We start from the raw sequence: 72089 nt of genomic DNA, 5'->3' as shown, positions 1-72089 counted from the left end.
AACATGAAAAATAACTAATTAACTTCCATTTGAAATCTGAAAATTAATTCAACAAAAAACACATGAACATGAACAAAACAAAAAATCAAATATCTAAACATAGACATGAACAAAACACACATTTGCCGATTTTAGATTCGAAAATATCAAAACAAAATGCGGACAAAAAATAAAACTCAAAAAAACTACTAACCGGAGATGAAAAACGACGGATTCGATTGTATGAACTGTTTCGACGAACCTTAGATGGGAATAAATCTGTCCGGACTCAACGACGAACTCGACTTCCTTGTAAACTTGGCGAACTCAAAACTACGCTCGACGACCTCGACTAAAACTCAACTGAACGAAATGGTGGCAGCAACTCAACTGAACGAAATGGTGGACGATGAAGCAGCATCGCGAGCTTGAAGCGGACGACGAAGATGGTGGAAGTGAGGCAGCAACAACACAGCCAAAATGACTGGTTGACGAGCTTGTCCATGGAAACGACTGGGCGTAACGGTGGTGACGACAGGGAGGCAATCGACGCAGCAACAATGGTCGACGAGGTCTGTTTGGAGGTGAAGAAGCAGCAGCTGGGGGGGACTGGACGTCGGGCAGTGACGACGAAGGCTAAGCAGCAGCGTTCGTCGGATTTAATGGAGGATCGTTTGGGCAGTGACGACGGGACGACGAGGCTGGTGGCTGGGACAGAGGGACGATGAAGCAGAAAGCAGCGCAGTAGCAATGGCGTATGTTTGGACGTGAAACAGAAAAGGCTATTCCGACGAAAGCAAAGCACGGAACGGGCAGCCATGGTCGCCGGAGGTGAAGGACGTCGCGAAGAAGATGGGGAAGTAGCGATGGGGCTGGACGATGGTGGTGGTTGTGAGCCGGAGGATACGGAAGTGATGCCATGGATGCTTGGTGTGTTTGGTATCTTGGAGAAGAAGAAGAGAGGGTGGGGGCGGATAGTTTAGTTTAGGTTTTTAGGGTTTTTTGTTTGTGTTTTGTTTTGTTTTGTGTTAGGACAAAAATGAAAAGTGGGTCTTGGGTTAATGGGTTAATGGGGCGGACCGGGTCGACCCGGTCTGAAGTGGACTGGGTCATGGAGAAGATTGTGCAAATTTTTGGGCCTTTGGCTTATAATTGAAGAAGTGGCCCAATCCGATTTTTCTTTGTATTTTTGTTCTCTTTTCTTCTTTTATTTTCTAAAACTAAATTATAAAAGTACTTAAATTATTATTAAGAACTAAACTAAGTTATAAAAGCGCAAATTAACTCCAATAACAATTAACGCACAATTAAGTAATAATTAAGCATAAAATTGTTCATTTGGACATTAAATGCTAAAAATGCAAAAGATGCCTATTTTTTGTAATTTTTAATTTTTTGTAAAAACTAATTTAATTACTAACAATTATAGAATTAAATCCTACATGCAAATGCGACATATTTTTGTATTTTTTATTAATTTAACAAATAAGCAAACACAGACAAATACAAATAATTATCCAAAAATATCACAAAAATACACAAAATTGCACACCAAGGAAAATCATTTTATTTTGCATTTTTTGGGAGTATTTCTCATATAGGGCAAAAATCACGTGCTTACAGCTGCCCCTCTTTGCCCGGAGACACGAAGGGTTTTCGTGCAAAGATAAAGCGAGCGATTTTTGCCCATCCGAGTACTCCGTGTGAAGCATTTTTTGAAAAAGATTTAACCGAACCTTTGCTTCAAAGGTTTCCTACATATCCCTGGCTAAAGGGGAATCAGGTTAATGTAGTTCGGGAAATTTTGGTAGCTGGGACTACCGTGGGATTGCAATGTTACTGCTGTTGCATGTTGTTATCACTGCTTACCGATCTCCTTATTACACCGTACTTAAAATAAAAACAAGAAGCTAGGCTAGACTGAAATTTGTTCTTGTTGTCTGGCTTTCTCGTCGGCTTGTGTTTCCTCCGGTGCTTTTCTTCCGATGCTTTTCTTCCTTTTGACCCATGCTCTTGAGTATGTGCTGGGACCTCTTGTTGCAACCTTTTGCTTCCCGGTGCTGGGATTTTTTATTTTTTCCTGTTGGGGATTCCTGCTGTAACCCTCTGTTTTATTGTCCTCTGACTTGATCTTGAAACCTATGCCTTTGTTGTATGGGCGGGCTCCCAACTTCAATACTTGAAAATTATGCTGAATGTATTCCTCTGTTATCTGGGCGGGCTCCCAACTTCAACGCTCGAAATGTAAAGAGTGAAATGTATGCCTCTATTATCTGGGCGGGCTCCCAACTTCAACGCTTGAAATGAAAATGCTGAAATGTATGCCTCTGTTATCTGGGCGGGCTCCCAACTTCAACTATGGAGATATAAAGACTGAATGTATTCCTCTGTTATTATGGGCGGGCTCCCAACTTCAACGCTTGAAATGTAAAGACTGAATGTATGCCTCTGTTATCTGGGCGGGCTCCCAACTTCAACACTTGAAAATTAAAGACTGAATGTATTCCTCTGTTATTATGGGCGGGCTCCCAATTTCAACGCTTGAAATATAAAGACTGAATGTATTCCTCTGTTATTATGGGCGGGCTCCCAACTTCAACTCTGGAAATATAAAGACTGAATGTATTCCTCTGTTATTATGGGCGGGCTCCCAACTTCAACTCTTGAAAATAAAGACTGAATGTATTCCTCTGTTATTATGGGCGGGCTCCCAACTTCAACGCTTGAAAAGTAAAGACTGAATGTATTCCTCTGTTATTATAGGCGGGCTCCCAACTTCACCTCTGGAAATATAAAGACTGAATTGTATGCCTCTGTTATTTGGGCGGGCTCCCAATTTCAACACCTCTGGAAATATAAAGACTGAATTGTATGCCTCTGTTATCTGGGCGGGCTCCCAATTTCAACACCTCTGTTATTATGGGTGGGCTCCCAACTTCAACACTTGAAAATAAAGACTAAATTTATGCCTCTGTTATCTGGGCGAGCTCCCAACTTCAATGCTTGAAAGTAAAGACTGAATTTATGCCTCTGTTATCTGGGCGGGCTCCCAACTTCAACGCTTGAAAGTAAAGACTGAATGTATTCCTCTGTTATTATGGGCGGGCTCCCAATTTCAACACCTGAAATGAAAAGACTGAATGCATTCCTCTGTTATATGGGCGGGCTCCCAACTTCAATACTGGAAATGTAAAGACTGAAATGTATGCCTCTGTTATCTGGGCGGGCTCCCAACTTCAACTTTTAAAATAAACGCCATTCCTCTCTTCAGGCGGGCTCCTGATTTCAACAACTTAGGACTGGTAAAACTAAACTTAGGAGGAAATGCGTCTCCTATGGTTAAAACATAAACTTAGGAGGAAATGCGTCTCCTATAGGTAAAATTAAACTTAGGAGGAAATGCGTCTCCTATGGGTAAAACTTAGGAAGTGCGTCTCCTATTGGCAAAACTAGACCTAGGAAGTGTATCTCCTATTAGTAAAGGCATGGAATGTATTCCCTTGTTATACAGGTGGGCGCCTGATGGTAAAGACATGAGATGTATTCCCTTGTTATACAGGTGGGTGCCTGAAATATGAAATGCACAGACAAAAAGTATTCCTCCCGTTATTCAGGTGGGCGCCTGTCTTTTTGAGAAAATTTTCGCGATGAGAAAATTTTCTACCCCGGTTTGATGATCTTCTTTATGGCATGTTCTTCCGCCATCTGTAACATTTCTTTTCCCTGCTTCAAATCAAAGAAAGATTTTGTTAGTTTTAAAAGAAAGAGAAAAAAAACATGGTTTCTTTCCCTTTTTTTCTTTTTTTTTTTTCGGCGTTCCATTACACTATCAGAACTTGCTGGGGATGATACTATTTATTGGGGATGATATTACTGTTGGGGATCATGTCCCTGCTGGTGAACACATTCCCGTTGGGGGTGATTTTTCCTCTTCTTTCCTTGCTCCACATTGTCCGACCTTTTTGGAATTTGGTCGATGATCGGCCAAGGATGCTCTTGCATCTCGACCCCTTTTTCACTATACCCCCTTGACATTTAGGCCAACTCATCATTCGGTCTTGCAACAAATGTCTTTTCCGTTTCATTGTATTATCTTTGGCATGTCCTGTTCGCCTTTTGCTTCGCAGCATTTGGCAATTAGTAGTAAGCTCTGAAAAACAAAATCCTTCTAAAAACAAACTACTGGAGAAAAACACTATAAACCCAAAATAAAAAGTGATGACTTTAAAAAGATGAAAGAAAAAGTCTTTCTGAACAAATGTTGGAGAAAGAAAAAATAAAGAACTTATCCGAATGGTACAATCAATCCCAATGATCATGTCATGCATTTCTGGATTAACCAACTCAGTCTATTCATATCGATCAATTTTTCTGACGGCCTTACTTTGCTGGGGATGTGCAGAAGCCCAACTTTCGCCGGATGCGGATCTTATCTTGCTAGCCCCCTTTATATCCTTGTCGCCTCATAGTGCCCTTCGAGGGGTTTTCACTGATGAGGCTCTCTCATTTCTCTCAATTCTCGTCGCCTTATGGTGCCTGTGAAGGTTTTCACCGATAAGACTCTTCTCATTTTATTTTCTAAGCTGGAGATTGGAGTGTTACCGACATGACTCTTTACTGGGGATGTGCAGAAGCCCAACTTTCGCCGGATGCGGCCCATTTTTTGCCAATCTTATCTTGCTAGCCCCCTTTATATCCTTGTCGCCTCATAGTGCCCTTCGAGGGGTTTTCACTGATGAGACTCTCTCATTTCTCTCAATTCTCGTCGCCTTATGGTGCCGATATGACTCTTTGCTGGGGATTCTTTAGGTTATCAATTCGTTGCCGACTTTCTCTGCTTTTATTTGCTTAACTTGGCTTTCCTCGGATTCTGATCGGGAGGTCTTTTTTGGACATTAACATGGTTTTTTTTTTGTTTATGGCTAAAAGAAAAAGAGGGCATCAAAAAGGGTTCAAAATAATTCTGATGGGTAAAAACCATTACAACTCTTGGAATCGAACTTCTTTCCCAACATTACAAACATAACTTCTGCCCCAGTTTCTCGCTTGGGGATTCTTATTTTTTGGTTACACTATGACCGAGCCGTGAGGCGCCTACGTATCCTTCTTTGAGGAATCAGGTCAAACGTAGTTCACACCTCTCTTTTTTTTCTTTTTTTTTCTCTTTTTTTTTCTTTCTTTTTTTTTCTTTTGTTTTTATTATATTTTTCTTCTCTTTTTTTTTCATTTTCATTACTGATTCCAAAAGAGGGGTATGAAAGAATAGATAAGGCTCAAAAGGGGAAGCAAAGGTTAAAATGTTTGGATAGAAGAAAAAATTGCCTCCGTCATTTCATTCTCCGATGAATGCCAAGTATAAACAAACAAACAACAATTAATAGCAATGTCGATGCATCTTCCCTCGACATCTGTCTGACATAAAGCGCAACTGGATAACATCTTGGTCACAATAGATGGCCACTGCCAATTCGGGACAAATTTGCCATTTTGTTTTGGCCTGATGTGGGAGGATCCGTTTCAACACTTGCTGTCCCTCTTTAAATTTCCTGATATCGTCTGCATCCCCTAAATTGATGTCTTATGCGTCATTTAAGTTGGGCTTGGATTTCTCTTCTAACTAGCTTAACTCTCTGTTTGTCTCTTTGAAGGCTTTATTATCATCGTATCCCAATTCGTCATCGTGATTGACCTTTTGTATAATCAGTTCGAAATCAGATTGATTTTTAGACTAAGTTGAAGATCCGTTATGCATGCCATGTCATTGGAATCAGTATAAAGAGCATTGTTTAGAAAGAGAAAAGGAAGAAAAATAGACTCAAAACAAAATAAGAAGAGAAGCTTTCACTTTGTAAAAATACGGGATAACAGAGTTTCACACTAAAACAAAACTGGATTACAACTCTGCAATAATCCAAAACAAGAAAGAAAAATCAGAGCCCACTACCAAGACTCCCTTCGGATAGGAAGAGGAGTAGCCGTCCAATTGTTGATTTTTTTTTATTATTATTATTGTTTTTATTATTATTATTTTTTTTGGAACTATTTTCACTGGCACGGATCGTCATTAATGTTTGGCGGCTCTGGAACCTGAACCTCGATCCTATTTGTGTTGATGAGCTCTTGCACGGCATTCTTCAACTTCCAACATCTCTCGGTATCGTGTCCGGGAGCTCCCGAACAATATTCACAACTTGCTAAAGGGTCAAGATTTTCAGGAAGGGGATTTGGTAATTTGGGCTCAATAGGATTCAATAGGCCTAACTGCCTCAATTTGTGGAACACGGTAGTATAGGATTCTCCCAGCGGAGTATATTTCTGCTTCCTCTCATTCTTAAAAGCTTGATTCCCCCGGAAACCTGACCCTGGAGGATTTCTATAGGCCTTCGGAAGTGGATATATGTTTGGTGGAGGTGGGTATGTATTTTGAGGAGCCGGTGCACGCCATTGTGCGTGTGCTGGAGAGTGGGTATAGGTTTGTGCATGATGAACGGAAAAATGGGGATCTGGCAGTGAGTAATAATGTCGTGGAGGGCTATATGGAGTGCGGGGGTAATTTTGGTGGTAGGGTCGTGGGTGGCCATAGTAGGGTGACGGGCCTCCAGATCCGAACCAGGCTCTAGACTCAACGGTCGTGACATCTTCTTTCTTCTCCTTCCCCAGTACACCCTCAGTGCCGCTCTGGATGGCCTGAGTGGTTGCTTTGATTGCCGAATAGCTCTGGATTTTGTTGGACCTGAGTCCCTCTTCGATCATACCGCCCATTTTAACTACTTCATTGAAAGATTTACCAACTGTCGTCACTAGATGACCAAAGTAAGTTGGCTCCAAGGTTTGTAAGAAGTAGTCCACCATCTCTCCCTCTCTCATAGGAGGATCGACTCTGGCTGCTTGCTCTCTCCAGCGGAACCCGAACTCGCGAAAACTTTCCCCGGGCTTCTTCCCGGTCCTCAACAACGTGAGACGGTCAGGGACTATCTCGAGATTGTATTGGAAATGACCTGCAAAAGCCTGCGCCAGATCATCCCAAGTGTACCATCTGCTGGAATCCTGTTTGGTATACCATTCGAGTGCCGATCCGCTCAGACTTTGGCCAAAATAGGCTATCAGCAGTTCATCTTTACCGCCTGCCCCTCTCATTTTACTACAGAATCCCCGCAAATGTGCCATGGGATCACCGTGCCCTTCATATAAATCAAACTTAGGCATCTTGAACCCAGCCGGGAGTTGGACATCCGGGAAAGGGCATAGATCTTTGTAGGCCACGCTGACCTGGTTGCCCAATCCATGCAGGTTCCTGAAGGACTGCTCCAGGCTTTTGAATTTCCTCAATACCTCATCTTGTTCTGGGGCTTTAACCGGCTTTTCAATTTCTGCCGGTGCCTCTAAATGTGGATTGTAGGCATGTGGTTCGGGGGCATGGAATGTAGGCTCAGGGAGATAGTATTGCGTATCGGGAGCCTGAAGCAATGGCTCGCTGTTTGATCTTTGCAGGGTGGCTGATGTGGGTCCCATATAAGTCGGAACATTTGGTATTGGGAGAGGTTGATGGGGCGGTGGAGCTTGGGAATCATGAGGGCTTCTTTCTTGATGATAACGGGGATTCGGATGGCTTGTTGAAGGGCCGGAGTGAGGGTATTCCGGCATGTGCCCCAGTGTCTCAGGGCTCTTTTGTGTTTTGGCTAGGGCTAGCTGCATTGCATTCATCTCTAGTCCCATCCTTTCAATCTTTTCCATCGCTTCTTTTAACAACTGGCTCACCGGCCTTTCTTCCTCGGTACTATTCTCTGAAGTAGTCATGCTTGTTGTTATCGGTCCTTTGGATATAGTTTGGTAAGGGTGTGTTGCCAGAATTCTTTAACAACTAACTGTTTGAGATTCGGAAAACAACAAACTTGTTAGCGTTTAGAGTTTAACAGATTTGACAACAACACATTGAGGATGCAATGCCCCTAGGCAGTTAACCGTTTCTAACATGCTTTGCTTTAAACAACATGCGTCACCCCGACTTGCTTATTTGCCCCTTTGAAGTACTTTGGGAACCCCTGTATTTATTTTGTATTTCCTTTTTCTTTCGATCATTTTTCTCTTTTCTCTTTTTCGATTTTTTCATTTTTCCTTTTTTTTTTTTGATTTTTTCCATTTTCTTTTTGTTGTGGTCGAATCTTATGGAGATTGCCTACGTATCATGATCCCGCATGAATCAGACCTTGCGTAGTTCGGACCAATAAAAGCTAAACAATAATACACATTTTCAATTTTAAAACAAACTAGGTTTCAAAGGTTTGAAGATGACATGCAAACTTGAAAATCAAACAACCCACATATTCTAATCAAAAGATTTACAAACTCAAAAACAAAAGGCTGACCCCCTTCATCTGTTTGACAAATGCAACCGAACGGTTATTTTTGCAAACGTGGCCCCTTCCAAATTCCACATGAATTCGAGGCCGAGGAGGATTATTTTATGACACTTTTACAAACTTGTCCGTTCTTTTACGAAAATAACCTTTCGACAACTGAAAGATACTCTAAGGCTATTTCAGCAAGAACGGTTTAAGACGCGGCCGAAGCTGGGTTGGTTTTTTTTTTTTTTTTGACCAAAAATCCGAACGGTATTCACCTAACTGCTGACTCTTTGTTGTTGTTTTTTTTCAAATTACAATGAAAACGTGGAGTTGCAAACACGGCCCTTCAGCGCCTCGGGGACGAAGTTTTTTAAGGCTGTGCGGGTCAACTGGACCAAACTCCTAAACATGACCCAAAAAGGTGGCTGTTTTATGCAAAGTCAGCCTTCCGGCGTCCCTTTCGGGAACATTAGGCTATTTATGACAAAACAGCATCACCTGACTTATTTATGACTCTTTTTATTGATTTTCAAATTAGAAAACTCAATACTGCAAACACGACCTTTCAACGTCTCGGGGACGAAGATTTTTAAGGCTGTGTGGGTCAACTGGACCAAATCTTAAATATGACCCAAAAATGGCTGTTTATGCAAAGTCAGCCTTCCAGCGTCCCTTTCGGGAACATTCGGCTATTTATGACAAAACAACATCACCCGAATTCTTTATGACAGAATTGAAATTTTGACATGTTTTTTTTTAATTTGTTTTTGGCTATTTTAGCAAAAGGTGGGTTGGACATCACCCGACTTATTTATGACAGAATTGAAATTTTGACATGTTTTTTTTTAATTTGTTTTTGGCTATTTTAGCAAAAGGTGGGTTGGACATCACCCGACTTATTTATGACATGTTTTTTTTTTTTACTTTATTACTTATTCGTTTTTGACTTTTTTAGCAACAGGTGGGTTGGACATCACCCGACTTATTTATGACATGTTTTTTTTTTACTTTATTACTTATTCGTTTTTGGCTTTTTTAGCAAAAGGTGGGGTTGGACCCGATGAGGGTTGCCTACGTATCTCACATCCGGTGAGAATCAAACCCGCGTAGTTCGGGCAATCAAGAATAAAGTAAATAAACTAATTATTTTTTTTTGAATTTGTGAAAGAACTGCTTAACAGAATAAAGGAAGTATTATATTTTTCTTGGATTTTTGATTGATTTTCTCTTATTCTAAAGAAGAAAGAAAATATTTTTTTTGAAATTTTACCTTTAATAAAAGAAATGCTTTCTAAAAAAAAGTATTTTTTTTTTTGAATTTTGAATTTTCTTTTCAATATTTAAAGACGAGGGCGCAAGGGAGTTTTTTCCAATTAAAGGACAATCGAAACGGAATTGGTTTAATTATTTCAGAGTCGCCACTTGGGAGATTTAGGGTGTCCCAAGTCACCAATTTTAATCCCGAATCGAGGAAAATAATGACTCTATATTATAGTCTGCGTACCAGAAATCCGGATAAGGAATTCTGTTAACCCGGGAGAAGGTGTTAGGCATTCCCGAGTTCCGTGGTTCTAGCACGGTCGCTCAATTGTTATATTCGGCTTGATTATCTGATTTTATACAAGTATGAACTTATGTGCAAATTTTAACTTTTAACCGCTTTATTATTATTGTTTTTACAAGAATGTGAACATCGCTTAAAACACGTCTTTGGACTGCGTTACATGAAATGCACCCACAATCCGGAACACGTTTTATTTGATGTTTTGGGATTTGGATTCGGGTCGCATGAAATGCACACCCAGGCTTAAGAAAGTAAAATATTAAACACGCGCCTAAAGAGACTATCGCGTTATTATTTTGGGGAAGACCGTGAAATTCGCTAAACGGTCCTTCCGAATTCTAATTAAACCATACATTTTGTGAGGGCCCCGCAATCTATACGTTTTATTTGGCGAGGCTCGTCTCATTTTTATTTTTAAAGGATAAACCTACAATGACTATATTTTCTATTAAGTTCGTCTCTAAAATAAAAGAAAATCTCTTAATTATTTACATGCTGAAAAACGTAACTTATTAGTTATTAGTTTACGGCTAATGCGAATGGAAAATTGCGATCGAGTTTGTACAAAGAAAAACTGCTTTCATTTTATATTCTGTTATTCAATAATACTAGAACATGAGATTGACCATAATATCAAAACAGATTAATTATTCTCCGATTAATTTAAACTAACATTATTAGATGAAGAAAGTATACATATGCAACCTCATTATTCATTAATCATTCAACTACATCTTTATACCAAGAGAGGGAAATTAATATTCAAACACAAATCCAAACAAAAGAATTCAACAGAAATAGGAGCCTGATTAATATTTCATTTTTTTGCTTCGAACCAAGAGTGTACAAATGTGTACCTGGAAACAGCAATACAAGAACAAAAGAAGTAGGAGTCAGCAGCAGTAATAACACAGCAACAACAGGTTCAACAACACCGCGAAACCAGTAACAACCAGTAGAAAGACCCAGTAACAGATTGAAAACTCAGCAGTGCAAAAATACAATCGCAGTCAAAGCAGAAGAGAGAAAAGATACGAGATGCAGCAGCTTCGGATTTTTGAATAACACTCGAAGAAAAGCAAACAGAATTGTTTGAGTGAAAGTTCAAATTGTCTTTCTCTTTTACTATCACAAACTCTCTCCCGTATAAAAGTATGTCAACTCTCAAGTGTAAAAGTCTCTCAACAATAATCTCTCAATAATGTTCAACCTTTTTTCTTCTCTCTAAAAATCCTCTCAATCTCAAAGTCCTCCCCTTAATGTCAAGAATAGTCCTCTATATATAGCAAGACAAGTCTTCCATCTCAACCCCAAAATTATTCCCCCAATGGCATGCTTTGGCCCACTATTAAATGTCTTCTTTATTTTAAATTTTGTCCCCCATGCCTACATTAAACAACTAACACATTCCCAACCCATTACAATTTGTCCCCCATGCCTATATTAAAAAAGTACAAGATTCCTCCCCATTATAATTTGTCCCCCATGCCTATATTAAAAAAGTACAAGATTCCTCCCCATTATGTTTTGTCTTGTTCCCCATTATATTAAACAAGTACATCAAAAACCCCACCCCATTATATTTGTCCCCCATGCTTAACATAAAGAATCAAAATAATGTTCAATTACCAAACTACCCTTCCGACCTTATTGCAATTTACAAATCTACCCCCGAATGCAATGCAATTTACCAAATTAACCCTCTGCTCTAAACAATCAATTAATCATAACTCAACCAAAATATAGTCAAGATGACCAATTTCTCAACAATCTTCAATAACAATTATATGAACACGATGAACAACACAACTCAAAATTAATGGAATGAATTAACCATATCGGGAACCAATCCTGGTTAATTTAGACCATGAATGTATGAGCAAGAACACAACAATACAAACAACAATATACATGATTCAAATTAAATCAAGCGAATCACAAACAAACATAAACTCACATTAAATCACTGAATTTACACATGAACTTCAAACAAAGATGAACATGAATTAAATCTATTTTTAGCAACAAACATGACGGATTCTAACGATTCAAACAACATTAATATTTTCTGAAAAATGCATAACACATGAAACAAATTGAAGAAATAATTAATTAAATTTCAATTTGAATCTAACAAACATCAAACCAACAAATATTCACTTAAACAACAATACAAACATGACATAAACATGAAAAATAACTAATTAACTTCCATTTGAAATCTGAAAATTAATTCAACAAAAAACACATGAACATGAACAAAACAAAAAATCAAATATCTAAACATAGACATGAACAAAACACACATTTGCCGATTTTAGATTCGAAAATATCAAAACAAAATGCGGACAAAAAATAAAACTCAAAAAAACTACTAACCGGAGATGAAAAACGACGGATTCGATTGTATGAACTGTTTCGACGAACCTTAGATGGGAATAAATCTGCCCGGACTCAACGACGAACTCAACGACGAACTCGACTTCCTTGTAAACATGGCGAACTCAAAACTACGCTCGACGACCTCGACTAAAACTCAACTGAACGAAATGGTGGCAGCAACTCAACTGAACGAAATGGTGGACGATGAAGCAGCATCGCGAGCTTGAAGCGGACGACGAAGATGGTGGAAGTGAGGCAGCAACAACACAGCCAAAATGACTGGTTGACGAGCTTGTCCATGGAAACGACTGGGCGTAACGGTGGTGACGACAGGGAGGCAATCGACGCAGCAACAATGGTCGACGAGGTCTGTTTGGAGGTGAAGAAGCAGCAGCTGGGGGGGACTGGACGTCGGGCAGTGACGACGAAGGCTAAGCAGCAGCGTTCGTCGGATTTAATGGAGGATCGTTTGGGCAGTGACGACGGGACGATGAGGCTGGTGGCTGGGACAGAGGGACGATGAAGCAGAAAGCAGCGCAGTAGCAATGGCATATGTTTGGACGTGAAACAGAAAAGGCTATTCCGACGAAAGCAAAGCACGGAACGGGCAGCCATGGTCGCCGGAGGTGAAGGACGTCGCGAAGAATATGGGGCAGTAGCGACGGGGCTGGACGATGGTGGTGGTTGTGAGCCGGAGGAGACAGAAGTGATGCCATGGATGCTTGGTGTGTTTGGTATCTTGGAGAAGAAGAAGAGAGGGTGGGGGCGGATAGTTTAGTTTAGGTTTTTAGGGTTTTTTGTTTGTGTTTTGTTTTGTTTTGTGTTAGGACAAAAATGAAAAGTGGGTCTTGGGTTAATGGGTTAATGGGGCGGACCGGGTCGACCCGGTCTGAAGTGGACTGGGTCATGGAGAAGATTGTGCAAATTTTTGGGCCTTTGGCTTATAATTGAAGAAGTGGCCCAATCCGATTTTTCTTTGTATTTTTGTTCTCTTTTCTTCTTTTATTTTCTAAAACTAAATTATAAAAGTACTTAAATTATTATTAAGAACTAAACTAAGTTATAAAAGCGCAAATTAACTCCAATAACAATTAACGCACAATTAAGTAATAATTAAGCATAAAATTGTTCATTTGGACATTAAATGCTAAAAATGCAAAAGATGCCTATTTTTTGTAATTTTTAATTTTTTGTAAAAACTAATTTAATTACTAACAATTATAGAATTAAATCCTACATGCAAATGCGACATATTTTTGTATTTTTTATTAATTTAACAAATAAGCAAACACAGACAAATACAAATAATTATCCAAAAATATCACAAAAATACACAAAATTGCACACCAAGGAAAATCATTTTATTTTGCATTTTTTGGGAGTATTTCTCATATAGGGCAAAAATCACGTGCTTACAGCGACGACCCTTTCCAAGAACTTGTAAAAGGGAGAGCAAAATTTTTCGTCATTGGAGAAAGGCAGATATGGGGATATACCCCCAAGGATGCCCTTACATTCTGCAAAAAGGGTACCGAGACCTCTTCTCGACCTCACAATGATGCACTAGTAACCTTCTTCCTCACTCGATCCATTTTAAATAAAACATGTGCACATGAGTGAAGGTGGCTCGATCAGCACTGTCAGGCTGAGGATAATGGGGCAGCTCGGACCGCGGGGTCAAAACACAACCACATCTCGAATCTTTGGCAGATTCCAAATGGCGATCGCTATGACAAAGAGAAAGACCATTCTCTTAGTACAGCATGACTGGCCCAGACCAGAACGCCGAGTTCCATATTATCAAACGAGGCGCAAGGCACAAACACCTTATTCAGACGAACACAGGCGCATCGCCCTAAGATGGGGCCGCACCCACTTCGCTAAAAGGATGAAATTCCACGCAAGTGACGGAATTAAAACCATCGGCAGGAAGCAATATGCGACAAGGGGAAATTCTGCATCACATGACGCATCGCCGCCACCAATATATCCTCTCTCGAAAGAGTCAAAGGGTAAGCGAACCACTTCTTCGGTCAAGCCCGATTAAATATAACGGAGGGCTGTACTAGAGTCTACACCCCAAAATAGCAGGAGCATACCGAACCTCGGAACATCGTCTACACATCCTGCGGTAAAGAAAAACTACCTCCCCCCTTCGTTATTTTTCACTAACCTGTATGCAAACACCCGACCAGGGCGTTCAGAAGTTCTAACTCTACCCGGAAACCCCAAAGACTTAACAGAAACCGCCACGCTTTTTCCCCTCGGACGGACTTCCGCCCCGAAGAAGGTCTCGCCAGCAAGGTTCTTAGTAGAGCAACGTACCCCCTGAGGAGGATCTGACAAGATCGCAAGCCTTCTTCAGCAATCAAACGATGAAGTGCACCCCCCTTGAATGCGTCGTCCGCTTAGAAGGGCCGCGGAATGGTAGACTAAGTTTCAATAGGGAATCATGCACCAGACCAAATGGCTCAAAAAGTCGTGCCCGCGCAGGTTTAGCTCACAACAACGAAACGACATGTATTTACGACAAGCAATAAAAGAACATGTTTCAGCATCTCATACTCCAAAAAGTAAATTTCAGTATGCTCACGGCAGGGGTCTCTCCACCGAATGCGTCCCGAAATACTCGGAGACTTAGCGTCAATAGTTTGGCACTCGCACGACCACAGGGTCGGAACTCAGGGCTCATAAGACCCCGAGTGGGCAGACTCGGTATAACTAGATTTATTTTACATAGCAACAAAAACTGTAAGACCTCAACAGGCATGAAAAAACTGTAAGACCTCAACATGTATGAAAAAACTATAAGACCTCAACAGGCATGAAAAAACTGTAAGACCTCAACAAGCATGAAAAAACTGTAAGACCTTAATAGGCATGAAAATTTTGTAAGACCTTACTATAGGCATAAAACTCAATCTCGAAGTTTAGGCTATACATCGCATTTGTAAGAATCCCGAAGGGGTATACCCTCGCTGTAGACGCTTAAACTATCAATTGGGATCAAAAATGGCTTCGGCCAAACACATATGACTACGGTCAAAATGGCTACACCAGCCAAATTAACGTGACTCGGGGATGCCCGACTGTCGCTAATAAAATCGCAGGCCATTACTTCAAATATACTTTGAAAAGAATCGGTTAAAACAGGTTTCCCTCAATAGGCAAACGAGATTCGACCATGTCAGCTCCAAATCACAAGGCTTCGAGCTACTCAACCTATGAGCTAAGAACCTTCCTAGGTGCTCAAACATTGCCGCTAACGACTTGAAATTGAGGTTCTTCCTGAATCGACGACGGGTTAGGCAAAATCATTTCAAAAAGACCTTAACAAGAGGAAAACAAAGCCTACAAAATTCCCATAGGCAAAAGTGTAAGAGCCATTGTCGCCAGCCAAACGAGCCTCCGGGCCGCACACTAAAAGGTCTCAATGACCAAACAGCGTAAGAGCCACCGTCACCAGCTTGAAAATTGGAAACTTGAGGATTAAAATGAGCTCGAGTCATAACCTGATTCGGAGACCGAATCCAAAATAGTTAACTACAAATGCCTAAGGGCACAACGTAAGTGTCATTGTCGCCAGCCAAACAAGCCTCCGGGCCACACGCTTAAAAGGTCACTTCGACCCGAAGCACAAGAGCCATCGTCATCTGCCCATGCAGGCACGAAAATACTTGAGGGTCAATTAAAGCTCGAGTCGCAACGCGACCCGGAGGCTGAACCCAAAATAGTTGAAACAACAAATGCCCAAGGGCAAGGAATAAGAACAATTATCATCTGCCCATGCAAGCACAGGAGATTGGAGGTTAGGTAAGCTCGAGTCAAAGCCTGACTCAGAGACTAGGCCTAAACAGCTGGGCAAAGCACAAAGGCCCTGACACCTACTCGCATCAAAAATTGCACTTAAGAGCCTCCGGACCTATCTAGTGAGCTCCAGATCCACAAGGCTCCCGCCAAACACTGAAACCAGCCCGCCTGGTCGAAATCAGTACAGAAAGAGATACAAAAGAGATAAATCTTCAAGTTTTCTCTTATTTACATACGCGAAAGGCGCTCTCTCCATCTACAAACATGCTCTGCAAATATCAAATACAAAATGGAAAAGTGGTGAAATCTACGCTCCACTCCAGAAGGCTACAGCCTACCAACCCCAGATTTGCTCTCCATGATGTCAGCAAGAGGTGACCAAGCACCGCGCTCGTCTGCCCTTGCTCGAGCCAACTCTTCCGAGAGAACAAAGCCCTCAGCGCCGATCTTTTCGAGTACCTCTCTTCGGGATCTGCAACAAACGTATTCCTTGATCCTCTTCTCACGATCGAGGGCCCACTTCAACTCGGCTTGAGCATCAGCAGTGTCCTTTATAAGAATCATCATCTTCAGATCAGCTTTGGTCCTATGTAATGCTGCTCCAGCCCGGACATCGATTATCTCAGCCCTAACCTTCGAGAGATCGGACTCGAGCTTCACGATCATATCCGCTTGAACTGTAGCATTGTCACAAGCCAAACGGAGTTGGGCCTCGAAGGCGGGAACCTTGGCCAAGGCACCCCTCTCTTCTAAAGCTTGAGCCAGCACCTGAGCCCTCAGTACACCGCAAGCATTCCTGACTCGGTCGGCTTCGCCCTTAAGGTACTCCAAGGCCTCCGTCTTTTTTTGTAGCTAAGATAGGCAAAAGGATTAACCTTAAGGGTCAAAAAGAGCGAAGCGCGTACTACAAAAGGTTACTTGCTCCATCAAATAGCTCTCGTAATTCAAGCTCCGATACGCCTCATATTGCCAGTGCATCAACTTAGCCTCCTTCTCCTTGCTAAGGAGCCTAAGGGACTCACCCTCATCCAGAGCTTTCCGAAGCCTGGCCCCATGACGGAGCAGCTCAGACCTGAGCCTATGAAAGGCCTACAAAAGAAAAACTCAATAAAGAAAGGAAGACGCGAAATACAGAAGGACTGCGCCGAAACTCACCATGAAGTGAAGCCGGCGGACTTCCTCGAAGGTGGAGAACACTCCTGTTGGTCCTGGCCCTTCGGCCCCAGAAGAGCCAACCTCGGGCAAAGCATATTCACTCGGAGGAACCACCGTTCTGGAATCGAACACTCCGGGAACAGCAGGCTCGGGCGGTGTCCTCTCCTTGAAGACACGGGCCCGTTGAGCCCCATTAAAAGCTCCACCACACTGCGGGTGCAAATCCCATTTATCGCCTTCGTCCCTTAGCTCGGAGGCTGACGACTCCTTCCCCTCTTCGGAGAAGCACAGCCTTGCCCTAAGGAACCGCCCGATACCTATAACGACAAAGACAGTACAAAAGAAAGAGGAAAATATCATCTCAAATATATGAAGACCAAGATAGGAGTAACGTACGCACACACCCTAGTATTTCGCTTCCCATCTATCACGGGACATAGCTCGCCACCTACGCTCATCACAAGCTGAATGGGTCGCCAACTTCCGGACCCAGCCGGGCAGATCGAGAACTTCGCCCGACGTCCATGAAGTTGCTACAAAAAGGGAGGAGACACAATTACCCAACTGGTTTTCACTATAAGCAAATCTAAGGAAGCACAAGACACTCTACTCACGCGCATAATTCCATCCCTCGGGAAATGGCATGAGCTCCACGGGAATAATGTTAGCCGTCCGGACCCGGATGAATTAACTAACCCACTCTTGATCCTCATCTTCTTCATCATCGACAACAAAGGGCGTGGACGAATGGCACCGCAAGGTTAACAGGCCTCGATGATGAAAGGGCTGGTACAGCCTAACGAGGTGGCCAAGCGTGAATTCAAGCCCAGTCTTCTCCTCAAAGAACCTCATCATCAACACCACTCGCTAGAATGAAGGATGTATCTGTGCCAAAGTAACCCAATACTCCAAGCAGAAATCAAGCACGACCCTATCAAGGGGGCCAAATGCGAAAAGATATAGGTATACGTTCAAGAATCCATCAGCAGAGTCCTTAATATTCTCATCCGGGGAAAGCACCCGCAGCATTATCCCCTCGCTCCATCCGCAGTATCTCCTCACTATCTCTAGATATTCCTCTATTATCAAAGACACAGTCTTTAGAGTGAACTCCCGCAGGTCCTGAACACTGGGAGTGGAACTCTCCCCTCCCTGCCGGGCCAGCCACGAAGTAGCTGCTATGGCTATGGTAGAATTGACAGACTAAAGCAAGGACGTGCACTAACGCTTTTTGCACTTGAAGAGACGAAGGACCCGATGCCAAGGCGGATGGATATATATCCAAAATAATGAGATCTCCCAAAGAAGCAAAAGCCACCCCACATATATGTGGCAAACAACAATGATTCGCATATCCAAAGTAAGCCCCAGGAGGCCAACCGCCTCGGTATAGATCCCGGAGTGGTACCCGACCCCAAAGGCATCCATCGACAAGAAGCTAGGCCTCAAGGAGTCAACTGTATCATGTCTAGTCTCGAAGTAGTGCCCGACCTCGAGGATCTCCGGCAAAAAAGAAGTCAGGCTTCGGGGAGCCTTCAACGCCATCATAGAACTCGAGGCAGTACCCGATCTCATGGTTTTCCTTTCCAAAAAGAAGAATAAGCACGCAAAGCTCCGATCATGAAGGCTCTAGGAGGGCTCGAGGCATCGCCTAAGTATAGGCAACCCCTCAACAGAAGTCTATCCACTACGCTTTAAAAGGTTATCTGCATCAAGTTCAAAGCATACCCCCAGGTACCCGAAGCTGACCTTCGCTCAGGATACACTCTCGAAAGCTTCAAAACTCAGCATACTATTTTTATGCAACTTGAAGGGCCTGAAAGCCCGAGTCTATTAGATTAATTCAGGCTTGGTCCGAGGTACGACGATGGACTCGGAAAAGAGCCATGTCAATCGGCAGAGGATTGGAAAGGACGCTCGCATCCGAGTGAGATATCAGCGATCAACAACAAAGGAAAACATTCAAAGGCCTCGAAGGGCACGAGAACATACAATAATAGGGCGAGAATCGAAAACAGAAATCAAGTAAGTATCTTCATATTCATAAATATCCATGTACAATAGCCCTCGAGGGGTCCTTACATACAATTACAAAAGCCTGCAAGGGGTTCTTACGCATAAAGTAAGAAACAAAAGGGTGTACACGCGAGATAAAAGCCTAGAGACTGGTCTACCTCCGAAGGTCCGCCTCCTTCAACATGAGCCTCCAGGCACACGTCCTCAGAAGCCTCATCCCGACCCTTCACACTGATGTCCCCAAAGGATAGGGCGAGAAGATAAGAGGGATGAAAAAATGCCATAGCTCTCCAAAGGTCGAGGACCCTCGCTGGCCAAGAGAACATTGGAGAGACAGCGGATCGAGCGAGCCTCGTTCCCGCTTGCACGACTACTTAGAGTCCACTTCTTGGAACATCTAGCCGTGTAAGCTACCAGCTCGGGGCAGAGCACCACGTCAAGCCGGGGTATGAAGGTGAGCAACACTGCATAATCCGAGCCCTCTTTTGAGCAGCGGTATATAATCAGAAGAGCTTTTTATGAGCAAGGAAAGTTCACCCCCGTATGTCATCATCTCGAGCAAACAAGGGAAGCAACAACAGACGTAACGACAACCATAGCAGCAACAGGATGGCATAGTTATGCTCAACAAAAGGAAGCTCTAGTAAGAGGCCACGACACAGCTTACAGGAGCTTTGCCGAACGGCTTTGAGGCCATGAGCCCCAAACATAATGTTCAAGGATAGAGGAAGATGGTAAGAAGAAATGAGCAAATGAGCCAACGAAGGTACTTGGATAGAAAAAATAACGCCAAAGCACCCCCATTTATAGGGGGTAATGACACGGTCATCGAGGCTTTGGAAGATTGACCGACAGACGTAATCACTTCGTTCTTGAAGAACCAAACCGACGGTAGAGCATTCATCTTGGAGAACGGGAATCAACAGTGCATTAAATGATGTCAAATACGCCAGTCCGTGGGGCACCCCGGTTGTCGCAAAAGCTGGCACCACAGGTTGCATCATTGGTATGACGTCACCGTAAGAAGCTCGTGGAGTCAGGTGTCAAAATCATTTTCCATCGCTTCGTTCTAGGAAATGCGGAGACTATCTGTATGCGAAAAAATCAGAGGACTCAATTTCTCGCTATCAAGCCACTTCGGAAGAATACCTCAAGACCCCGAGGACGTGGAGTTGCGACCGAGTCCCCTCCCTTGGGGCTCGTCGAGGCCCAAGTCAAAGAAGACAAAGGTCGAGGCTAGATCAAAAGGGGAAGTTCCCAAGACACACGACTAAGTCTAACAGATCCGACCTATCCAGAGCCTATGTCGAAGCATCACGTCTAGCCGTCCCATCTCCATACTTTACAATTAATGCATGTTGTACTATAACCGGATTCCCCTCCTATATACGGGGAACCCAAAGGGCTAATGTTGCTCCAACTATTCCTCCATAAGATCAATAATATCTCTCTCTCTCTCTCTCTCTCTTTCTTCTCTCTAACTTGCTCGTCCTTACTAGCTCGAGGCTACTCTTAGCGTTATTAGTTTCATACTTGTTCTTCATTTATTGTTTGGTATTGGCCATAAAGAACCTTGTTTAATCATATCTTAACTGTTATCCCATTCCCGACTGACCCCGATAGCTCGAGATCGAGCTGGATATCGGCCTCGAGGCTTCTTCATTGACCAACCCGAGGCTCGGGCGGCAAGCCCCTGGGTTTGATTACTGCCCCGTTTTAGCTTGTATCTCTTCATTAAACTTCATACTCTTAGCATCAACTACTCTAACAACTAGCATAAAGTTAGATCACATATTTTTAGAATCCCATTTACAAATTTAATTGTTGTTACTATTTTTACGGTAAACACATTTAACTGAAGCTAGAGCTCACAGACTTCTTCCTGAAGCGTGTCTCTTTCAATTTCACAAACCTCCAGTTTTAGTTTCCAGTCCTTTTTTCTTTTTGAATTTTGCGAAGTTCATGAAGGACCTTTTAAAGATCAATCATAGTTAAATCAATAAATTCTTGAAGTTCAATGCATTTAGGACAGAGACGTACCTCGCTGGTTTCTACGATAGCCATAAGCCTTAACTTTTCATCTAGTTCATTCTCTGATTCTTCATCATCACTTTCTCCCATTTCCATGAACCATACGTTGGCTTTCTTCTTTTGAAATCTTTGTTGATTTTCATTTTTATCTCTGGACACTCAGCTTGTATATGGCCAAATTTTTCACATTCATAGCACCTTCCATCTTTTTCATTTTGTGACCTTCCTTTTCTGGAAATTTTTTTACCTTTTCTTCCTCCTCTGGTTCTTCTCATCATATTTGATACTACCCTAGATAATATTGCTATATTTTCATCCTGTTCTCTTTCTCCTCTTCCTCCTCCTCATCCTTTTTCTTCATTTTCAGACTCTGCTACTGCTACCTTGAAAGCAACATTTTTCTTTTTCTTTTGGTGCACGTCTTTTTAGATGAGTCTTTTCTAAAGCTATGAGGTCTTATCGTAATTTATCATGTGATATTTTATCAGGATCTTGACATTCTAAGGCAATGACTTTAGGCTGCCATGCTGTAGGTAAACTTCTGAGGATTTTTCCGACTTGTTCTCCAGTTTTTAAGGGTCTTCCGAATGATTTCAGATCACCAATGATCTTGTTGAATCTTGAGAACATTTTTTCAACATATTCACCCTCCTTCATTTGAAATAGCTCATATTCATGAACTAGAAGATTTATCCTTGTCTCCTTAACTTTGTTTGCACCTTCATAAGTGACTTCTAGTTTGTCCCACATTTCTTTTACAATTTCACAGCATGATATCTTCTCATATTCTTCTCCACTTATGGCATTGTACATGAGATTTATTGCCTTGGCATTCACTCGAACAACGGTTGCTTGTTCATCAGTGTAATCATCTAAATCGAGAGGGTCGGATGATACCATAACCTTACCGTCTTTATCATTCCTTGGTGGAATCGAGAGATATCCCTTTTTGATCATAGGCCATACCTTAATGTCATATGATTTTGTGTAGGTTTCCATGCGCACTTTCCAGTGTGAAAATGCTGACCATTAAAGTAGTGTGGTCATACTTGAGAAATTCCTTCTTAAAATAGTGCTCCAATGACTGTGTTTGATCCAATGATCATTTCTTCACTTACGGTTAAACAGTACTTGTGAGACTTTACTCTGATCCCAATTGAAACACAAGAGAGGAGGGGTGAATTGTGACTAATTAAAAATCGATTGACTAAAGAGAGCAATAGTCAACTCCTTTTTTTCCCAAGGTTAGAGTTTAGCATAAGCAAAATGTGCAGGAGTAAGAAAGTGGTAAAGACACAGAATTTTTTTACTAGTTCAGTATCATTGTGGTACTTATATCCAATTCTCTTTTGTCGCAAGGGTTCTCTTAGATCTTTACTATGCGAATCGTTACAGCAGTTGCGGTTTTAGTTAGTTCACCACTAACGATATTCAGTTACAACGGTTCTTGATGCTTGACACAACTTCTTGTTTGTTTTCTAACTCTTCATATCTTTTGTGACACTCGTAGCTTCAATAATACAATGTTTGTACTAACAACTAGAAAGATATAGAAACTTGCTGCATAATTTTTCCTTATGTCATTCAGTTCTTCATATAGGTTGGTCTTGAGATCTTCTCATTGATGGAGCCGTTGCAAATAGACCATTGATTGAGGCAAAGGATATTCTAAGATATTTGACCCAAGGGTTGCCTTTGAAACCAGCTCGTAGGGAAGACTTGATTCAATGAACTTCTTCCCCTTTTGTGTTCATGATTTCCAGGAGCAATTATCGTCGCAACTAAGGGTGTCTAACGGCTGGGCCGGGCCGGACTGGGTAGGGAAAAGTTGAAACCGTCCGGGTTTCGAACCGGGCTAGTTACGAGTTAGGGGTTACCGGGCTTAACGGGCTCGGGTTCATTCGGGTAAAAAAATAAACCGTAAGGGTTACGGGTCCAAGGGGTCAGACCGGGCCGAGTTAGTATTTTTTTGTATTTTGTATAACTATTATAATTTATATTAATATAAAGTAAAAATATAAAGAATACAATGAAGATGGAAAAACAATTGCACTTAAAAATTACAAGTGCTACATTTATTTCAAAATTCAAACTTACAAATTGAAATGTTTACATTTAACAACAAGTAAATTAATAAAAAAAAAGAGTAAATTCAAAGGTTCTGCATTTCCTTAGACTCTAAAACCTTTAAAAAATGAAATCTAGCCTTTAAACCAGTCCGGGCGGGGAGGCCGATTAACCGGTTCTACTGGTATTTTGGTTGATCGGGTTTGACCGGTCCGCTTTAGGGGTGGGCGTTCGGTACTTCTGTACGGTATTTATGAATTACGGTTCAATACTTCGGTATTTGGTATATCAATTGTGTATACCAAATACCGTACCAAAGTAGTTCGGTACGGTTCGATATTTTCTTGTTTGGTTCGGTACGGTTTTGGTATCGCAACTGTTGTATGAGAACTTGTCGGGTTTTGTCATTACACTACTAAGAATCTAAGATAAGTAACCTGCAACACACAAACTGTGAATATTCACTTCCCTGCACATTGAGGAGTTTGCGCGTTAGTTCAAAAGGCATATAAATAGTTTCATGTTGGTTGGTCATCTCAACAGATCATTACATATAAATGTGAAGACTACAAACTTATTCCAAAACAGATCATTACATATAAATGTCAAGACTACAAACTTATTCCAAAAAGTTGATCAATAATTATTTCCAGTAACATCACTGACTGCATTTTACGAGCCTAAACAATTTACCAAAATCTTCCCTGCTGCTTCTTTTTTGTACAGTTCAATCACACAACACCAATATATACCATATGCCTTTTCTTGCCTGCCTTTAAGCTTAAGGGATTAGGGAATTAGGGGTTTAGGACTTTTGGGGTGTGGGCTAAAAAATAAAAATAAAGTTAGGTTTGGACTAAAATATTTTGGTATACCGAAATACCGAAATATCAAAAACCCAATACCGTATACCATACCGAACTACCGAAATACCATAATTTCTGTACCGAAATACCGAAAAAACCGAAATCGAAACACCAAATTAATTCAGTTCGATTCAGAATTCGATTTTTCGGATTTTATGCCCACCCCTTGTCCGGTTAATCGGATGAATTTGTAGCCCAGCCCACCCGCCCCCTAAGTACCGGGTCGGGCCGATCCGGGTTTCAACTGGTCTGGGCCGGGCCGATCCCGGGTCAACCCGGCCCATTTGACACCTCTAGTCGCAACTTGATTGATCTTTGATCACTCTAACTTTCATCAAGATATTCAGATTTCTTTCTCTAGAGATTCTCCTTTATTCACGAACTGATTGCTCATCCTTATATGCTTTAGACATCGCTTAAAACAGCTTCAACTTGAACTCTTTTCCTTTTGACGTCTTCAGCAGTTGCATAGCTTTCCTTTCAAGTTCCTGAATTCCCGCAATCAATTAGAATTGTTTAGATTTGTGCTATTGTCATCATTAAACATAGGTGTAATAATTTTTGGATAACAACAAGGATTCTTTTAAACTATTTGATAACAACAAGAATATTTTTGTGCAAAAAATAAAATGGAGGGCAAGATTGTCCCATCTCGAATAAGTTCAGAGGCTAAATTGGCCCTTTTCCTTTTTTAAATAGAATAAATCGTACCGTTAGGAAATAATATGACTGTTGTATTAGATTAGATTTTCTAGTAGCTACCGTGTAAAAACCCAAAATAAAAGTTGTCATTTGCTTTAGTTAACCCCAAACAAATACTTCAATATGTATTAATGTGTTCGAATCTTTTCAGGTAGATGGTTAAATTAATTAATTTTTAGTGTGAATTAACATATAAAATTTATATATTTTTTGAAACAAAATTTATTATTTAGAAACTACGCAAAGAAGTAGTATAAGTTATAATATTTAAAAACTATTTATAGAAGATATGATTAAAGAAAATTTTGTTTGACTTCTTTAAATAGTACACTTTAGTTTTTTTGAAAGGGAGGCATTAGAAAAAAGAAAAAAAAGGAAAAAAGGAAAAGAAAAATTAAGAGCGCGGTTGGATTGACTTAAAAAAAGTAGCTTTTCAGCAGAAATAACTTTTAAGCCAAAAAATAAACTTATTGCTTTTGGCTTATTTTAAACAGTTTTAAATTTATTTTAAGTAATTTTTGACTTTGTCAAACACTAAAAAAAGCTAAAAAGAGCTTAAAAGCTGATTTGACCCGCTTAAAAACCAATCCAAACAGCTCACGCGAACCAGGCATTATGCTTTGTTTGTACAGTTTTTTTTCCTTTCCCTTTTTTCCATGTGATAAACAGTTCGTTTCTTCAATTCAATTTGCAAAAGAGATCATCATCGACACTGTTATTTCTCCTTTTTACACACACTCTCTCCTTCTTCATTTCCAGATCCAAACGGACGAATCAGCAACTGATCCATTCCCAGATCGTTCAATTGCATCTTCCCCAGATCTCCAAACTCTCAGCTTCAGCTCTCATTTGTGGGGCTGACCACTAATCAAACTTGTAAACAGTTAAAAGAAGTCAGCACTCCTGGATCTGATCGAGCTTTCCCATAGTTTCAAAACGGACCCAATCATGAATCCCTTCTCCTCCGGCACGCGTCTCAGGTTAGTACAATCCAAGTTCGTCAATTTTCTGCTATGTTTTTGTCATTGTGCTTTAATTGCATAACTTTGTCGAAATCACTAACGGCATTTCTGTCGTATTGTCGGTAATGGTTTGGTCCGCATCCTTGGGCTATTGTGATTAATGCCTCATTTATTTAAGGGCTATATTCAAGTAATGTGTTTACTTGGTTGCAAGAGATTTAAGCTTAATTCCTAGTTATTTTATCACTTTTGGAAGTGAATGTAAACCTTTGTTTATTTGTTGAATTTCTTCTCTAATAAATTGTCCATGGGGTTTCTTGGTTTAGTGCTGCGCCGAAACGCAGAATCATTTCAAAAATGGTCGGAGTTGCATAGTTTAAGCTATGGAACTGTGTTGGTTCTTGAACTCAGTTAAGTGGAAGAGGGGTCGGTTGGAACTATGATCGAGCAGAATAAAAATACTCGTGGTTATTACCATAGTATTGTGCAAGTGTTATGTGATAGGATCCCTTGAATGCAGTATTTTAGTGATTAGTACCATTAGTGGCCCTTAATTCTTCTGATTGGATAGTTAGAATCTTAATTTTATGTCTTTTACCACCACAAAGACTAACCCTTAAGCTAAAGTTAATTGCTTGTTTTTCTCGACCTTTCTTTAATTCTGTCCATTCGATAGTTATAGTCTTAACTGTTTGCAGTTTGGACTAATACACAAGAAATGAAGATCAGCAACCTGTTTCTATTTTTGTATTTATATCAAGATATATATCAAAATTCCCTTTGTTATTTTGTTAGCACAGGAAGCTTCTTAGTAATCCTAGATTGCCGAAAAATAAAGGCAGCGTGTAAAAAGCAGCCCGTGTTCATGCTAGATCCGGGGAAGGGCCTCAGCCAAAGGGGCGGTGACGTAGGTAGCCTAACCTTGCAAGCATCAGTGGCTATTTCCACAATTCGAACAGAGACAACTTTACTGTTGCTCCAAGGCTTCTCTTCACATTGCTTAAAAATGAGACTTATAAATGGATCCCCTGATTTCCAGATTGTCCTGTAATGCCAGTCAGAGGGGAAAGACCAAATTGAAGGATATTCCCAATGTGCTATGTTGTCTGTTCTTTTGAGCCTGTTGCTCCATATCATGTTTATATAGTAATCAGACCCTTTTGTGGTGGCTTCTGTAAGAGCTGGTTTCTCCTTTTCCTCGATGACAAGGCTTTAGCAGTGAGAATGTGGACATGGAGAAATATGAAAATAAGGTTCTCTATAAATGATATTTGAATCTAAGGTTATCCATCTATGATATTTGAAAATTAAGGTTATCTGTTTATGCTATCTGCATATGATATTTGACTAGCTAGTATTTTTTTAATGTAATGGCCGAATGATCTTTCAGATGTAAGGATTTGCTTAATGTGATCTAGAGTTTCGACATTATGAAAAAATGTGTTATTTCATGGGTCTATGATTGGTCCAAAATATTCTTCTTCTACACCAAAGCATGCTACTAGTTTTTGGCTTCACGAGCTTGGCAGTGGTTGGAGTATCCAAACTAGTTTGAATGAGTTGAGCAGCTGGGCATAAGTGCTTAATTCTTCTTTCAACTTCATTTTTATGCTTTTATATGCTCAATTTGGAATTTATTTTTTCGTTAAGAACAGTAAAAATTTCAGCGAAATTACATTTTCACACTCCATCTGAGATCTGATGCATTGTTGATTGAATGATTCATTGCATTTTCTGATTTCCCCTCCCCTTCTATATCATACTACCATAATATTTAGATGAAATCTCTGAACTATTTCTTGTGCAGTTGGAGGCTTGTACATTTTCAGAAACATCAGACCCTTTTTTTTTAAATATATTTTTGAGACCACATTGTACAGGTTGTTGGTACATTTCTGTTAGATCTGCCGTTGTCAGGAGTTCTTTTAGTTGGATAGAAAATGTATAGAACCTCGGCTGTTAGAGAACCCCTAATTTGTCTTGGAAGAAAAATTATTGAGTACTGGAATAATGGAGCATAACGGATATTGATGATTCATTGAGCTGACTCGAGCTAGTTTGGGATTAAGGCGTAGTTGTTGTGATCTTTTTGTTGTCTACACATGGTTTCAGTTTTGTCCAAATTGGCAGTTTGATAGCTTCTTTTTTGGACTCCCACTAGTTTACACAAGGGGTCAGCAATTAGCAGGTTACTTGTTTTAAATTAAACCAAACTAAACCAAACTAAACCAAAAGTGTTATGTTTTTACATATTCCAGATCACATGTAACACTTATACATATGGTTTCAGTTTTGTCTGAGTTGATGGTTTTACAGCTTTTTGACACCAATGTTATATAGTGCTGAGGATGAAGAAGATTATAAAATATTTATGAAGAACTCTTAAAATAAAACCTAATTAGAGAAAGCAAAAGCCCTTATAATTGTGCGAGTTTTTGTAAGAAATTGGAGTGAAGACAAAAGAGGAGAAACAAGAATAGTCATAAATTATAAACCTCTTAATAAAAAGGTTATAGAGCATTATGGATAGACCCTAAGGAGCTGTAACTCATTAAAGATTATTTTATTTCTCACAGAAAGCATTCAGGAAACAGAAATTACCTGCACTACAATTTTTATTCCTTAAAAAAGTTTTATCTTCAGCTGCTGATTGACTACCTCATTCTATTTGCCCCATCCTTGCATAACACATTCCCACAGGAAAAAAGAAAATTTGTGTGTGGATGCTGATGCAAAGTTTCTCTTTCAGATTATGTTTAGTTAACCGAAGATGCTTAGTGCATGATATAGCATAGGTGTGATAAAGACCATGATGTACCCTTATTGTTGCAATGCAGGGACATGATTAGGGCTATCCGTGCTTCCAAAACTGCAGCAGAAGAGCGTGCCGTAGTAAGAAAAGAGTGTGCTGCTATTAGAGCTTCAATCAGTGAAAATGATCCAGACTATAGACATCGTAATCTTGCAAAACTCATGTTCATTCACATGCTTGGTTATCCAACACATTTTGGTCAAATGGAATGCTTGAAGTTAATCGCATCTCCAGGATTTCCAGAGAAACGAATAGGATATCTTGGTCTAATGTTGCTGCTTGATGAAAGACAAGAAGTTCTCATGTTGGTTACAAATTCTATAAAACAGTATCCATTTCTAACTTTCTGCTTTTATAGTGGTATCTCTTTAATTTATTATTCTACATTATTAGAAGGCACTTGAATAATTGGACCACATTAAAATGTTTGAAGAAAGAATTTCTGGATAAGAGGTTTTCAAATCTTTATCTTTTGTTTCTTTTTCAAAAAACACCCAAAATTCATAAGATGATGCCAGTTGATTTATCCCCCAATAAAGAGAAAAAAAATTAAAAAGGAGAAAAATTTGATGCTGCTCAGTTCGTTTGGAAGATGAAATTATGATTTTCTTTGATATCTTAACTTTTAATAGAGATCTTAATCACACCAACCAATATATTGTTGGACTTGCACTTTGTGCCTTGGGGAACATTTGTTCAGCAGAAATGGCTCGTGATTTAGCACCTGAAGTTGAAAGGTTACTGCAGTTTAGAGATCCTAATATTCGAAAGAAGGTACATCTTATATCCCTTGCTAAAAGATAAGAGTTTTTCATTTGAATTGTAATTAAGTTCCATTTTAAGATGTGAAATTCTGTTGGATTAATAGCCTGTTTGGCCAAACTTCTAAAATCAACTTATTTTGAGAAGTGCTTTTCTCAAAAGTACTTTTTTAAAAAAGTGCTTTTGATGAGAAGCAGTTTGTGTTTGGCTAATTAATTTGAAAAACACTTTTGAGCAGTAATTAGTGTTTGGCCAAGCTTTTGAAAACTGCTTCTAAGTGTATTTTTCTCAAAAGTGCTTTTGGGGAGAAGCTACTTTTTTTTGCTTCTCAAAAACTGCTTCAGCTTCTCCTCAAAAGCACTTTTTTTTTCCTTCCAAAAGCTTGGCCAAACACCTCAATTTTTGGCCAAAAGTGCTTTTGGCCCCAAAAAGCACTTTTGGCCCCCCAAAAAAGCTTGGCCAACGGGCTAAGTTTGCCTACACAAACTCGTTAAGTATTAATTTCCTAAGAAATTCATGGATGAATCAATTAAAGTTGAGGTTCATCAGTACAAAAGAGAGGGATGTGAAGGAAAAGATAAAATGTTTAGCGTGTGTGTGAGAAACATTGATAGCTTAATAGGAATTTCGGTACTTTGTGTTAGAGAAAGTGAATTTGCTCAAATTTATTATGATGTCTGTGGGATGTGTGAGCCAATTCTGTGTGTGAGAAACAAGAAAAATTCTCAGGAATTTCAGGATTTGTTATTAGAAGTGGTATTTCCTTGACCAGCAGTAATATGGAGACTATCCTTCAGATGAGAGATTGCTGGTTTAGTAATATGTTGAGATGGGGGCTTCCTAATGAAACCATTACACGTTGCAATCCCAGATGGTAAAATTTGTATTACTCCCTCTGTCCCAATTTATGTAAAACTCTTTCCTTTTTAGTCGGTCCTAAAAAGAATGACACCTTTCTTTATTTAGTAACAATTCAACTTTAAATTTCCCGTTTTACCCTTAATGAAATGATTTTTAGTAACACAAATTTCTATAGTTTTTGAGACCACAAGTTTCAAAAGTCTTCAGTTATTTCTTAAACTCCGTGCCCAATTAAATACTTTCACATAAATTGGGATGGAGGGTGTATCATTTTTGCAGAGCTGTCATCAATGTCCATTTAGGAATTGGGAATTAAATATGGATGGGAACTGATTATCCTTGGCGATTAAATGCTCTTGCTGGACATTGATCACTGCATCACTGAACAGAAAACTGACTCCACAATCAAGTTAAATATGGGGAGAAAGCAGATACAGTTACTTTTGCTTAGAGTCACCAATGTAGACCATACATTGGTTTAGTAGTAGCTGTTACCATTAGGTCAGTAGGCATGTCTCATTAGATACTTTTGGAATCACGTGCATTTATATGGTTACTTTCCACAATCAACCAGCAAAGTTTCCTTTTTGATCCATCATCTTGGGCTCTGCTAAGGGAGGAATAGGCTAGCGGATAGGACGGTTGGAGGTATGAGTCACCTAGGAAGCATAGTGGGAAAGGGCCACTATTAACTCCTGGATGGGAGAGCAGGGAGGGGGGTAGTTGGTTTTTGGTGGGCTTTTCCATATAAGAACGATCAATCATCTTGCGCTCCCATTCTAGTTGATCACTCTTCCTTTTTCTCTGTGACCTCCTTTCAACAAAATTGAATTATGCATATCATTCAAGGTAATCCATTATCCTTTAAGTATTCTCATCTGTGTATTTGAGTACCAGTAATTTGATGTGTCTTTGTTAAGCTTACATATGGTTATTGCCAACATCTACTCACTTTACTTCGGTCTATCGTAGGCAGCACTTTGCTCTATAAGAATTATAAAGAAGGTCCCAGATCTTGCGGAAAATTTTGTAAACCCTGTAGCTGCCTTGCTTAAAGAGAAGCACCATGGAGTTCTCATCACTGGTGTCCAGCTTTGTTCAGATCTATGTAAAGTTAGTACAGAGGCCCTTGAATATTTTAGAAAGGTAAGTTGAATATAGGTAGGGTTATCTTTTCTACTTATACATTCTGTCACTAGGAAATCTGTTACCTTTGGTATTGCTCACTCTTTCTTCCTTTTTGTGACATTCTGCTCTTAGATGCAGTTGTGAGAAACTATTGTTAAATAACGAACATATTTCTTCATTTTAACTGGTGTAAAATTCTAAACACAGACAATAGTTACATAAAAAGCTAGCATTTTCTCTTTATGTAGCTCTTTCTAACTCCAATAAGGGGGTCTGACTTCATAAATTAAATGTGGGAACCTGGGCCCCAAAAGAAAAGGACATGATAATCAAAACTGATGGAGAAGTTATGCACTGACAAGTATAGCTGTAACCTAAGACCCCCACCTCCCAGAAAAAAGGGAAAATATAACAAAGGGTGGGAGAAATTCTGGATGGTGTTAAGATTTTTGCTTCCATGACCTTATTCTATGTACTTGTTTGGAGCACGGTGTTTGTGATGATAACTCCAGATTGTGCTCTCATTTGTGTTAGGGTTTTGAATTTCATTGCCATGTGAAATATTGCTTTTGTAATTCAAGGCTTTGTCGAGATCATTCCTGTGCCTACTGCCTAGTACTTTTTTCCCACTTTTGTTCCTAACAAGGATAAATCTTGTTTTTTATAATTTTTTTTTTGCTGATTTATTACTTGTTCAATTTTAGGAATCCTTTTCTTTTCTTGATAACATGGGAAAATCCATGAATGAATCTTGTAACTAATGGTTTGTCTGGAAAGGTAAGAAAGAAAGGCCAAGAAGAAGTTCTAGAAATTTCTGTGCTCTTGTTGGGTATGCAAAATGGAAATTATATTCATATTGGGCCCATAAATTTTCTCTCTAAATCCAATTTTCCCCCCTTCCAATTCTCTTTCAGCCCAAAAGAAAATACTTCTCTTCCCGTTTTCCCTCTTTTTATTTCTCTTCCTTTTTCTATTGTCTCCAAAACAAGGGTAAGAATGTGAAGCTTTGGCATGCCAACCACTAGGTATATGTACAACCACAGAGGTAATAGGAAAAGTTTGGGGGGTGGGGGACTAGGAGAGACATTCTTTTTGATAAATTAAACACTCATTTTTTGATTTTCAAGATGGCCCTAAAACTATAAGTTCATTCGACTATGTAGGCTACTATCATTCTCTACTAAGCCTACCCAACTACCTGAACTAGAAGCTATCCTTCTTTACGTAAAAAGTGGATAGGAAACAAGAAGAACACTTAAATCTCTTAAGCTCTTCCTCATCGCTTTGATACATCCTCCCCGTCTTTCCATTCTAAATACATCAAAACGGCATAATGGACTAGATTTCCATGCTGCTTTCATTCCATGTACATGTTTTGGAGCAGAAATGCTTGGTCAGCATATTATCTTTTAGTTCTTGCTTGTTATACCTTTGAGTTTTGTGTGACCTGTTAAGTTAGATTTGATGATATGCCTCTATTTTTACTGATTGAAGCACGTTATTAGGATCTCTACCGCACTTTCAATTTTGGTTCTTCCTTTATTCACCTCAGACTTTCTTTTTTTGAAGTTCCAACTGAAAAGAATGACTAAACTTGCACAGGTAATATCTTAATTTCAATTATGCCATAATTGGCTGGGGTGAGAAGACAAGAGTTGGTGGGATATGAAGTAAAAGAGGAGGCATAGTGTTTAGTTTCTTTCGCTAATAATGAGGTATAAGGGGAAATGAGCTGTTCTTTCTGTGTCATCTCTGAAATTGGATGGAAAGGACGACGTAAATTAAATTGCTTACTTGACTCCCTTAGACCAAAAAATTGGAGTTAAACGATGAATGCTGTACCTATAAGTAATCAATGAGGCCTGCTCTATTTTTTTATGCTTCACCTCGCCCTCCACTGTACTAAATCTCCGTGTTAAAATATATTAACAGCATAAACATGTTGGATGTTAATGCATAACCATTGTGTTAAATGTTCTGCGTATAAGCTTTGAATTTAAATGCATATTGAATTATGAGATAGATAAGAATTAAAAGGTTTATTTTCAGTTCTACAAGGCATTTACATTTTTCTTTTTCTTTTGTTTCTGTTCATCTGTGGTTATAGAAATGCACAGATGGTTTAGTGAAAGTTCTAAAGGATGTTGCCAACAGCCCGTATGCACCTGAATATGACATTTCTGGCATTACAGACCCTTTTCTTCATATAAGATTGCTCAAGGTCTTGCGTGTTTTGGGCCAAGGCGATGCTGACGCTAGTGACTCCATGAATGACATTCTTGCTCAGGTCAGTTATAGCTCAATGGTCTGTTGAAGCATATGTGAATGTACTGGAGTTGTACAATTTTGAATTTTTTCGAATGCTTTCCTCATAGGCATGTTTTGTCATCTTTTTGGCAGTTCCACTTGCGGTATCTTGCACTAGAATAGCATATTTCCTCGGTTAGACTGTACAAGAGTTTTCTGTATGTCTATACAAGATAGGACTGTAGTTGATAAATCATTGCTTATAGTCAAGGATAAAGATAGCAAGCGCATAAACTGTAGTTGATAAATGTGTGCTCATAGTCAAGGATAAAGAGCAGTGTGTGTAGTTGCTTTAAGTACATTGGGATGTTAGATCATGACTCTTTTGATTTTATTTTGTTCCTTTTGTTCTCATCAAATTCTTTATTGATATTCACAATCACCCTGCTGGGCTAGCTCTCCTTATGTGGCAATTTTACTATGCGAACCCTTAATGAGGAGACTGGATGAAGCTCTACTAGTGAACGCTTGTGTTAAGCATATGCATCGCGATAAGTTCATTCACAGCTCAGAGACTCTGATTAACAAGAACATCTAAGCAAATGCAACAATCTGAGCAACTGTCTTTTATTTTTTCTCCTGGCACTTTTGACAACTAATTCTTGGCACGTTGGACTATTTACTATCATTGAAGCTACTACTAACGGTATGAGTAAGATGCAACAGAAATTGCTGAATATCAAGGAAGTTATTCTGTTTAGTGAAATAACATATTCTTATTCATTCTCTAACAATTTTGAATTACTTTTTAGGTGACAACGAAAACGGAGTCGAACAAAAATGCAGGCAACGCTATTCTCTATGAATGTGTTGAAACTATCATGAGCATTGAAGATAATGGTGGTTTACGTGTGCTTGCTATTAATATTTTGGGAAGATTTTTGTCCAACCGTGACAATAATATCAGGTCATCTTCATCCTCTAGTTTTATTTTCTTCCTAAAATTTGTTGGGGTATCTTCCAATGTGTTGTGACTCTCTTTTGTGTCCAAAGATTGCACCTTAAAATATTCGTGGGTTGAAACTGAATTAATTGTTCTCAAAGTTTGTGCACATTCAATATGTGACTTCTTTCTGAACACCCTCCAATTGGTTTTCCAGATATATTGGCAAATGAGTGGTATATTATATGTTTCTTGTCACACACCTTGAATGTGCAAGGTCTTCTTGTCTTATGGTGCTATTGGTGTTTCATCAAGAGCAGAACTAGAAAACTAATTTGCACCAAACCTATAATTAGAAAAATAAGAGAATTTAATCTACTTTTTAATGATTGTGATATTTGATATGCACAAACAATTGCAGGCACTTGTAGTTTTCTTTTTTTTAGATGGTAAAAAAATAAAAAGTCTTGTTTCTTTGAGTTTATAAAATGGTAAGAAACACAGGGCCTAGCTCAAGTGGCAAAGGTTGGTGGATTTGTGTCTTAGGTCATAGGTTCAAGCCCCCACACCATGCAAAGCAAAGCCTGTTATTTAAGTGGAGAAGGGTAGAGGGGCGGGCCCATTATCCACCGAGTTTCGAAGGCTGCGGTTGGTCCAAAGCCCCAGACGGATTTCTCGGTCATAAAAAAAAATGGTAAGAAACACAAAATAATAAAGGCATAAAAAGTGAAACATGTAAAAACAAAATTAGAAAATTTGAAAAATTGTAACCAGATATCAACTACTCAATCTCAAAATTCACAAACATGATTAAAAAGTGCTTGTTAGCAGCGGTGGACAAGAGCAATGATGGATTATCACCCAAGTATAGTGACAAGGGAAGTTTATCTTTAGTTAGTGGAAGAATTTGAGGAATAGTGAATAAAAAAGTCATGCTGTAGATTTTGAGAAGAAGAAAAGGCTTCTTGTATTTATATGTATGTTTACATCCCATGAGCAAAGAAATTTATACAAAGCTCCTAATGCTAATTAAGGAAATAAAATAAATCTATACAATCAATCCAGCTATCAAATCAAATAAAATTAGATCTCTTAAATATAATCAAATCTCCTGAAATCATGCTAATCAACACTCCTAAATCAAGTCTCCTTGAATCATGCTAATCAACACTCCCCCTCAAGTTGGTGCAAAGATGTCGCACATGCCCAATGTGCAGCTCAAAGTATGGAAGGTTCGCTTGTTGAGACCTTTGGTAAACACATCAGCTAGCTGTTTTTCCGATGACACATGAAACAAACTCAAGGCACCAGTTGTAACTTTTTCTTTGATGAAGTGTCGGTCAATTTCCACATGCTTTGTTCGGTCATGCTGGACTGGATTATAAGCTATACTGAAGGCAACTTTATTGTCACAGTACAAGGAAAGTTTTCCTTTTTCATACAGTCTCAATTCCTGTTGTAGCTTTTGTAGGCAAAGCAGTTTGCAAACACCCTGGACCATAGCTTTATGTTCTGCCTCCGCACTTGATCTAGCAACTACACTTTGCTTCTTGCTTCTCCAGTAACCAAGTTTCCTCCTACGAGCGTACAATATCCGAATGTTGATCTTCTGTCATCTAGAGATCCAGCCCGATCCGCGTCTGTAAAGGCTTCTATTTGGAGGTGATCATGTTTGGAGAAAAGTAGACCTTTCCCTGGAGCAGACTTCAGATACCGCAAAATGTGAACGACAACTTGCATATGAGGATCTCGGGGATCACGCATGAACTGACTCACCAGGCCAACTGAATAGGCTATGTCTGGTCTAGTGTGAGAGAGATAAATGAGTCTTCCAACCAACCTCTGATATCTCTCCTTATCAACTGATTCTCCAACTCCGCTTTGTAACTTGTGATTGCTTTCAATGGGCGATTCTGCGGGCTTGCAACCTGTCATACTAGTTTCTTTCAAAATATCCAAAATATACTTCCTTTGAGAAATAATGATTCCTCTTTTAGATCTAGCAACCTCAATTCCCAAGAAGTACCGCAATTTTCCTAGATCTTTGATCTCAAATTCATGTGCCAACAACTTTTTCAATCGAGACATATCCTCTTTGTCATCTCCTGTCATTACTATGTCATCAACATAAACTATGAGAAGAGTGAGTTTACCCGTTTGATGTCTTATGAAGAGGGTGTGATCAACATTGCTTTGTTGGTAACTGAAGGAGATCATTGCTTTGCTGAATCTGTCAAACCAAGCTCTGGGGGATCTTCAATCTGCATACCTTTCCTTGATTTTGTGCAATATCAAATCCAGGAGGAATCTCCGTATGCACCTCTTCTTTTAAGTCTCCATGAAGAAATGCATTCTTCACATCAAACTGTTACAAGTCCCAATCAAGATTAGTTACACAAGATAAAAGAATTCTAATAGTGTTCATCTTAGCAACGGGGGCAAATTCTGGGAAATAGACACAGAAGAAATAGACAAGGCAAAGGTTCTATAGGAGGGAGACAAAGAATTATAGGAGACAAAATTAGATGTGTTTGGTGGTGCAAGATCTGACTCATTTTCTGAGAGCAATAAGTTCATCTAACTCATTAGGAAATGTAGATAACTCACCAGTAGAAGAAGGTTCAGCTACGGTAGATTGCATGATGGCTTCTTCTGCTCTATTTTTCCTTGATTAAGTTTCAAATCAAGCCTATCCAAACGCCCAATAGTCTCCCCCTAAATTCTTTCTCCAATTTCACTTTCCCCTGTGACTATGTTATCAAGAGGTCCAGTAATGGAACTAGGTAGAATCACTTCTTCCTCCTTACTGCTCTTCCCCCGAAGAGGTGATGAGGTAATACTATAATAGGGCTCGAATTCTTGAAAGGTAACATCCATGCTAACAAAAGATCTCTTAGAGGGAGGATGATAACATTTGTAACCTTTCTCTGTCGGAGAATACCCAATGAAAATACACTTTATAGCTCTAGAATCTAGTTTCCCAGAATTTCTAGTGTGGACAAAGCAAACACACCCAAACACCTTTGGAGGAACAATATATTCATTCTTACCCTTGAGGACTTTAAAAATTGAGGGGTTTAAGTGGTATTCTGTTGATAAGATAGGCAGCCGCTAGAATAGCATCCCCAGTAAGGTTTTGGTAGATGCATGGTGAATATAAGAGATCTTGCTACTTCTAGCAGATGCCTATTTTTTCTTTCAGCGACCCCATTTTGTGCACTAGTGCAAGGACAACTAGTATGATGGACTATCCCATTGGACTCCAAACAAGCACCAAATCTTTTATCCATGTATTCGCTGCCATTGTCAGTTCTCAAGATTTTTATTTTGGCATCAAACTGAGTACAAATCATCTTATGAAATGACTAAAAACAAGAGAAAACTTCACTTTTTGGCTTTTAACAAATATACCCAAGTCATCCTAGTGCAGCAATCGATGAAAGTAACAAACCATCGACTACCAGACCAAGAAACAGTTTGGGTAGAACCCCATACATTAAAATGAATAGTCATAAACGGAGTTGTGCTTCTATTATCGCTCACAGGATAAGAATTTCTAGTATGTTTGGCATATTCACACGCATCACAAAACAAAGATTCAAATCGAGTCCTTGAAAACAAATCGGAATATAACTTCTTCAACACAAAGAATGATGGGTGTCCTAACCATTTATGCCATTGTATTATTTCTTGGTTGACATCCTTACTTTCCCCAAGAAAGGCTTGACTAGAGTTTTGAATCCCATGTAATATATACAAGTCATCACGTAATGTACCACTGCCAATTCTTTTTCCTGTTTGAAGATCCTGGAAAATACAATGATCGGGAAAGAATTCAATTTTACAGTTTAGAGCTTTGGTGATGACACTAACAGATAAAAGATTGATAGGGAACTTAGGGACATGGAGCACGGATGATAGTTTAATATTAGGAATACAAATGACAGAACATGTTCTAGAGATAGGGGTTAAAGAACTATTGGCTATTTTAACATTATCTCCTTTGGGAGACGGAGAATAGTTTTGAATGCCTTTAGAACAGCCTGTCATGTGTCTATTTGCACCAGAAACGACAACCCAAGAATTAAAGTTATCAGCAAAGGCAGTGCCTGATTGCACATGATTGGATGTGGTAACATTAGCGGAGTCAAGTTTGGCTAGGAGGCGACGGAGAAGCTAAATTTCATCCGAAGACAAGATTTCTCCAGAAACCGTCTCCTTGAATGTCTTCATATTTCAGCCCAATCAGAAGGAAATCAGAAGGAGTTTGTATTGCGGACAACCAACAATAGAGAGAAAACTCGACCTCTTTGATAAAAAAGGGACCCTAGTGCTGCGAGGGAGATAACTCAACTCAAAAAAGGGAGCAATGGCTCTGATACCATGTAGATTTTGAGAAGAAGAAAAGGCTTCTTGTATTTATATGTATGTTGACAACCCATGAGCAAGAGAATTTATACAAAGCTCCTAATGCTAATTAAGGAAATAAAATAAATCTATACAATCAATCCAGCTATCAAATCAAATCAGATCTCCTAAATATAATCAAATCTCCTGAAATCATGCTAATCAACACTCCTAAATCAAGTTTCCTTGAATCATGCTAATCAGCACATGCATTTGACACTTATCAAAAGTAGCATGACTTGGTATGTATTTTGGTGGTTTTCCCAATTAATTTGGGTTTGTGTAGAATGCTATTTAATTGTTGTTGTCCTATTCAGGTTTCTTAGTTAGTTGCATCTTTATGCATCAATTTTTTTGCTTCTGATGTTTCTCAAAAAAATTGTCACTTTTCTTTTAAAAACTAAAGAAAATCATTTCAAAGAGACAATTAACAAGAAAGAACTCGCCCAAGTGGCTCGAAGTCTAGAGAGCTGGAATGTGGAGCTTAAAGAAAATTAATGCTATACTCATTCTGTTCAAATTTATATGATACTCTTTTCCTTTTGTCATGTTCCAACATGTTTGACACGATTCCGCTTCTATAAATCTTTCACGATCCCTAAGAATACTGATTTATTGGACTACTCAAGATTTAAACTTTAATGTGCTTTCTATAAAACTAACTTTTCAACTATTACTTTAATATTTTTATCACTATCACTAATATAATATTTAAATAAATTAAAATCTTGACTTAATGAGCAGTTGATACCGTCCTATAAAATGAATGGAGTGAGTATTCTCTTTTATGTGTTCCAGACATAAATGGAGTGAAAGCTATTCAAAGGGGAAAAGAGAACCCTTTGGTGACACATCTAGGGAGGGGGACAAGGCGCCTGCCAACTCCCACTTCTTCCACCCAAGTTGTACCTTAATTATCTGCGGTCAAAGTAAGACATGCTTTTGTGTCTCAAAACATCCCTGGTTTTGGTATGATGTGCATCTGAGGGGGACAAGGCGCCTGCCAACTCCCACTTCTTCCACCCAAGTTGTACCTTAATTATCTGCGGTCAAAGTAAGACATGCTTTTGTGTCTCAAAACATCCCTGGTTTTGGTATGATGTGCATCTGACCGGGGCAGATCTATGTATAGAGAAGGATGGTGTGCCACCCGGTCGCTCGGGTAGAACTTCATAAATGTACTGGTATTTCACGCAGAAACAAACTTATAGTAAGGATCCCAAAGTCGCGAACTGGTCGTAGGTGCCATGGTCAAGGTGCCACCTTTCCACATTCTAACACCCAGGATCAGTACTCACTTCACTCACTAGCAAGCCATTTATACTTTTCCTCTTGGCCCTACTTGTTCCCTTTTTTCATTTTCTTTTCTTCTCTTTTTCTTAATTTGTTTTAGTTTTCTCATCTTTATATTTCCTCTCTTTGTACAACCCCATTTTATTATTTATTATTTTCTTCTGTTTTCTTCTTCTAGATCTCAAAATTTTATTTGAATATGATTTTAATCATTTCTCTTTTTTATTCAACAACAACAACAACAACATAGCCAGTGTAATCCCGCAAAGTGGGGTCTGGGGTTCTCTTTTTTATTCATTTAATGTTATTTTTTCCTTGATTTCAAATACAACAACATACCCAGTATTATCCCTTACCGTGGGATCTGGGGAGAGTAGTGAGTTAGCAGACCTTACCCCAACCTTGTGAGGATAGAGAGGCTGTTTCCAATAAATTCTCGGCTCAGGAAAGTATGAACACCACATTAATGAAAAATAAAGGATTAAATATTTTCAGTTTGGTTATCACATATTTATTTATACACCAAAAATCTTATAAAGCGAACAAGTTAATTCAAAACTGATCGACCCGAACCAAACCAAATTAGTTCAAAATAGAGTGAATCGACCAAATGCACACCCTAATTCAATCTCCTTAATTAGTGGTTATTTTGCATTAAATACAATGGCACCTATAGCCAATCAAATCTTGGATCCACCTCTCTTCATCTGACTGCAACCTGCATGGAAATCAGTACAGAAATCTTCATGCTGTCAGTTGGCTTACCATTATTGCCACCTTTAGATGCTCCTGTCTGCGTACCACAACCCTGACAATAATACCTGTTTAGTTTTCTTTGTTTCTCTTTCTTTTTCTTGTCGGGAAAGTAGAAGGAAAAAGGGGTTTCCTTCAGTTTGTTGAAAGCCACGTTCTGCATACTTACTGCTATTTTTCTTGCAATCTGCTTTCCATTATATTGAGATTTAGTTATTTCAGATATGTGGCGCTGAACATGCTGATGAAAGCTATAGCTGTAGATAGTCAAGCAGTACAGAGACACAGGGCAACAATTTTGGAATGCGTGAAGGTATGTTACCTTTATATTTTATTGTTTCTTCTCATAAAAAATAATAATTTGTTGCATCTTGTCTTTCTTTTTCTTCAATCCTCAGTGTTCTTTTCCTCTCATATGTGGAGTCCCTCCTAATATTTCTACAGAACATTGTTAATGGCATCTTTACATTTTGGTACTTCTGTCATTATATGGCTTCTTGAGTTGAAATGCGAATGTTTGACATCTTTTCCCAAAGTGTTCATTTTTATAGTTTCTGTCGCAATTTGTGTGCTTATTTAATTTTCAGGACTCTGATCCATCAATTCGTAAAAGAGCCCTTGATCTAGTGTATCTGTTAATAAACGACAGCAATGTGAAGCCATTGACCAAGGAGTTAACTGAACATCTGGAAGTAAGTGATCCAGAGTTTAAGGGAGATCTGACTGCCAAAATCTGTTCCATTGTGGAAAAGTAAGTCAGCACTGAACAATTGTCAAACTTGTCTATCTCTTCTTTTTGTAATTCACAGAATACTCCTGCTTCAGAATATTCTGGGAATAGATCTTCTGATTATTGCTTTGCTATTTCCTGTTTTTGTTTCTGTTGATTTTTCTGATTGTGTCCCCTGGCCGATTTTTGTGTTGTAACATGATTACATAGCTTTGTTTCTGTTGACTTTTCTGGTTGTGTGCCCAAGGGAATTCTTGTGGTGTAATATGATTAGACAACTTTCCTGAACAAATGGGTTGTTCGTTCTCTTCAAATGCATCTTGTACTTACAACTGCTTATGGTGCAATAGGTTCTCCCCTGAAAAAATTTGGTACATTGATCAGATGCTCAAGGTCCTCTCTGAGGTATGCATAAGCTGGTAGTCTCATAAATTTAGATCTCTTCTTCTTCTTAAATTTTTTTAGATACCTTCTTTATCTTTCAAATCAATGCTCTATGGGGCTTCCGATGTTAGCATGCAGACTACAATATGATTTAGTTATGACCTGGTCTTTTTAACTTTTTGGCCCTCTTGTCTTTCCCTTAAAGACACTTTTGTGTTTTATTACCTGGATAGGTATGTGGTTAGCTATATTCTATGTGCCAAAGTTTGGTAGTGCAGAGGTCACACTCTTACAGAGTGTTTATTATGTGGTCATGCCGGCCTTTTTCTTAATTGTAGAGTAAAATCTCTCTCAAATTTCTCTTACTCATGAACTGCTTTGCTGATTCTCACAAGTGTACAGTTTTTTCACAAATATATGTTAGTAAAACGATTATGGCAGAATAACCATTATGCCACAATCCCAAACTAGTTGGAGTTTGCTATATGAATCGTCTATATCAATTTCTATGAGGATTCATCATAAATTGGCTATATGCTAACATCAACCTACAACCTACCTCCTTTATTGAACAAGGAACCAGCTATTGGAAGCTCACGTAGGTGAGCCCGCATTGGTATAAGCTGGTTCTCCAACTTTGAAATTCTGGATTGGAGTACTATTATTATCTGTGAGATGCTGTTCCAGGGCTTTGATCTAGTTGTTAGAGCTCAACACGTGATGTATGGGTTAGACGCACATCACGACTTGGAACCCTACCATTGACAAAAGATTGGTATTTAAGTGGAGAAGAGTAGAGGGTCGGACCCATTTTTGATAGTAGTTACCTACCAAATCTTTGGCATTGGTAGACTTTGTTTGAGTTAAATTAAAAGCAAAAATTAATGTTTTATAATACTCTTTACAAGGGCTCATCCACCTCCCTCAAGTTATGAATTTTTCGAGAGGGATTATAGGAAAAAAAGAACGCCATTTATCTGAAATTACTCATTGTGAAGTGATAATACGATATCCATTTTCAACGAGAAAGAATTGCAGTTACAAATTGCAAACTATTAAAGTTTACGACATATTGCCAAAGCTTTTAAAAATATAAATAAAGTAAGCAATTTTATTCATAGAAAGTTCCAGCACAAAGACAGCGCTGAATGTTAGACTGCCAAAATAGCACAATAAGGCTCAGTTCTGCAATGAATCTACAATATCTAACAATTTCCCCTCATCATATGTATCCACCAAAATACATCATGTAGCTAAATTAGATAAGCATTTAAATTTCAACATTTGGATGGGAATTTTATTGCCCTCAAAGCGCATCAAGTTTCTTTCTCTCCCAATTGTTCAGAAAACACAGCCAGTGATAGTCCTCCACATGTTCTTCAGCTACTTGTTTCCTTGGAAATACATCCAGCTTTCTCCCCAAGGTTTTTTTCTCACATAGGTTTTTGATTGAGGACATTATCTTCTTAACGCTAATTATCATACATTCCTCTGATCAAACTTATGTAGAACCAACCTCATAATCTCATACATGTAATGGCACTTAGTCGCAAATGAATGTGCTTATGCTGCTGGTTATAGATTTTTGACTCTACATGTTTGAAGCCCGTTGCTGGATACGTATGTGATCTATATCATAATTATTTCTCAATCTGTCAAAGTGCCAGACCTTAACATCTGATTCATGTCAGCCTGTTCTGGTGGATCTGCTCGTTCTTCCTTTATTTCTTTTTTTTTTGTGTGTGGGTAAACAGTACTAATATGTCGTCTGTGCTATAGGCTGGAAATTATGTGAAGGACGAGGTGTGGCATGCTCTGATTGTGGTGATTACAAATGCTTCCGACCTCCATGGATATGCTGTACGATCTTTATATAGAGCCGTGCAAACAGCAGGGGAACAGGTACTTCGTGCTTTGCCTGTATCTTCTATCAGAATCCAAGTTCATGTAACCCATGAGCAGTTTTCTTGTCCTGAATATGTCTGTATTTTTTACTGTAATCTGTTTGACATTTTTTTGTTAGGAAACTCTTGTTCGAGCTGCAGTTTGGTGCATTGGAGAGTATGGTGAAATGTTAGTCAGTAATGTCGGAAGGCTTGACATAGAAGAACACCTAACTGTGAGTTTATGCTTTTGGACAGTTATTAGCAAATATTGTTTATGCATATTTTTCTCCATATTAATCTTGCATCATATTCTTGACCAGCTTGTATTTCTTGTGTGACCCAGCATTCTCTGGTTGAAGTTTCTCATTCATTATTATCATCCACTGGGAAACTCTCCATGGATGTGTTGACAATAACTATAGCTGTTGCTTCCTGTTGTATTAATTGGAAATTCACTAATATGCTCTGGTTGAATGTGGTAAAGACTGTTAAGCTAGTTCCATGTGATTTCAAATACTATAGAGAATTCAGATCTCCAAGAAATGCCATATTCCTAAGAAATACTAAAAAAGTAGAAAAAGGGGAGTGAAAGAAAAGAACTATCAACAAACATATGTTTTACCCAATAAGCTGCTACTAGTTTATTTCATTTTTCAAAGCCAAATTTGGACGATATATTGTGTAACATTGTTGTTATTATGTGCATCTGCCATTTGGTAATGTACTTTAGTCACATAAAAATGTTACTTATAAAAACAAAGGATGGATAGTCCAAACGATGGTCTATAAAGAATACTTAATATTTTGTATTTTATTTCAGTTAGATAGTTAGGTAATAACCATAATCCCACCTAGAATAGGAGCAGAATATGTATTGTATATAGTTATAAATAAGTATTGTAAACATTTAATATAGAACATCAATAATATATTTTTCTCCCGTGCTTTCTCCATCGCTGTGCGTCATTCCAACGACATCCGGGAAGAAAGAACTCAGTCACCGTGCAATTTTCCGGTGACCGAAGTGACTGATTTGCATCATCTCACGTTTGGTGAGTGTTGTGCACAAACCAACACCACTGTTACACTCAGAAAACTCCAGCGACCAAACCCCATTCACCATTCAGATTCTTCGGAAATTGACGGCTCATGCACCTCCACGTGCCGGTAAGATCTGTGACTACACAGGCACGTCTGTTCCATGCGCCAGCACGTGCGTGCTTCTCCGGCCATTTTTTGGTTGAGCTTCTTCAAGACAACTTGTTCATAAGGCAAATCCGACCCTACCCAGCCAGTTTACACCTAATTCCGACGACTTCTATGTTTCTGGCGATTTATTTGCAGTTTCCGGCTACTGTTCCGGCGGCTGGTTCCTTTTTTCTAGCAAGCCACGATTTTGGGAGTTACAGTGGTGCTAGACCTCTCTTCAATCCAAACCATACAACTTAGTCTAGAATTTGAAAAATTGGTTGTAGCAAAATGAGATCCAATACTATAAATAGTTGGACGATTTCTTTACCAGATTATATTGAGTTCCTTCAGTGCAAAGCATGTAAACAAACATTTTCAGTGATAGCTTCCATTGTTCAAAACACATGCTCCCAAATACACGGGGTGGAAGAGAGAACAAAAGTGAGTGGGGAAACAAGACAAAGAATGGAACTTGATTCTGGATAGTTGAATCCCAATCATACTTAATAGGTCCAAGTAATCACTTAGATATTTTTGAGGTGCTACCAGTTCGATCTTTTGAAGATTTAGTCACTATTTCCCATTCATCTTCCTCTACAACTCTAGGTCGACCACCTGTAGTTCCAACTCCAGCCCCACCACCTATAGCTCCAGTTCCACCGCCTAGTCCAGTTCAACCTTCTACAGCTCCACCCCTCCTGACTTATCATCGTCGTCCACGCCTAGCATCAGGTCGAGCTGATTTACGTTCTGCACCTAATCCTGCTAATACTGCGGACATGTCTCCTCTTAGTCAACCGATTGCTCTACGGAAAGGCTTAATCCTAATCCCCATTATGTCAGTTTAATTTACCATCGTCTGTCATCACCCGTAATGCATTTGTATCATCTTTGTCTTCTGTATTCATCCCTAAGTCTACAGGTGAAGCACTGTCTCATCCAGGATGGAAACATGCTATGATTAACGAGATGTTTGCTTTACATACGAGTAGTACTTGGGAGCCTGTTCCTCTTCCTTCGGATAAATCTACCGTTGGTTGTCATTGGGTGTATGCAGTCAAAGTTGGTCCAGATGGGCAGGTTGATTGACTTAAGGCTCGTCTTGTTGCCAAATGGTATACTCAGATATTTGGGCTCGATTACAGTGATACCTTTTCTCCCGTGGCTAAAATAGTATCAGTCCGCCATTATGTCGGTTTAATTTACCATCATCTGTCATCACCCGTAATGCATTTGTATCATCTTTGTCTTCTGTATTCATCCCTAAGTCTACAGGTGAAGCACTGTCTCATCCAGGATGGAAACATGCTATGATTAACGAGATGTTTGCTTTACATACGAGTAGTACTTGGGAGCCTGTTCCTCTTCCTTCGGATAAATCTACTGTTGGTTGTCATTGGGTGTATGCAGTCAAAGTTGGTCCAGATGGGTAGGTTGATTGACTTAAGGCTCGTCTTGTTGCCAAATGGTATACTCAGATATTTGGGCTCGATTACAGTGATACCTTTTCTCCCGTGGCTAAAATAGTATCAGTCCGCCTTTTTCTATCCATGGCTGTTCTCTGTCAGTTGACATTAAGAATGCTTTTCTTCACGGTGACCTTGAGGATGAGGTTTATATGGAGCAACCACCTGGTTTTGTTGCTCAGGGAGAGTCTAGTGGCCTTGTATGTTGGTTGTGCCGGTCCCTCTATGGTCTAAAGCAGTCCCCTCGAGCTTGGTTTGGTATGTTCAACACAGTTATTTTGGAGTTTGGCATGACTCGTAGTGAAGCTGATCACTTTGTGTTTTATCGGCATTTTGCTTCAAATCTCTGTATTTATCTGGTGGTTTATGTTGATGATATTGTTATTACCGACAATGATCAGGATGGTATTACTAAGTTGAAGCAACGTCTCTTTCAGCACTTTCAGACTAAGGATCTGGGTAGATTAAAGTTTTTTCTGGGTATTGAGGTTGCTCAGTCTAGCTCCGGTATTGTGATCTCACAACAGAAGTATGTCTTAGACATTCTTGAGGAGACAAGAATGACGGGTTGTAGACGTGTTGACACTCCGATGGATCTAAACTTCTGCCAGGACAGGGGGAACTGCTTAGTGATCCTGCAGGAGATATTGCTACAAAGTTTGTGAAGTCGAATGATCGGCTTGCAGATATTTCCACCAAGTCTCTCACTGGTCTTCATATTAGTTACATAGGTAACAAGCTCGGTACATACGATTTGTATGCACCGGCTTGAGGGGAGTGTTAGATAGTTATGTAAATAACCCTAATCCCACATAGTATAGGAGCAAAATATGTATTGTATATAGTTATAAATAAGGCTATTGTAAACATTTAATATAGAACATCAATAATATATTTTTCTGCCGCGCTTTCTTACAATTTCTATATCTCCTTAATAAAATAGATTTAAGTTTTCTTCATCAAAAAGAGATTAAGCTTTTTGCCTTTTTGAAGTTGGGTGCATGTTATTATCGTTTCAGCTTTTTCTGCATAATAGTTCTCTTCTTCTGGGGCATATATGATGAAGCTTTTTGGAGCAGGTGACAGAGTCGGATGCTTTGGATGTGGTGGAGACATCCATCAAAAGCCATTCGTGTGATCTTATAACTCGGGCAATGTGTCTGATTGCTTTGTTAAAGCTGTCAAGTCGCTTTCCATCTTGTTCACAGTATGTATTCTTTTCCATTCAGTTGGATATCTGTTTTTCCTATTCAGCAATACAGTCTATCATGCTCTATTTTTATGTGGAACTTGGTATAGTCTGCATGATCAAATCTGCCTCTTGTGCTTTTACAATCTTCAGCCTCTCTCTGCTTCTCAACTATTCACAAGTTTCAAAACTTTATCCATTAACTAGTTTAATTTAAACAATTATGTGATGCTCTTCCTACCAATTAACCTTATTCAAGCATTATGAATAACTTTATGTTTCTTCCATCAATATTATGATTGATTAATTGACTGACTCTTAAGTTTCTGAAGAGCCAAGAAACTTTTCCTTTTCCTTCAATAAGTAAGATTTTGATGACTATGAAAACCTGATACAAGTTCCATCCTGGAATGCTGATATGTGTTTAAAGATGGATTAGTTTCAGTCATTTAACACAATTCTGACCACCACTGCCTTTGATCAGGTTGAGCTATTTCTTTCTCCGTTTTCTAGTAACCGGAGGCTGTTTTTGTTTTACTTCTCCCTTTATATAGCCTTGCCATGTCCATTTCATTTTGCCATTAATTAGCTCATTTGCCTCGATTAATTTATACTGAGGCAGCTCCTTTCCCCTTCTCGCTTTTGGGTTACTAATTACCTACCCATGTTGATGAACTTCAAGACATTCCTTCTGCAATCGAGTAATTCTGCCAAAGGTGTAGATATTCGGTGGTAATTCTTGGGTTTTCTCTTTTAGAAAGGATGTTTGATCTCTATAGAGACTACTTGCAATCTTCTTTTCAACTCTATGCAACTTCTTTTGGTTTCTCTAATACTCGTCTTCTTGAAGAAGTGTACCTTCCTTTTTCTGCTGAGAAATAGAAGTGTACCTTCCTTTTAACCTTGATAAAGTCCCATGTTGGGTAAGTGTATGAGCTGTAATCTCTTCATATTATCTTGGTTTCTTACCACTTGAGCTAGCGGTTAAGTGTCCCACATTGGTTGAGGGAATAGGTTGTTGTCTCCTTATTTGATTTTGGACAATCCTTGGGGGTTGAGTTAGAATAAAGGTCCATCATTTTTACATAGTATTTGAGTCAGATCCATCCCTATTTTCTGTTTGCCCAATGTTGGTCTCTTATGTTATATTTTCCATGCTCTTGGGGTCCAGTCTAGGCGTGGTTTAAATAAGAATGGGTTATTGTCTCCTTATATGGTCTTAGACAATCCTCACCTCATGAGCTAGCTTTTGGGTTGGGTTAGACTGAAGGTTCATTTGCTTTGCACTAACATTCCGGTTGAATTAAGCCAAGGTCCGTTTCTTAACATGGAATCATAGCCAGAGTTTTTGATGTTGGACTAACCAATGTTAATTGAGAAATTCCTGGGTTAGCTGGCCTAGCCCTAGTTGGTGCACAGGTCCAGGGATTTCCCCTCTACCTTCCTGCGGAGTTCAAACTTCTGATGTTAGTTACCACACATTGCGCTGTACTTCCTTCATTATCAAACCAAAGCGCTGGGGTATGTTGTACTACCTAATGTTGGGCCATTCATGTTATGTTGCTCTATCTTCCAAAATTGCACGCCGAGTGTTAGAACCCCACATGGGTTAAGTGTATATGCTAGAGTCTCCTTATTGGTTTAGGACAATTCTCACCACGTACGCTAACTTTTAGGTTTGAGTTAGGCCAATGTTCGTTTTCTTAACATACCTATTCTTTTCATCAATGTTGAGAAGGAAGTTTGTATTTAATTTTGATTTTATCTGTTTGTTGTCTACATTACTCTCAGGCTGTATTATGTATAGTTCCTTGGGAATGTTCTCTCTACTTGCAATCGCATACTTTAATGAAACAATTTCCCAATCAACCGAGAGCAGAGGTCGTTTTTATTAATGAAGAGGAAATTAACATACAATGAATGCAGATCGAAACTGAAAAGAGAACAACTGAAAAATGAAACAAGGGAAATTCAACAATCTTCAGCTCTACTCCTTATGCCATAGCTCAGCTATACCTCTTCATGAATGGGGGATTGAATTAGGAACAAGAATTAGATGAAAAACAAAAAACGTGAAAGGGAGGGAATTTGAATTTACCAGAATTTGGCTAATAAACAAAAACCTTCCTTTCCTTCCACACGTGCTATTTTATTTGGCCAGCATTAAATAACAACCATTGAGCACATTTACTGAACTTTCAATCTCAGCCGTCCACCTCATCTATGATTAACTAACCTCAGCTGTTTAACTACTCATCAAATTAACTAACCTCTGGGTCTTGGCACAGACTTGGTAAATTGCATTTTTACCTTTTTAATATTCTTAACATGATGCTCAGTGCCTTTAAAAATAGTTGGTCTTCTAATGCGTCTTAAGTGAGTAATCTGCAATGCTGTTGTTTGGTGCAGGCGGATAAATGATATCATTGGTCAGTATAAAGGAAGCTTTGTGCTTGAACTGCAACAGAGAGCTATTGAATTTAACTCGATTATCGAGAGGCATCAGAATATGAGGTTTGATTGATTTCTTGTGGAAAGTTGTTTCTATGCCTTCTGTTGTCTTTTTAGTGTACTTAAGCTAAGGAGTTGCTGGATGTATGTTTTCAGGTCTTCGCTAGCAGAGAGAATGCCAGTTCTGGATGAAGCAACTTTCAGCGGAAGGAGAGCTGGTTCTGTGCCGGCAGCTGTGTCAACTTCAAAAGGAGTATCAGTTAATCTTCCAAATGGAGCTGCCAAACCCAGTATTGCTCCTGTTGCTGACTTACTCGATCTTAGTTTAGATGATGCTCCTGCACCTAGCTCTTCTGGTGGAGAGTTTCTTCAGGATCTTCTTGGTGTCAATCTGACGCCAGTGTCTTTGCAATCAGGTCACATTTGCTATGTATTGCACAAATCTTTCAGAATTCTTTTCCTGATTTTTAATTCTGATCATCCTCACATTTTTTCTTTTCCGCTTTACTGTAATTAAAATTTTAAATTGGCATCTTTTGGCCATTCCAAGCATAAATTGACATCTAACATAAACTTGACTTCATAGTTGATTTTTCTCTTTGAATTTCAGATACAAATCAGGGCCAAAGGAGTGGCACTGATGCTTTACTCGATCTTTTGTCGATTGGAACTCCTCCTGCTCAAAACAGCTCATCTACAGCTCAGATGTTATCCTCCAATATAGACAATAAAAGTCCATTGGATATATTAGATAGATTGTCCACACGTTCAGCTCCTTCAGCGCAAGTCTCATCTACAGGTGGAAACTCTTCCATGTTGGATTTATTGAATGGGCTTCCTTCCAGTCCACCAATGTCTGGTATAATCTCTATCGGCTCTTTAATCTTCTCGGCCAGTCTTATTTTGTTCTTGAAATGCTGAAACCATTTTTGTAAGTTACAGAAGGCAGTGGTGCGGGACATTCATCAGTTACTGCGTTTGAGAGCAGCTCCTTGAAATTAACATTCAATTGGTCAAAGCAGCCTGGAAACCCACAGACAACACTTATTGAAGGTAGTTTTACAAATAAGTCACAAGATGTTTTCACGGACTTCATCTTCTTGGCAGCAGTTCCAAAGGTAAGAAAAGGAACAATCATCCAATAGTTAGTTTGTTGTGTTATTATTTTCCTTTTCGTTATTTTCTTCTTGGAAGAATGACGGTCCATGTATTAGAGTGTCCCACATTAGTTGGGAGAAAGAACTATTGTCTCCTGTGGTTTGGGCAATCATCCTCTCATCATGTGCTGGCTTTTTGAGATGAGTTAGACCCAAAATTTTCTTTACACGATATCATAGCCAATCCAACAACTTTTCGTTATAATCCCCAGCCCCATGTTGTCCATGGCCCAGATGTCCAACCCCGGGCGTGGACTGTCCCGGGGGGGGATCAAGGGGCTTGTTTTAATTGTCGATTTTGACTCTTGGGCTTTTACCATTTTGGTAGATACCGGGTATACAATGACAAGCGTGCCTTAGTCTCAAACAAGTTGGGGTCTATTATATGAGTTCTCACCGACTATATTTCTCCATTCAAATTCATCTCAAGCCAACATCGTACAAAATAAAAATAAAAGGTACTAAAAGTTCTATATATTTGCTAATGGCATAAAAACCACCGATAGGGCTAAAGACTGTTGGAAAGCATAGACCTAAAATGAACGTACTAACATAACTAAAATGTATTCCCAGCTAATTGGTATCGCTTTTTTCTTCAATTGTGCTCTATGTTTCGCTAAGTTTGTAGAGATTCCAAGAAATTATAGGTCTTTGAGACAACTTCCTTCCATGTGATTTTAGGTTTACCTCGTTCCCTTTTAACACCTTCAGTTTCCATGGTTTCACAACTATAAACCAAAACATTTGGAAGTCGACACAGACATGAACAAATCCAAACCATCTCAAGCGACCTTTCATTTTATCCTCACTGTGTGCTACTTGCACCTTTTGGCGAATGTGGTCATTTTTAATCTTGTATGACGGTACATTCATCTTAACATCCGCATCTCTATGAGACTCATCTTGTGAATATGTTGGACTTTAAGGCTCATCATTCACTCTCATTGTAACAATGCTAGTCTAACAATTCTATAAAACCTACCTTTCACTTTGTAGGCCAGGATTCATAATGAATTGGCTAGTTCTAAGCTAGCTGTCAGCCTACCGCAACCCTTCTCCTTTATCTGGGCTTGGGACCGGCAAGGCTCACATAGGTAGAGTTGGTAGTTATCTGGAATAAAGTCATTTAAGTGTGTCACTAAATCTTCTCTCCATACAGGGCTGCATTGCCCTTGATGTGGATTTCATGCCTTCCAAATATCTCAACATGGTTATCTTTTCTGATCGGTTGAAATATCGGTGATGGCTTGGAGGCTGTTGTAAATGGGTCTCTTGTTCTAAAAGAAAATCTTTCAATACAATTTTTAGGTTCATCTTTTAAGTTCTGAAAGAGAATCTTCTGATACAATTTGCTGAAGGCTTAAATGAATTGGTAATTCTTGGTATACCTGTCCTTTGATTTTTTTGGTAATTACCTGTCCTTTGATTTATCACAATTGACTGTCAATTTGATACATATTGGATACCCTAATTTCCAAATTCTCAGTACATGTACCATTAGTCATCTCTTGACTAAGTTATTTGGCATGTCTATGCAGTTCCTTCAGCTGCAATTGGATCCAGCTAGCGGTAATACCCTACCTGCAAGTGGTAATGGATCAATCACACAAAAGTTAAGAGTCACAAACAGCCAACATGGCAAGGTATGTGAATTGTTCATTTACTGTCTTGTATTACTTTTAATAGATTTTGATTGGGTAGAAATAAATGTATAGATCGTATGATTTAGAAACCTCTAGCCTTAGCCCCTATTTTGACTTAACAGCACAAATATTTTCCAGTATTAGAAAGGAATTGACACAAATAGAGTGAATGCATATAGGCGATTCATATAAAAAATCGTCCAGGCTCATTATCAACTTGATACGGATATTCTAACAAACATGTTGCATATCCAATCTTCTTTGAGTTTAGTTACAGGATTACGAGTCAATGCTAACTTACAGAATTTCATTTGTTCCATTTGCTCATGAAGAGAAAATTATTACAGAATGTTTGTACGTCGTTGATCCACAAAATTATAATAATGAAAATATGCTTTATGAGTTCTGGCTTTTACCAATGGTACTATCTTTGTGGATTCTGAGTAAATTGGATATGAGATGGGAGAGATTGGAAACTCTTAAAATTGTTGAAAAAATATTTTCCCTTGTAGAGGTTTGAAAAGATAGCTACAGCTGTACGTTGTTCTCTTATGTAACAATCTTTGCTATAAGAAACTGAAACTAGTAATAGAAATTTGTTTATCAACAACAACCCAATTTGTTTATCAGCTATCGGAATTGAATATATTTCAAAATTATGCAGTTCTTTTAAACCGGGAGATTGAGTGTACTTTTCACTTCACTGTTGAATTTGTGAATCTTTAACTGCTATATAATTATCTTTATTTCCCAGAAATCCATTGTCATGCGTATACGGATAAGTTATAAGGTGAATAACAAAGATGTCTTGGAGGAAGGCCAAATCAACAATTTTCCTCGTGATTTGTGAGGTTGAATGGCTCTATAAGAGGATGCTTTGTAGCATTTCGTCTTTTTTTCAATATGAAGAAGCTTCCGTTCGTTGTTTGTACTCCCTTGTGCAGTTTATTCAATTGTTTTGAAGAAGTGGCAGTCTGGTTGAGCTTCAAGTGGTGGCTTTGCTTGGGAATCAGTCAGATGCCTGACATTGCTTACTTCTTTTTTACCTTCCAAGGTGGCATTGTACATTATGATCTGATAACCGTGTACGCCATTGTCAAAGTCAATTTTTGCCTATTGAGGAGCTCAAAGGAGGAGGTCATGTGTTGGACTAGTTAAAAGTTCTGAGATGTGCATTGTTCTAGTATTATTTTGTTCTAAGATTTTGGGTGATCAGATTCAAAATGAAGAATTATAACACAGGTTTTCCAATTGGCTTTGCAATATTTTTCTCACTTGTGCCATTATAAGTGGGGGATATATTCAGTTATAACGGAGCGCTTCTCAATTGGTTATAATCTTTGGGTTTGCCTATCGCTAATTCGTATTCTTCATTTTTAGAAGTGTCCTCATTCCCAAGAATTTTCAATTTCTGTTTCCTTGTTCATGTTTTCATTTTTATATTTCTTTTGAAGTTTTATAGTTATACTATTGTGATGTTACTAGAGCGAAGTGGATATAAAGTATTTGGCTGAATACATATTCAACTTTTTAAACTTGAATACCCCCCCCCCTCCTAATTTCACTCTCCCACCAGAATAGGTACCACACTCAACGTGCTTTCCGCCTTGAAACTTATTGGTGCCATCATCCAGATTTTAATTCCATTGTTCTAGATACGTGGACTGGCACCACTGTTGGTGATGTCATTAATAAGAAGAAAAAAATTCTAGCAAGAATTAGTGGGATCCAACTATCCTACTAGTACCTTATTGAAGAATCTTGAACAAACCTTTACTAATGACTATAGTAACAGTTTAAAAATTGAGGAAGATTATTGGAAACTTAGGTCGCGTATTAATTGTCTTAGTAAAAGGGATGCAAGTACTAAGTTCCTCCATATAAGTGTCCTTAATTGAAGATGAAAAAACTATATCTCCTTTTTCAAAGATGAGCATAACAATTGGATTAATGCCCCTTATAAAATCCTTCAACATACCTTCACATATTTTCAAAACATTTATCAAACAAGCCATGAAACATCTAACTGGGCCAGCATACAAGCATTCCCAACTTCCACATCATACACAGACTTAGCAGTCATAGACAAACCTTTACAAAATTATGAGATCACTAGGGCTATTTTCTCCTTCAAACCATTCAAAGCTCCTGGCCCGGACGTCATACACCCATTCTTTTACCAAAAATATTGGCACATTGTTAAGAATATAGTTTTTGATTATTGTCACACCATTTTTGCAACTCACACCATCCCCGAGCAACTCAATACAACCTTTCTTTGTTTAATCCCCAAATTTCTTAATGCGAATAACCTTAAAAATTTCCGACCGATTAGGCTTTGCAATACAATTTATAAGGTTATTAGCAAAATTATTGTCAACCGTATCAAACCCTTCCTTGATAACCTAATTGGCCCTTTTCAATCCAGCTTCCTTAAAGGAAGACGTGCGTCTGATAATGCCATCATCATCATCCAAGAAATTATCCATCACTACAATAAAATTAAAGGCACCAAGGGGAAAGTCCTCCTTAAAATTGATTTGGAAAAAGCCTTTTGACCGACTAGAATGGTCATTCATTCGTAGAACCCTGCACTACTTTAACTTTCCACCACGCATCACTAAACTTATCATATCTTGTATTAGTACCTCCCGTATTGCTGTCCTTGTGAATGGCTCCCAAACGGAGTTCTTCAAGCCATCAAGGGGAATAAGACAAGGTGACCCTATGTCCCCATACATTTTCATCCTTAGCATTGAGCTACTCTCCATCCTTATAAACCACCAAATTGAGTTAACTCTTTGGGACCCTATAAAACTAAGCCCAACAGGACCCCCCTCTCCTACTTGTTTTTTGCGGATGACTTAACCCTAATGGCAACAACCAATGAGAAATCTGCCAACGCAATAAAGCGATGTCTTCGTTACTTTAGCTCCCTATCAAAGCAAAAAATAAACCACACTAAATCTAAAATAATCTTTTCAAAGAACTGCTCTACTAATCTAAAAAAATTCATTTCTACCATCCTTAATATCAAAGTCAGTGATAGCTTTGGAAAATACCCGGGCTTTCCAATTCTGACTAACAAACCTAGGCCAGCTGACTACACATTCATCCTTGACAATCTCAATAAAAGACTGTCTAGTTGGAAAACCCAATTTCTCTCACTTGCGGGAAGAGCAAATCTAGTTCAAACCACCCTCAATGCCCTCCCTAACCACCTTATGCAATACACTATGCTGTCTAAAAAAATCCACAAGCAAATTGATAAAATTCAACGTGATTTCTTGTGGTCCAGTAACCAAGCCTCCAGAAAAATCCACTTACATAAAATGGGACACTATCTTACTGTCAAAACATGCTGGGGGTCTAGGAATAAGAAAATTCACTAACAAAAATATTGCCGCTATTATAAGCCTCACTTGGTGATTCTTCAGCCACTCCTTTGGTATTTGGGCTAAAATTATCAATTCCAATTACGTTGGTTAATACTCAAATAAATCTCACTCCTTTATATGGAATAACATTCTCACAGGTTGGACAATTTGTGAAAATGCTATTGTTTGGCATATTAGAGATGGTACCAACATTGACTTTTGGCATGCAAACTAGCTACCTTGCACAAAAAGCCTACGTAGCATGATTCAAGGTCCCTTATCACCTAATGATTTAAATCTCAAAATTTCTGACATTTTTAGAAAGAACTCACGGTACTTATCAAAACTTTCTTTTGAGCTCCCATCCCACATTTCAACCGAAATTCACTCCTTCAAAACAATTAATGACTACCACCATATTGATACACCAATATGGGCCCCCACCATAGATGAAATTTTCAGCACAAAGTCTGTTTACCCTCTTATAACTCCAAAAACTACTCAAACCAAAAGCAAAATTTTGCATGACTTTGGAAACTAAAAACTTGGAATAAGATTAAATATTTCCTATGGCAATGCCACCATGATCGTTTACCTACTAAAAGCTACCTATGTCATATTGGAATTGATACATCCTTGTACTACTCAGTTTGTAGCACCACTGAGAAAACACCACAACACATTTTTCTCTTCTGCCCAATAGCCACACATATATGGGAAGAACTAGGTGTTAACACGCAAACCCTTGACACCCAATCTATCCATTATCTAGATAGTCTTTACAAACATAAGCTTTAAATTACATGTACATGCCACTCCTTAACTTGGGACTGTCTCTTTTCCTTTGCACAGTTAAATAGGAATAAAAATACCTTCCACAATCTTTGAAATCCAATAAATAGTAATAATGTTATCTTAAGAGCCATGGAATATCTTCATTGTAGTAATATCAATTACAACAACCTAGACAGATCCCTAACAGTTATTACCAAATGGGAGCCCCCACCATGCACCAAGTAAAATTGAACATTGATGGAGCTTTTACATGTAGGTTTAAACAAGGAGGGGTAGGAGGTATATTTAGAAACTCCATTGGGGAATGGATTCTAGGATTAGTAAGAAGAGTTATGGCCCTTCCCCACTCTACATGGAACTTGAAGCATTATGCTACAGATTAAAACTAGCAAAAGCTTATAACTTGACCAATCTTCAAGTAGAGACGGATTCAACCTCTATACCATCAATAATCGAAACTACCAATTACCCACCATATAATCCACTTATCTCCACTTGCAGGTACTGGCGGAAGATGTTGGGAAATCCACCAATCCAACACAACTTCCATGAAGGAAACAAGGTAGCACATGAATTAGCACAACATGAATTCAAGCAAACGAATGTCTACTATAATCACTTATATTCAAATTCCCTAGACTACATAAGGGATGCTGTGCAAGCTGACAAGGAGAGTATTAGCTAACGTTTGGCCATAAATTCCCAAATTTGTTTTGAAAAATTTGATTTGGGCTAAGTTTGGTTTGAAGATGAAAATGTGTTTGGACATGATTTTTTAAAACATATTTCACTTTTTATTTGAAAAAACATGAAACATGAGTTATACCCACAAGTTCCAAAAACTATCACAAATACCCAATAGTACCAAACAAACAAACTTGATATCTTGTGTATACAAAACCTTCATCAATACCATTCATTATCATTATCACAAACCATAGTCCTGAACATAAATAAGTTTTGGTATAAAATTATCATTTTTATAATAAACTATCCTAAAATCATAATATGATATTTTAATATTAACTGGTAATAAAAAACAGAATTACTAGCTGTTACAATTCGTCAAATTGCAATAATAATACAAGATCCATCGGTCCCAAAAAATGATCGTAACTAGCTATTCTGTAATATAATTTTCCCACATTATACGAATAATCTCCACGACGAGCATGCATTTCCCTATCAGATGACCAAGAAGATGAAATAATATTGTTACTTTGAGAGATAGCCATTTATCATCATCACAAGCAAAGATTAGTCAATGTAGGAGATGAGAGACGTCATATACATGGGGAGGGTTTACAAATATGTAAAAAAACTCATACAAATTAAGCAAAACAAAGCTGAAGAAAATTCATACAGAACCAGCAAAACAAAGCCGAAGAAAATTCATACAAATCTGTAAAAAATTTAAACAAGTATTAGTAGATTTTACTAAATTACCTTCAAATTTCGTCTTTTGATGTGGATTGCAATCGATTGGCACGAAAAATTTACGGTGGAGTTCTCTTCTATTTATAGAGGGCGAAGCAAATGCGTGAGATTAATGAGAGGCAAGTGAGCAGATATGGTTTAGTTGGTCGTAATACATGTGGGCTCTTTTATAAACTATAAAAGTTTGGGGTAATATTTAAAATTTTTAGAAAAATGTAACGGTCATGTTTTGGCCGAAAATCAGCAATTGGAGTGATTTTGGGGTTTGGGATTTTGCCAAAATGTGAGAAAAATTTATGGCCAAACATGAGTTTTTCAAATAAATCCCAAATTTATTTTGGCAAAACTCATGGCCAAACGGGTCCTTAGCACAACTAGGAGCAATACCACTAATGTTATTGTCTTAAATAATTTGGCTATGCTTGAAACCTCTTTAATGTCTTCATTTGATTGTAACAATATTACTACTAGCATGCGTACGTCTCCTTCCAATAGGAGGACCGGGCCATATAGCTCTACTAGTTAAATGATAAATAAAATTTCTTCATTACCGAAAAAAAAACTTTTTAAACTGGCCCGTATTTTCCATTTAGATACCTGAACGTTGAACATTTCAAACAGGTAGAGAATGCGCCAATTGAACACTTTTCTGCAGTCACCCAAAAACTGCAAACGCGTGAGTTCTACACATAAAATCAACAAACTACCTTTTGACACCTCATCCAACATTCCACCCATCCTAGAACCACCTACCCAGCTCACCCACCCCACACCCAAAAATTGAACTGGTTTTTCTTTGATGAAGAGTTACGAAGATTTTTTTTTTTTTTTTGCAAAATCGTCCATTGATTGGAAGTTACAGAGAAAATTATTTGGTGGACGAAGAAGATAAATTGAAAGGTTTATGTGGAGAAAAATGGGAGCTTTATTACTTATTGACTCTTTTCGGTTGTTGATATTCTCGAGCCTCTCTATTTGCTCTCTGTTTCGACTATGACCGTGATTGCTAGATATTAAATACAATGCAAAGTGATTTACCATTAATACATTGCAAAGTGATTTACCATTATTTTTTTTATTCTGGGATGTGTTTAATCCAGGTGGTTTGGGACCTAATTTATTTTATTGCACAATTTGAGAATTAAGAAATTTATTCAAAATTCCGGAAATAACCTCTCTATTCCTTTGGGTAGGGGTAAGGTCTGCATATATAATACCCTCACCAGACCTCGCTTGTGGGATTTTACTGGGTCGTTGTTGATGTAGTATTCAAAATGATGGGTTTCTATTAACCACAAAATCAAGGAAGACGTTGTTCGGATGCAGGTGTGCGAATGTTGAAGCTGAATGTGAGTTATTTTCCTCACCATTGTGTTCTTTCCCCAATCAAACTAGTTAGTCACAGTCAAATTTTGGCTAATGCATTTTTCTTTCTGGCTTGTGGCCTAAAGTTGCTGGTGGTGGCGAAGACGGAGGAGTGGCTGGTGGTGGATTGTGGTAAATTTGGTGGTGGCGAGGAAAGAGAAAGGAATGGGGAAGTCGGATGGTGGTGGTGACAATTGTGACGAGGAGAAGGGAGGAGGAAAGTGGATGATGGCGGAGGTGTTGGAAATGGTAGCGCTAGATTGAGGCCGGAGGAGACAAGCAAAAAGTTTAAAAAGCTAATAAAGTAAGGCTTTTCACGCTCTGGGAGGAAATTGTATTACACATGCTATGCCATGTCAGCAATATATGTTTAATAGACATAATTTAACGTAAGTTTAGGTGTTCAATAGGTATAAGTTATAACCTTGAGTTTGAGTGTCTAAAATAAAAAATCGGGCAAATTTAAAGCGCTATCTATGTATTCAGCCAAAGTTTTTTTACGGGTGATGTTTAACTTCTTTAAGATTGTGGCATAAGTTTATGGATTTACAAGTTATGCTATTATTGTGAACTTATAATTTTTTAAGATAAAATTTGCATGATCCGAAACTAGAGATAAAGAAGGTACTAGAAATTACAAGTTTTCATAATTAAAATGGTTCAGAACAATATAGTGATTAAAGAAAAAACTGCTTGACTCTTCAAATAGTAATAGTTAAATATAAGGTGGAAAAGAAGGAACAATATACATATTTATCAGAAGATTCAATCAACTTCAAATAATTAAGTGTGACTATCTTGTATTTTGCAATTGTATTTGATGTTAATCTGTTTTGTCACACTAGAAAAATATGCAAAGATTGTTTCAATTGCCATAGCTAGGTCTCAAATATATCCCTCGAGATATGCAGTTTTAATCCCATTTCTCAAAAATTAATCCGGGCACTTTTTCTAATTTTACTTTTAAAAGTAGTTTTCAGATAAGTAAATCCATATCAAACTGGTAAACAAACTATCATAATGACTTTCGGATTGTGAAACATTATGATTTTCAAGAAATGCATAATGAAAAGAAAGTGCAATTGAACTTCATGGCCTAATGTCCTATTTATATAGGGAAACTTACACAAATGTCCCAAATAAGTTTCAACTTACTAACCTCTAGCCATTAGTCATAGATTTACCAAAACTAGCCAAACATATATAAAAATTGAAAAATCAAATAAATAAGGTTCTTTCTCTCAAAGAATCACATGCAAAAATCACCTTCCATATATTTTAAGCGTGATTATCAATATTAGATGCAAAACGGAAAGGAAATTTCATGGATGAGGTAGCAAATAAGGTGATGAAATACAAAAAAAAAAATACAATATTCCAAAAATCTAAACAAAAAAGGAATTTTTTTAATGGATATAGTTGATATTCATTAAAAACATATAGATAAGTCAATATACAAAATTTGAGGAAGATTGTAGGTGATTTGGACTGGTTTTGTATCAAAATTCGTAATTAAATTTAGTTCAAAAAATTCTTGTGCGACATATATAATAAATATGTATCACGCATGTATCTCACACACAGGTATACATGGATATACATGTGATCCACAATCGATACAAAAATGATACATATGTGATACACAAATGATACACAGTGTGATACACATATCATTTTTTTTTTCATATTCAGTTTTTACTTCGAATTTTCAATTCAAACCACCTCAAAACTTCACCAAATCAACCCAAAACTAAGATTCAAGCTCCTTAAGATATACCCAATCTATTTTAATAGCACCCACCCAAAAAAAGCAAAATTTTTATAATTTTTTGCTACAAATAGCTAATTGACTAATATTAGTAATATTTTAAGAATTGACCAATTTTTATAATGAGCTACTTATAAATGGACATAGCTGGTAATTTCCCAATTATATTTGAAGACTGAAGGACTTGCTGTTGAATTCTACCGCACAAAGGTTTCCCACCTCATTACAATGCAACTTAAAAGTCCCTTTTAAAGTTTATTCTTCCTTTAACAAGATATGAAATATAAATAAAAAAAACCTAGGTGTATAATGATGACATTTAAATATAGCACAACGTACTTTTTAAAATTATATTTGTGACGTCTATAGGTTTGCTTTTATAATTTTTTTTTAATATATAAAGTTTTCTATTGGATGGGGTGTTGTATTAATCAAAAGACGGTTTTCAATATTACAACACGAGGGTAAAGGTTACCCTCTAAAAATATAGCTAGGTGATGATAAATACAGTTCACCTGCCACTACCCAAAGCAAAGACATCTTAGCTTACCAAAAAATTAGTTTTGTCATACTTGATTCTTAGAACTTGACTTTTATCCAAAAGAAATGGTCCCTTCGCTGCCTTAGGTAGCTGTTGGCTGGAGAAGAAAAAAGCTCCATTTTGAGCCTTGTTCGCTAGTTTTGCTAAGCAGCTGGTTTGCTTCTCTGTAACAATGGTTGATGTGAATGTTTGTTGTGCTCCTCATTTGTGTTATCCCCTCAGTGATCTTAGCCATCTTGTAGTTCGTTTCTTTCTCCCCTTTTAACATATCATCGACCAATAGAGAATCCATCTCTAAAGTGAATGATATGTGCCCATTTTGAATACACCAAGTAATACCAAAAAATCTAGCATAAGCTTCAACAAGATTGTGGTTGTTATAGCTATACAGAAAGGAGAAAGCCATTATAATATCACCATTTTCCCTTCTAAAAGCTTCTCCCACTCCAGCACTCCTATCCCTCGTGTTGAAGCTTCCATCAGTGTTTAATTTGAGAGAACCCAATTATGGTTTTTGCCATTGGACTAGAATGCAGCTCTGTTTGGGTTGCATCTTCAATAAAGTGTCGCATAAATTATTCCAAGGCAGCTTGAGATTGCAATTTGGATAGGCCTTGTTGGTGGCAGCTTCCACATTCCAACCAATCTGTTGTTGCAATTTGTACAGGTTGAATTTCTTCTGATACCCATACCTATAAGCACAAGTTTCCTCCCACAGTACCCAACATATAACAATAGGAGTAATAGTTAAAACCAGTTTATGTACATCATTAAAAGCTTTTGTATCCCACCAGGTATGTAATATATAGGGTGGGGGTGATAGCTAATACCAAGTTGAGAGCCAAAAAGTTTCCAAACATAACTGGCTGCCTGTCCTTCTACAAATACATGATGCATGTTTTTGTAAGAAGGGTTCTCGCAGCAGTTACACCTAGAAACAATTTATCTCCCAAACCTAGAAATAACTTCATCAAAAGGAAGTTTTCCTTTCCAAAGCCTCCAGACCAGAAAAGACATATTAAAAGGTACACATGAAATCCAAATCTTACCAATATGCTGCTGCTTAGGTCTAGATTTCCTTGCCAGATTTCAAGCTGTCTTGTTGGAGTACTTGCCATTATCCGTAAGGTCCCAATAAACCTTATCCTCTTTGTCTTGGGTTCTAATGTCTATGCTAAAGATATGGTCAACCAGGTGCTCCGAAAGGATATTTTTCAGCTTATTAACATCCCACCTTCCTCCAGTGATGAATTCACATACCAGAGTTTTGTAGCTTTTTCTAGTTGTATTAACTAAACCTGCGAGATGACCTTTTAAGGTTCAATTGTCACACCAAAAACTGCTTGATCCTGAGTTTATTTGCCAAACCATGTGTTTCTCTGCACTGCTTCTAACTTTAAGAATATGTTTCCATGCATGAGAGTTTCATGCAGCCCATTGTTTAGAAACCAAGTGAGATCTAATACAGTATTTATGCTTAACATATGTTGTCTAGAGAGATGATGTGGACCTAATCCTCCACCATCTCTTCATAGCCAGCATATCACTGATATCTTCTATTTTTCGAACACCAATGCCCCATCCTCCGTAGGGACAGAGAGGTTGTTCCAGGAGCTCCAATGGTACCTCCTGTGCTCACTTGAGCTACCCTAGAAAAAGTTAACAAAATATTTTTCAATTACTTTAAAAGTAGCTTGGGGGGGGGGGGGGGGGGGACATAGCAGATAGAGTGTAAATAGGCAAGGATTGAAGGACACTTTTGATCAACACAGTCTTACCACCATATGACAAGAGTTTGCCCTGTCAACCGTTAAGCCTTTTCACAATTTTACTAAGCAAGATGTCAAAGTATTCAAATATTTTTCTACCCACATAAAGAGGACAAACGAGGTAGTTAAGAGGAAAATTCTTATCCATAAAACCAGATCACTTCCTAATTTTATTAATCTTGTTTGAAAAAATCTTAGGAGCAGTAAGGAAAAAGCTTTTGTCTGTGTTAACTAGTTGATCAGAGCTATCCTCATAATTACCAATTTGTTTCATAACAAGCTTAATAGACTTAGAGTTACCACTACAGAAAATTATAATATTATCTACATAGGCTAAATGGTTAACTTTTGGAACCTTATTATACATATCAAAAGGAGTAAAATCAGGGTAATTGTACAAGCTGTTAAGAGACCTGGAAAGTACTTCATCAACTATAATAAAAAGAGAAGGGGATAGGGGGTCGCCTTGTTTAAGACCTTGAGAAGATGAGAAAAAACCATGTCTAGATTTATTAATAATGATGGAGTACCACACATTTGAAATCAGATTTTGAACCATGTCTATCTAATGATTGGAGAAGCCAAATTTGCTTAACACGAAGTAGAGAAAGTGCCATGACATTCTATCATATGCCTTAGCCGTATCAAGCTTAATGACAACATTACCTTCTTTATTCTTGTCAGAGATATTATGAATAATCTCTTGAGATAAAGAACATTTTCATAAATTAGTCTATCCTTCACAAAGTCACTTTGATTAGGGGAAACTAATTTATGCAACAAAGGATTAAGCCTTATTGACAGAATTTTAGAGATGATTTTGTTAGAGAAATTAGATAAACTAATTGGCCTAAACTCTGAAAAATTAGCAGGAGAGTCAACTTTGGGAATCAAAACTAAGCAAGTATATGAGAAAAATTTAGTCAAACCTTTCCCTTTGAAGACTTCCATCACAAAAGCACATACATCCTTTCTGATAATGTCCCAGCAATTGTGGAAAAAAGCACCATTATATCCATCCGGGCCAGCTGTGCTATCAACACTAAGGGTAAGAACTGCATTTTTGATCTCCTCATCATCTAGTATCCTACAGAGAATTAAATTGTCCTGCTCCATAATATATTTAGGAATATACTCAAGAATAGAGGGATTGAGGTGTGAGTAGGTAAGTTGAACTGCGCATTGAAGTACTTGATTGCTGCATTAGAATTTTTCTCGTCCCTCCTGATCCATTTACCCTTATGATTTCTAATTCTATTTATATGTTGCTTCTTCCTTTGTTTCCCTGAGAATGCAGTAGAAATACCTGGTATTTTTGTCGCCATCTTCAAACCATTTTATTCTAGAATTCTGCTTGAGAAGAGAGTCTTGGACATTTAACCATCTAATGTATTCGACATGGGCTTTGTTCATTTCTTCTCTGCTCTCTTCTGTATTGTTTTCAATATCCTTATCCTCTAAATATTGAAGTTTCACTTCCCAGTTATTAACTGCCTCATTAATGTCACCAATGTCTTCCCTGGACCATTGTGTTAATTTCCTACTGAGAGCCTTCAGCTTTGATTGCAAAATCCACATGGAATTACCTGAAACCTCAGAATTCCAACTTTCCTTAACAACATTATAAAAACCAGGCAGATTTAACCAATAATTGAGGAATCTAAAATATTTAATGTAGTTGTGATTCACATAGAGATTTTTTATGAATAAAGGTCTATGGTCAGAACCAATCCTAGCCATGTGTCTAATTGAACTTCTTTGAAAAAGATTATCCCACAGATCATTCACGAAAACTCTATCCAATCTCTTCCAAATTCTCTTCCTGGGTCTTCTTTTATTGTACCAAGTAAACTTAGGTCCAGAGTAGCTGATGATAGGCTATAATTGCGTATTTTAGTCGCTTATTACACTCTAATTTACTGCACTTTAATTGAGCTTGAGCTTTAATCGCTAGTGTTTTGCACTAATTATGTGTTTTATGCCTTGAAAGGGTGATTCCGAGCTATGTAGATGTTATAGAATGAATTCAAGTGATTTGGAGATTTGAAGTCTGAGTAAAAGCCCAAGGAATCAAGCCGCGATCGTGTTCGGGGATCGACGAATGATAGTTAATAACGAAATGAAGAATCGAGTGGGTATACGGTGCATTGTCTAGTAAAATGCACATAACTTTTCACTCAAAACTCTGTTTGGGCTACACAATATTTCGTTGGAAATCTATTTGAAAGGGATACAACTTTTATGTTTTACATTTTTGCAAATTCCCAATACCGCGGTGCATGGTGCGGTGCACGGTGCGTCACGCCATTGAAAAGTTTCTACAGCCTGTCAGAATCATCAATCTGAGCTTTTCCACTGCCGCCCAGCATGGCGCGTCTCCCCATGCGGCGCGGTAGTGCAAAATTTACAAGGTGAGTGTCCTATTTCATGTGTGTAACGACCCGACCGGTCGTTTTAAGCTCTAGCGCGTCTTTCAGCAGTTGGAAGTCATGAACAACTTTATTTTAGGTATATTGACTTGTACGTATGGTCAGAATTGAATTTCAAGAAATTCGGAGTCAAATTGGAAAGAAACTTTTCATTGCGGCAACCTTAAGTTGAAGAAAATGGCTAAGATTGGAATTTTGAGTAAACGACCTCAGAATTGGGATCTAAAAGTTCCAGCATGTTCGAATGATGATTTTGGACTTGGGAGTGTGTCCGGATTTGGTTTTGGATAACCCGTGGGCATTTTGGCGTATATTGTGGAAGTTAGTATTTTAGAAGAATTTCATAAACTTGGGTTGGAAGGCATTTCAGAGTTATAGATGTCCGTTTGGGATTCCGAGTCCGGGAATAGCTCTGTATGGTAATTCTGGAGTTGTGAGCGCAATCGGAAGTGAATTCGGATGTCCGGAGGTCATTTTGAAGTCATTTGGCTAAATTTAGGAATTTGAAGGTTTTTGAGAAAATTCGACCGGAAGTGAAAATTTTGATATCGGTATCGGAATGCGATTCTGAAAGTTGGTGCAAGTCCGTAATATCGAATGTGACTTGTGTACAAAATTTGAAGTCATTCGGACTAGTTTTGGTAAGGTTTGAGATACTTAGTCTCTCTTAAGGAAGCATAAGTTGGAAAAGTCAACCGAATATTAACTTATGTGTTAGAGGGCTCGAAATGCAAATTTTATGGTTCAGATAGCTTCGTTAGGTGATTTGGGACTTAGGAGTGTGTCCGGAATATTTTTGTGATGACCGGGGTAGAATTAAGCTTGAATTGACAAAGTTAGTATTTTGGCGAATTCGGGTTGATAGGTGAGATTTTGATTCGGGAGTCGGAATGGAATTCCGAGAGTTGATGTAGCTTTGTCATGTCATTTGTGATATGTGTACAAAATTTTAGGTTATTCGGACATCGTTTGGTCGGGTTTTTGATCGAAAGTGTATGTTCGGAAATTTTTGGAAACTTAGGCTTGAATTCGATGAGTTTTGGATAATTTATATTGTTTGAGGTGTTTTAATGATTGGAGCAGGTCTTAATGATGTTATGAATTATGTGGGCATGATTGGTTCAGGTCCCATTGGCCTCGGGTGTGTTTCAGATGCCCAACGAGTCATTTTTGGAAGATTTTTGCCGTTTTGAGCATAAATGTAATGATCTAAAGGTTTATTTTTAGTTTTAGAGATCCAAATTTGATTTCGAGATTTCCAGAATTTAAATCATGAATTATAGGACTGATATGGAAATTTTGGTTTAATTTCATCAAGTCGCGATTGGGTTTTTGGCGTGAAATGTGAGTTAATTGTTTAACGAGCGAAATGGGTATTGAGCTGGGCAAATGAGCTCCGAATTGAGTTTTGATAGAAGTGTTGTGTTCGTATTATTATTTTTGACTCATAGGAACAAGAGTCGTATAATTCCGAGTTCGTATGATAGAGTTAGAGCCATTTTAGTGAAAAATGGCTGTGCTGCAAATTTCATAAAAAGCTGCTGTATTTTCTGCAGCAGTGAACAGTAACCGCGCAGTTGAACAGTAAACAGTGTCGTGAATAGTGACCCGTGAACAGTGATGGATGAATAGTGACCCCGTGAACAGTGTCGTGAATAGTGACCCGTGAACAGTACTTCCGAAATATTAACATTTCATCCGCGAACCCAACCCATTTTTCCACCATTTTTGAGCAACCTTGAGAGCTTTTGGACGGGAATTGAAGGGGTTTTGACGGAAAGTGATTGGAGGTAAGTCCTATGAACTAAATACAAGATTATATTGTGCAATCATCCTTGAAATTCATGAAAATATAGCCAAATTGTAAGAAAATAGGGCTTGAAATTGAAATTCTAAATTTGGGATTTGAGGGGTCAAATGGACTCCGATTCTTGTGAATTTGGTATGTATAGACTCGTGGAGATATAAGTAACATTTTGATGTAAGAATTTCTGGATTTTGAGAAGTGGGCCCGGGGCTCGGGTTTTGCAAATTTCGTGAATTTCGATATTTTTCGATTGCTTTCGATTGGGTATTGTCCCTTTAGCATAATGCGACATATTCGTTGCGATTTTGGGCAGATTCGACGTACGTGGAGGCCAATTCGAGGGGCAAAGGCGTCGCGAGCTAAAGAAGTAGCCGGTTCGAGGTGAGTAATTGATGCAACTGTTGTTCTGAGGGTTTGAAACCCCGGACTTTTACATCATAACGCTATATTGAGGCGTGACATGCATCCCATGGCAGGTGCAGGGTCGTATATGATTGGGGATTGTGACTTGGTCCATCCTGAGTGATAATTATAGTATATTGGCGACTGATTCACACATTGTATTGATACTTATAATATGTTGGCGACTGATACGCACATGTATTGATGATATTTGGGCTTAATGCCACGTTAGGGGGCCTTGTGCCGACTTGTAGAATCCTTCGGGGATTAATATCATTTAATTTTAGTCCAAGGTTTTAATTACTGTTTTGCAAACTTAGCCGTAATTCTAAGTGTTGAAAACTCAAATGACATTTTAAATGTATTTCGGGCTGGAAACTTCTATTTTGTAAATGCCCAAGGGGCTTATTATATTATTTTCTGGACTGATTATAAAGTGACTTGAAACAGTGGTAACAATGACACTGTATGATATACTCGAAACAATGGTAACAATGACACTGTATGATATACTTGAAACAGTGGTAACAATGACACTGTATGATATACTTGAAACAGTGGTAACAATGGCACTGTATTATATAAATTGGTCAGGTAACAATGGGCTGACCGGTCAGGTAACAATGACTGACCAAGATATTGCGCTTGGGCTGTAGGAGCCCCTTCCGGAGTCCAATGACACTGTATGATATACTTGAAACAGTGGTAATAATGACACTATATGATATACTTGAAACAGTGGTAACGATGACACTGTATGATATACTTGAAACAGTGGTAACAATGACACTGTATGATATACTTGAAACAGTGGTAACAATGGCACTGTATGATGTAAATTGGTCAGGTAACAATGGGCTGACCGGTCAGGTAACAATGACTGACCAAGATATTGCGCTTGGGCTGTAGGAGCACCTCCGGAGTCTGTACACACCCCCAGTGAGCGCCGTCGACGATAAATAAATATGGATGGCTCGGGCTGCACGCCGCAGTGGGTACTGGAATGTACCATCATATGCATTGGATTGCATTCATGTATTTGTATTTATACTGTTGTTTAGCTGCTCAGTTCCATATATTGCTGTATATTTGGATTTTAGCTTACTTTGTGTATTTACTGGATTTTCTTATCTTCGGACTGTAGTTACTTTTATTACTCACTGGGTCAGAGTACTCACTTTACTCCCTGCACCTCGCGTGCAGCTGCAGGTATTGATCACCCGGTAGCGGGATATTAGCTCATTGAAGGTATTACTATTGTAGCTGAGCAAGGTTACCGCCAGCGTTCGCGGCACCGGACATTGTCTTTAGAATTTCAGAATTTAATTTTGTATATTATTGGCCCTGTAGTTGTGTTCAGGATTTCTTTAGATGCTCGTGACTTGTGACACCCCGGTCGGGTTATGTTGGGCTTTAAACACTGGTTATTATTGTCATTAAGCTGTATTTATTTATTCATTTATATTTAATAATTGTTAAAGATACAATTTGGGTTAGTTGACTGGCCTTGTCTTCACGAGAGGCGCCATCACGACCGGGTTAGAAAATTGGGTCGTGATAAGATGGTATTAGAGCCTAGGTTACATAGGTCTCACGAGTCATGAGCAGGTTTAGTAGAGTCTCGCGGATCGGTACGGAGACATCTATATTTATCCTCGAGAGGCTGCAGGACCTTTAGGAAAACTTCACATTCTTGAATTCTTATCGTGCGTTCTTGATTCAGCTTGAAAAGTAACTCTTGAAATTCCGTCCACGCGTTCGCATGCGTGCATGAGCGCTCAGTATTAGATGTGCCTTGATGGCTTGTGATTCCCTGATTGAGGGGCGAGACGTGATCTCTATGAGTTGATGGTGGGCTAGTCTGAAGGACTTGAGGCCAGATCTTTGCCTATGGCTGGAGTGTCGAGGTGCTGATTGTGTGAACAAGTGTTTTTGAACTTATATGTTCGGTAGTGTCCCCGTTAGTGGAAATGACGGCTGTGGCTATGTGAGGAGTATATTAGTACTACGAGGCATATCCATATGAATTGGAATCGATGAGAAGGGGTATGTTGAATGATGGAAGAATTAGTAGATGCTTGAAGTCTATCTTGATTCAAGTTATAGCCCGAGTTAAGGGCGTGTGAAGAATCTTTTCAGGACTCCTTATTGGGAGTGAAGTAAATTTCATGTTGCGGTATGAGCAAAGACTCAGGAAGATCAAATGACTGCGTAATGCTTATGGCGGTGGAAGGTATACGGAAATATTATATTGAGGCGAAGCAGGTGGGTTATCTCCTGCGAAGTTTGTTGAGGTGGTGTGATCCTCATGTGAATGACAGAAGATCTTATGTGCAAATGAAAGGTACGTGTTAAAATTTAAAATTTAGGATCGCTTAAGAGAGTGGGCTTAACTGTTGCGGGGATGAATGCGAGATTTGCAGAAGATTTACAGTACTAGATGATCCGAGTTTTCACAAGCTTACAAATAATTTGAGTTTAATCTCACTATGGTATTGTGGCATCAATAGAGTAAAAGTTTTATGAGCTACTGAGGGTATCTTGATCTATGGCTTCGAGCCAAATAGAGGTAGTGGAAAGATAATGTATTTACTAGACCAGTTGTGGTTCCGACGGAAGATGCAGACGTATCATGAGATCACCTAATGAATAAGGTAAAGGTCAGGATGTTAGAGGTGGAGGTGAGACTTTAGAGGTGGAGACACAGTCCGGTGATATATTTTCTATGGTATGGCTGAGGTTGCTACACCAGACGACATCGTTATAAGTACGGTCTCGAATTATTATAAAGTCAAAATTTCCTTAACTCTATTCGGTTTTGAGTATCGAGGAAAGTTCTTCTATTGTGCTCCACTTATGAGTGAGCTTCATAATTCTTAAATCTACATATGTGAATACTTCTGTTGGGGAGATTATATGGAGATAGCTATGTCTATCATTATGTGTTGGTCACTAAAAATAGTTGTGAGGCTAAAAGTGACCTTTGTTAATCAATTCGATGAGTTTGATGTAATTTCTAAATAATTGATTTCAGTTGAAAATTATATGCCCTACCGGTAAGAGGGATCATTGTATGTTGTGATTTTGTTTAACCGAAATTATTTGAAAGAAGGAAGAAAGGAAATGAAAATTTTTAGTTGGCACAATGTGCAAAATACTTGTGATTCAGAGTTGAGGATGAGATCCTCACATTTTTATATGATATGAAATATTTAAA

The 72089-nt window shown here is 38.5% G+C and overlaps 2 protein-coding genes across 4 annotated transcripts; one reads left to right on the top strand and one right to left on the bottom strand.

Annotated features, from left to right (window-relative positions):
- The first annotated feature begins 25552 nt into the window (after positions 1–25552).
- On the top strand, positions 25553–54542 carry LOC104224239 (AP-1 complex subunit gamma-2-like). Of its 3 annotated transcripts, none has more exons than XM_070171953.1 (18): positions 25553–25897; positions 28717–29019; positions 29324–29465; positions 31287–31460; positions 33550–33729; positions 34502–34656; positions 41308–41398; positions 41673–41836; positions 42166–42220; positions 43979–44101; positions 44223–44318; positions 47822–47949; positions 50341–50445; positions 50539–50798; positions 50993–51241; positions 51319–51500; positions 53078–53182; positions 54127–54542. In XM_070171953.1, the coding sequence occupies exons 1-18, from the start codon at positions 25866–25868 to the stop codon at positions 54142–54144; spliced, it is 2562 nt and encodes an 853-aa protein (XP_070028054.1). In that variant the 5' UTR covers positions 25553–25865; the 3' UTR covers positions 54145–54542. The 3 variants fall into 3 exon arrangements, with proteins under 3 accessions (XP_070028054.1, XP_009774150.1, XP_009774151.1); XM_009775848.2 differs by having other exon boundaries at positions 25555–25897; positions 53937–54542; XM_009775849.2 differs by having other exon boundaries at positions 25556–25897; positions 51325–51500; positions 53937–54542.
- A 9849-nt stretch (positions 54543–64391) lies between these two features.
- Positions 64392–65974, bottom strand: LOC138889623 (uncharacterized). Its single transcript, XM_070172955.1, has 4 exons — positions 65541–65974; positions 65164–65321; positions 64901–65001; positions 64392–64799 (listed from the first exon to the last, which is right to left on the bottom strand). Exons 1-4 carry the CDS (start codon positions 65972–65974, stop codon positions 64392–64394), a joined length of 1101 nt encoding a protein of 366 aa, XP_070029056.1.
- Between the last annotated feature and the right edge of the window lie 6115 nt (positions 65975–72089).

This window comes from Nicotiana sylvestris, chromosome 4, assembly GCF_000393655.2.
Source record: "Nicotiana sylvestris chromosome 4, ASM39365v2, whole genome shotgun sequence".
Classification (NCBI taxonomy): Eukaryota; Viridiplantae; Streptophyta; class Magnoliopsida; order Solanales; family Solanaceae; genus Nicotiana; species Nicotiana sylvestris.
Note: the sequence above shows the minus strand (reverse complement) of the source record. Positions and strands in the feature narration are given on the sequence as shown.

What these genes read in the sequence shown, in the direction of transcription:
- LOC104224239 (XM_009775848.2), top strand. Translation starts at nt 25,866, where the DNA reads ATGAATCCCTTCTCCTCCGGCACGCGTCTCAG. An exon ending in TGAATGACATTCTTGCTCAG is followed by an intron (nt 33,730 to 34,501) that starts GTCAGTTATAGC and finishes ATTACTTTTTAG; the next exon opens with GTGACAACGAAAACGGAGTC. An exon ending in ACATAGAAGAACACCTAACT is followed by an intron (nt 44,319 to 47,821) that starts GTGAGTTTATGC and finishes TTTTTGGAGCAG; the next exon opens with GTGACAGAGTCGGATGCTTT.
- LOC138889623 (XM_070172955.1), bottom strand. Translation starts at nt 65,974, where the DNA reads ATGGCTAGGATTGGTTCTGACCATAGACCTTTATTCATAAAAAATCTC. An exon ending in GATGGCGACAAAAATACCAG is followed by an intron (nt 65,322 to 65,540) that starts GTATTTCTACTG and finishes AATTCTCTGTAG; the next exon opens with GATACTAGATGATGAGGAGA. An exon ending in CTCTGACAAGAATAAAGAAG is followed by an intron (nt 64,800 to 64,900) that starts GTAATGTTGTCA and finishes TCCAATCATTAG; the next exon opens with ATAGACATGGTTCAAAATCT.